This window comes from Hordeum vulgare, chromosome 1H (genome assembly GCF_904849725.1).
Source record: "Hordeum vulgare subsp. vulgare chromosome 1H, MorexV3_pseudomolecules_assembly, whole genome shotgun sequence".
In the NCBI taxonomy this organism is placed as follows: Eukaryota; Viridiplantae; Streptophyta; class Magnoliopsida; order Poales; family Poaceae; genus Hordeum; species Hordeum vulgare.
The window spans coordinates 470,853,895-470,925,983 of NC_058518.1; positions in this window are offsets into that span (position 1 = coordinate 470,853,895).

Below are 72,089 nucleotides of genomic sequence, written 5' to 3' on the forward strand. Positions count from 1 at the left end.
CTCTCCTCTTCTTTTTCATCCAACTCAGAAAAAATATAGTATTTTAATCCTTACAGCCTGCTGACTGTATCTTATTCTATTTGATCTGACCATGCACGTGAGCCGTGGCGTTTTTGCTGCTGTTTTTGTGTGAGCCAGGCGAGGCGAGCTCTCCGAGGCAGGCTGGGTTGCCCTCGCCAAAAACCAAAGCATTGACCCGTCTGTCCGCCTGTCAGACTGCAGATCACGGCAGGTAACGGCGTGCCGGCGATTCTTCCTGTTCCCTCCTCCTGGGGTAGGAGTAGAACCAAGTGTTCATCGCTCGACACGAACTATGGCCTCGGGGATCATGCACCACATGTTTTGGCTACAAAACACACGCAAGTCATGTCAACCTTTTCTCTCTGTAACTGCACATATCCACCCTACCCAAGGCCAAGGGAAACACCATCATCACTTATCGGCGTCTCTCCTCTCAGGCCGACGAGTAGAGTAGACGGTCTCAGGTCGACGAGTAGACGCATCTCAATTCAAAAAGGTTGTACGAAACGAAACCTATCCAGGGATGAGTAGTTGTTGTCCCGTTGGCGTCACGGGACAAGAGCCCAGGGCCGCCAAAATCTTGCGGTTCGATTCGAGGCTTGGCAAGGTCGCCGTCACCCCCCAACTATTAAAGAAACCGACCGGGAGAAGGACGGTGCAACCACCCGGGGAAAGCCACGGCAACCGGCGAGCCGTCGGCCGTGCCAGCAGACAGGCGGTGGCCTAATTAGCGAGGGAAGGTTACGACGTGATTTTCTCTAAGCTGAAAGTGGTGAGCGAGCGGGACGGGTTTAGACGCAAGCGTGCGACGCGGGGCCGGAGCGGGGGACAGGATTCGTGAGTTTGTCAAGAGAAAAAGAAGAAAATGTTGGGGGAAAAGCGAGGGCTGTTGGAGTTGGAGATGGTGACGTCTCTCTTGTATCGATCGGTCCAAGTGATGATCCTGCACGGATCTTTGTCCTTCTCGTTGGTGGTAGGAGTAGTTTGGTTCGGTTCTGGAGATCGCTTTGCATGCCTGCAGCTATACTGGGAGTAGATTATACTTTTATTTTTAATCAAATTTACGTCTACGTGTTGGACTGTGGGTTCATTCTATCTACGTCACCGTGGGCTGGGGTTTTGACGCTTGTGGGGGGGGGGGGGGGGGGGGCTTTTGTGGTGCGTGCGTAGTCACTGGTCAGGTCACAGGCAAGGCGTCCCAGTCGAACAGCGGCGGCATCCACCGGAGTTTGTTGCGACGAGCCTGGCGACTGGCTTTGGGCCAGCCGGCGGGGAGGACGTAGCAGCTGCGCGGACCGGGTCACGGGAGCGCCCGCGTGCGGCGTGCTCCGGGACGCGCACGCGCGAGCAGACCTCGCTCGTAACTTTGCAGCGAATGGAGGTTTAATTGGGCCAAGCAAAGTTGGATCAGTAATTCAGTGTGGCGGCATGTATAGATAGGGTCGGGGAGATGCACGTGCCACCGCGTTGGCCGCCGGGCGGGATTCCCATGCGGAAGGGAGCAGTAGCACGTTGCGCTCATATGAGGGTGGGGTGGACGTACGGGGACAATTGTTGTGTTTTGACCTATGGGGCAAAGAAAAATTCAGAATTGACCTTTTTAAAAAAAATCTCAATCTAACCTCTTTTTTTAAAGCCAACATCCCTGACATCTGGTTTGCATGCGAGACGCCAAGGTCTCTCATGTCTGGTACGGGGTGGCATGACCGGTTGACCCGCTAAGTTTCTGACGTGGCATGGTACCAGACACTGTCGTCTGGTCCAGGACCAAACCCCAAGGACCCCAGCGTCTGGTACCAAACGCCAAGGGCCCTGACGTCTGGATGATGTGGCACACATTATTAAAAAATGTGTGATCTGCTACCAAACAATAAGGTCCTTGGCGTCTGGTCCTGGACCCGACGCCAGAGTCCCTGGCGTTTGGTACCATGCCACATCAGAAACTCAACAGGTCAGCCGGTCATGTAGGCCCGTACCAGACGTCAGGGACCTTAGCGTCTCGCATGCAAACCAGACGCCAGGAATGTTGGCGTCAGAAAAAGAGGTAAGATCATGATTTTTTTTGAAAGCGAGGTCAAATCTGGATTTTCTTTGCCCATAGATCAAAACAGAAAAATATACCATGCACGACGCGGTTCGATCTCCAGTGGGATTCGCGGATGCCTCGAGAGAGTAGCTCCTGTTTTTCTTTGCATCGAGTAGCTCTTGACTTTTTTTTTGAATTATGAGCTTTATTTAAATGAACGCGTCTGAGTCAGCTAAAAGACTGCTGATCAGGAAGCTAGGAGTTTCCGTAAGCCAGCTTTCGGTAGCACTCACCGCGCAAGCACATCTTGCACATAGGTGGGCTGAACCATTAGCTGACCTACTTACATGTTAAATTACAAAAGAATGAAAACTAGCACAAAGCTCATCAATTTCTAAAAGAATTGGTGCCACAACTGAACGACTGTTGAGGCCAGTGTTTGAGAGGTTAACCACCTCCAGGTTGTCGGTTTCCAACACCACATGCAAGAACCCTCTGAGATTTGCAAAGATGACGTCGTCTCGAATTGCCAGGGCTTCTGCGATCATGGGTCAGTCACTTCAGGGTGCGGTTTGCACCAAGCACCTAGCAGGGTTGTGGATGACCGTGTGACACCACCAGTTCCACTTTTTCCTTCACCATAAGCGACCGCAACATCGGTATTAATCTCGATCTCGCCTGACTCTCGAGGCCGCCAACCATGCCCTGGAAGAACGGTCGCATGCTGCAAGGGGATATCAAGCAAGGCCAATGCCTCTCGAGTGAGCCTCACCGAGTTGGTCGGGTCCAACTTGTCTCCATCATGCGTCCACCGATTGCGGGAAGTCTAGACGGACCACATCAAAGTGATGATCGTTGATCGTTCTCTCGTGGCGAATCTTGGGTCACATAGAATATCAGAGGCCCAAGTTGATGGGTGAAGCTGCGGGAGTTTGATGTCCAAAAGCTGGCGTGCTTCCTCCCAAAAACCTTGAGCGTGTGAGCAGTGAATGAGGGCATGTTGTAAGTCTTCATCATGTGACTGGCAAAGCTTACACAAGCTTGCATCTCGAATATGCTGAAAATTGAGTGTGCATTTGTCCGATAGGATACCACGGAGGACCCTCCACCAGAACAATCACACTTTAGGTACCATCTTAAGAGACCACAACGCTTTCCACAACTGTTGTTTACTAACTGAAGATTCGATGCCCCGCCCTTCTTCTCGAGCTTGAAGCTCTTTTTGAATCACTAGAGCGCGGTACGCTGACTTAACAGTGTAGTTGCATGTCCTCCCATGTGCCCATGCCAATGTATCTTCGCCCCCACCGCGTCGTAGAGGAATATTAAGTATAGCCTCCGCATCCGATGCGATAAAATTCTGCCGAACTAAGTCATGTTTCCAGGACCACTTTTCAGAATCAATCGCTAACTAGTGAGATGGTGGGGACCATCGGTATTAGCAATGGAGGCCTCGCGTGTGTTGATGGTATCCACTTATCAGTCCATGCGTTGACAGTGGTGCCATCGCCAACGCGCATCACGATTCCCACGAGCAGGGCTTCCCGGTCTGCGATGATAGCCCGCCAAGTTGCTGACGCACACTTAGGTACAACAACTTGTAGGAAATCGGAATCTGGAAAATACCTGCCCTTCAGAACTCTCGCACAAAGTGAAGACGGGTTTGTCATGAAACACTATCCATGTTTGCCGAGAAGAGCAAGATTGAACATGTGAAGATCGCGGAAACCCATGCCACCTTGGCATTTAGGTTTAGCTATCTCTTTCCAAGAGATCCAGTGAAGCGATCTCTTGTCAATAGAGCTACTCCACCAATATCTTGCCATGCTAGACGTCAATTTAGCTCCTCACCCGCCGCCGCTAAATTGACTCCTGGCCGGTTAGGTGTACGTGTACTATCCCGCAAAAAAGGTGTACATGTATTATCTACGTCTGCGTTTATCTACGTATGAATTTATCAGTCATCTTTGTATTTTGTGTCAAATTTTATTAATATACTCCATGTGTCCCAAAGTAAGTGTCTAAACTTTATACTAGCTCTAGTATAAAGTTGCACTAAGCGCGAGACAGTTATTTTGGGACGAAGGAAGTATTTGATTAATCAAATATAGTTGTATGTCACAAAATTTATAAGGTTGAATTCATGTTCGAAAGATGTTTCTAATGATACTATGATTTGTGGTATGCAACTTATTGTTTGCTAGCTTCGATGTCGGCTTAGTGGACGGCAGAGATGGAGAGCTCTACGACTACTTCTCCCCTCGTGCTACGATCACTTCGTCCACACTGTCTACCTTCCCCGCTATGGATGAGGTCTCTATCATGACTTCGGTATTGGTGTAACAGGTCTGTTGGAAATATGACCTAGAGGAAATAATAAAATAGTTATTATTATATTCCTTGTTCATGATAAATTTCTATTGTTCATGCTCTAATTGTATTAACTGAAACCGTAATACATGTGTGAATACATAGACCACAACATGTCCCTAGTGAGCCTTTAGTTGACTAACTCGTTGATCAATAGATGGTCATGGTTTCCTGACCATGGACATTGGATGTCGTTGATAACGGGATCACATCATTAGGAGAATCATGTGATGGACAAGACCCAATCCTAAGCATAGCACAAGATCGTATAGTTCGTCAGCTAGAACTTTTCTAATGTCAAGTATCTTTTCCTTAGACCATGAGATTGTGCAACTCCCGGATACTGTAGGAATGCTTTGAGTGTATCAAACGTCACAACGTGACTAGTGATTATAAAGGTGCACTACAGGTATCTCCGAAAGTGTCTGTTGGGTTGGTACAAATCAAGACTGGGATTTGTCACTCTGTGTGAGGGAGAGGTATCTCTGGGTCCACTCGGTAATACATCATCATAATGAGCTCAATGTAACTAAGGAGATAGCCACGGGATCATGTGTTACGGAATGAGTAAAGAGACTTGCCGGTAACAATATTGAGCAAGGTATAGGGATACCGACGATCGAATCTCGCGCAAGTATCATACCGGTAGACAAAGGGAATTGTATATGGGGTTGAGTGAATCCTTGACATCGTGGTTCATCCGATGAGATCATCGTGGAACATGTGGGAGCCAACATGGGTATCTAGATCCCGCTATTGTTTATTGGCCGGAGAGGTGTCTCGGTCATGTCTGCATGGTTCCCGAACCAGTAGGGTCTACACACTTAAGGTTCAGTGACGCTAGAGTTGTAATGGGAATTGTGTATGTGGTTACCGAAGGTTGTTCGGAGTCCCGGATGAGATCCCGGACGTCACGAGGAGTTCCAGAATAGTCCGGAGGTGAAGATTTAGATATGGGAAGTCCAGTTTCGGTCACCGAAAAGGTTTCGGGATTTATCGGTATTGTACCGGGACCACCGAAAGGGTACCGGGAGGTCCACCGGGAGGGTCCACCTATCCCGGAGGGCCACATGGGCCAAACGTGGGAGGGAACCAGCCCCTGGTGGGCCGGTGCGAGCCACCTAGTGGGGCCCAAGGCGCCTAGGGAAAAACCCTAGGGCATGGGGCTGCCTCCCTCCGACTTGGGAGGCAAGACACCCTAGGGCCGCCGCCGCCCCCTCCTCCTAGGGCTGCCGCCGCCCCTCCTAGGGTTTCCTAAGGTGGCCGGCCCCTCTCCCCCCTCCTATAAATAGTGGGGGTTTGGAAGGGTTGCACACACCCCTGAACCTCTCCCCTTGGCGCGACCAAGTTGCATGTCGATGAGTATGACAACCGACAGGAGCCATAGGAGTTGTCTTAATTTATTGTATGACCTGCGTGTCAATCAAAACACCATGTGATTACTTTACTTTATTGCTAACTGTTAGCCATAGTAGTAGAAGTAATATTTGGCGAGACGACTTCATGAAGACACAGTGATGGAGATCTTGGTGTCATGCCGGTGACAATGGTGATCATGTCGCGCCCCGAAGATGGAGATCAAAGGCGCAAGATGATATTGGCCATATCATGTCACTATATGATTTGCATGTGATGTTTATCATGTTTCTACATCTTATTTTCTTAGCACGACAGTAGTAAATAAGATGATCCCTCACTAAAATTTCAAGAAATGTGTTCCCCCTAAGTGTGCACCGTTGCGAAGGATCGTTGTTTCGAAGCACCACGTGATGATCGGGTGTGATAGATTCTAACGTTCGCATACAACGGGTGTAAGCCAGATTTACACACGCAAAACACTTATGTTGACTTGACAAGCCTAGCATGTACAGACATGGCCTCAGAACATGAGAGACCGAAAGGTCGAACATGAGTCGTATTGTGGATACGATCAACATGGAGATGTTCACCATTGATGACTAGTCCGTATCACGTGATGATTCGATACGGCCTAGTCGATATGGATCATGTATCACTTAGATGACTAGATGTATGTCTATCTGAGTGGGAGTTCATTAAATAATTTGATTATATGAACTTAGTCTAAAATTGTCTTTACAATCTATATTGTAGATCCAATGGCCCACACAAATGTCCCACTGAACTTCAATGCGTTCCTAGAGAAAACCAAGCCGAAAGACGATGGAAGCAACTATACGGACCGGGTCCGTAACTTGAGGCTCATCCTCATAGCTTCCAAGAAAATATATGTCCTTGATGCACCGCTAGGTGACGCGCCCGTTTTCCCAGCGGCTCAAGACGTTATGAACGCATGACAGTCGCGTAGTGATGATTACTCCCTGGTTCAGTGTGGCATGCTTTACAGTTTAGAACCGGGGCTCCAAAAGCGTTTTGAGCAACATGGAGCATATGAGATGTTCCAAGAGCCGAAACTGGTTTTCCAAGATCATGCCCGGGTCGAGAGATATGAAGTCTCCGACAAGTTCTTCAGTTGTAAGATGGAGGAAAATGGGCCTGTAAGCGAGCACATACTCAGAATGTTTGGGTTGCATAACCGCTTGTCTCAGCTGGGAGTAAACCTTCCGGATGACTCGGTTATTGACAAAATCCTCCAGTCGCTTTCACCTATCTATAAGAGCTTTGTGATGAACTACAACATGCAAGGGATGGAGAAGACCATTCCTGAGTTGTATTCAATGCTAAAATGAGCGGAGGTGGAAATCAAAAAGGAACATCAAGTGTTGATGGTGAATAAGACCACTAGTTTCAAGAAAGGCAAGGGTAAGAAGAACTTCAAGAAGGACGACAAAGCAATTGCCGTGCCCGGTAAACCAGTTATCAGGAAGAATTCCAAGAATGGACCCAAGCTTGAGACTCAGTGCTATTATTGCAAGGGAAACGGTCAGTGGAAGCGGAACTGCCCCAAGTACTTAGCGGATAAGAAGGCCGGCAACGTCAAAGGTATATGTGATATACATGTTATTGATGTGTACCTTAACAACGCTCGTAGTAGCTCCTCGGTATTTGATAACGGTGCAGTTGCTCACATTTGTAACTCAAAACAGGAGCTGAGAAATAAGCGGAGATTGGCGAAGGATGAGGTGACGATGCGCGTCGGGAATGGTTCCAAAGTTGATGTGATCGCCGTCCGCACGCTACCTCTACGTCTACCTATGGGATTAGTTTTAAACCTTAATAATTGTTATTTAGTACCAGCTTTGAATATGAACGTTGTATTGGGATCTCGCTTGATGCGAGATGGCTACTCATTTAAATATGAGAATAATGGTTGTTCTATTTATATGAGAGATATGTTTTTATGGCCATGCCCCGCTGGTCAATGGTTTATTCTTAATGAATCTCGAACGTGACGTTACACATATTCGTAGTGTGAGTACCAAAAGATGTAAGGTTGATAATGATAGTCCCACATTCTTGTGTCACTGCCGCCTTGGTCATATCGGTATCAAACGCATGAAGCAACTCCAAACAGATGGACTTTTCGAGTCTCTTGATTTTGAATCATTTGACAGTGCGAACCGTGCCTCATGGGAAATATGACTAAGAATCCATCCTCCGGAACAATGGAGCGAGTAACCAACTTGTTGGAAATAATACATTCCGATGTATGCTGTCCAATGAGCGTTGAGGCTCGCGGTGGCTATCGTTATGTTCTCACCCTCACTGATGACTTAAGCAAATATGGGTATGTCTACATAATGAAACACAATTCTAAAACCTTTGAAAGATTCAAGGAATTTTAGAGTGAGGTAGAGAATCAACGTGACAAGAAAATAAAGTTCTTACAATCTGATCGTGGAGGAGAATATTTGAGTCACGAGTTTGGCACGCACTTAAGGAAATGTGGAATTATTTCACAACCCACTCGGCCTGGCACACCTCAGCGTAACGGTGTGTGTGAACGTCGTAATCGCACTCTATTGGATATGGTGCAATCTATGATGTCTCTTAGTGATCTACCGCTATCATTTTTGGGGATATGCATTGGAGACTGCCGCATTCACTTTAAATAGGGCACCGTAAAAATCCGTTGAGACGACACTGTATGAATTATGGTTTGGGAAGACACCTTAGCTGTCGTTTCTGAAAGTTTGGGGATGCGATGCTTATGTCAAGAAACTTCAACCTGAAAAGCTCGAACCCAAATCGGAAAAGTGCATCTTCACAGGATACCCTAAGGAAACTATTGGGTATACCTTCTATCTCATATCCGAAGGCAAGATCTTTGTTGCCAAGAATGGATCCTTTCTAGAGAAAGAGTTTCTCTCGAAAGAAGTGAGTGGGAGGAAAGTAGAACTTGATGAGGTAATTGCACCCCTCTCGAATCGGAGAGTGGCGCAGCATAAGAAAATGTTTCTGGAGTGCCTGCACTGCCTAGAGAGGAAGTTAATGATGATGATCATGAAACTTGGGATCAAGTTGGTACTGAACTTGGTAGGTCCACAAGGACACGTTCCGAACCAGAGTGGTACGACAACCCTGTCATGGAAATCATGTTGTTTGACAAAAGTGAACCTTCAAACTATGAAGAAGAGATGGCGGGCCCGGATTCCAACAAATGGCATGAAGCCATGAAATCCGAGATAGGTTCCATGTATGAGAACAAAGTGTGGACTTTGGTGGACTTGCCCGATGATCGGCGAGCCATAGAAAATAAATGGATCTTTAAGAAGAAAACTAACGCGGATGGTAATGTGACCATCTGTAAGGCTCGACTTGTCGCTAAGGGTTATCGACAAGTTCAAGGAATTGACTACGATGAGACTTTCTCACCTGAAGCGATGCCGAAGTCCGTCCGAATCATGTTAGCAGTTGCCGCATTTTATGATTATGAGATATGGCAAATGGACGTCAAAACGACATTCCTTAACGACTTTCTTAAGGATGAATTGTATATGATACAGCCGGAAGGTTTTGTCGATCCTAAATTTTTTGACAAGGTATGCAAGCTCCAGCGCTCCATCTATGGGCTGGTGCAAGCATCTCGGAGTTGGAACATTCGCTTTGATGAGGTGATCAAAGCGTTTGGGTTTGTACAGACTTATGGAGAAGCCTGTATTTACAAGAAAGTGAGTGGGAGCTCTCTAGCATTTCTCATATTATATGTGGATGACATATTGTTTATGGGAAATGATATAGAACTTTTGGAAATCATAAAGGCCTATTTGAATAAGTGTTTTTCAATGAAGGACCTTGGAGAAGCTCCTTACATATTAGGCATCAAGATCTATAGAGATAGATCGAGACGCCTCATTGGTCTTTCACAAAGAACATACCTTGACAAGATATTGAAGAAGTTCAATATGGATAAGTCCAAGAAGGGGTTCTTGCCTATATTGCAAGATTTGAGATTGAGCACAACTCAATGCCCGACCATGGGAGAAGATAGAGAAAAGATGAGTACCGTCCCCTATGCTTCAGCCATAGGCTCTATTATGTATGCCATGCTGTGTACCAGATCTGATGTGAACCTTGTCATAAGTTTGGTAGGGAGGTACCAAAGTGATCCAGGAGTGGATCAGTGGAAAATGGTCAAGAATATCCTTAAGTACCTGAAAAGGACTAAAGATATGTTTCTCGTTTATAAGGTGCCGAAGAGCTTGTCGTAAAGGGTTACGTTGATGCTAGCTTCGACTCAGATCTAGATGACTCCAAGTCACAAACCGGATAAGTGTATATTTTGAATGGTGGCACAGTCAGCTGGTGCAGCTGCAAGCAAAGAGTCGGGGCGACATCTACATGTGAAGCGGAGTACATAGCTTCTTTGGAAGCAGCACAGGAAGGAGTCTGGATGAAGGAGTTCATCACCGACCTAGGAGTGATTCCTAATGTGTCAGGCCCGATGACACTCTTGTGTGACAACACTAGAGCTATTGCCTTTGCCAAGTGATGACCCACAAGTATAGGGGATGTACCGTAGTCCTTTCGATAAGTAAGAGTGTCGAACCCAACGAGGAGCAGAATGATCTGACAAGTGGTTTTCAGCAAGGTAATATCTGCAAACACTGAAATTATCGGTAACAAGTAGTTGTGTGGTGAGATGATTCATAGCAAGCAACAAGTAGCAAAAGTAACAACGGTGCAACAAAGTGGCCCAATCCCTTTTGTAGCAAGGGACAAGCCTGGACAAAGTCTTATAGGAGGTAAAACGCTCCCGAGGACACATGGGAATTTCTGTCAAGCTAGTTTTCATCATGTTCATATGATTCGCGTTCGTTACTTTGATAGTTTGATATGTGGGTGGACCGGCGCTTGGGTACTGCCCTTACTTGGATAAGCATCCCACTTATGATTAACCCCTCTCGCAAGCATCCGCAACTAGGAAAGAAGAATTAAGACAAAGTCTAACCATAACATTAAACTAGTGGATCCAAATCAGCCCCTTACGAAGCAACACATAAACTAGGGTTTAAGCTTCTATCACTCTACCAACCCATCATCTACTTACTACTTCCCAATGCCTTCCTCTATGCCCAAATAAGGGTGAAGTGTTATGTAGTCGACGTTCACATAACACCACTAGAGGAAAAACAACATACAACACATCAAAATATCGAACGAATACCAAATTCACATGACTACTTATAGCAAGACTTATCCCATGTCCTCAGGAACAAAAGTAACTACTCACAAAGCATAATCATATTCATGACCAGAGAGGTAATGAGTAGCATCAAAGATCTGAACATAAACTATTCCACCAAGTAATCCAACTAGCATCAACTACAAAGAGTTATCAACACTACTAGCAACCTTACAAGTACCAATCGGAGTCGCGAGACGGAGATTGGTTACAAGAGATGAACTAGGGTTTGGAGATGAGATGGTGCTGATGAAGATGTTGATGGTGATGAGTCCCTTCCGATGAGATGAGTGTTGGTGATGACGATGGCGACGATTTCCCCCTCCCGGAGGGAAGTTTCTCCGGTAGGATCGTCCTGCCGGAGCTCTAGATTGGTTGTGCTCAAGTTCCGCCTCGTGGCGGCAGTGAATCCTCCGAAAAGCCTCCTCTTGATTTTTTCCAGACCGAAACCCTTCTTGTAGCAAAAGAGGGGGCCACTGGGCCACCAGGGAGCTCACAAGCCCCCTAGGTGCGACGAGGGGGGAGGCCGCACCAAGCAGGCTTGTGGCCTCCTGCTGGCGCCCCTCTTGCACTTCTTCGGCCCAGTATTTTTTATAATCCCAAAAAAATCCACGTTGATTTTCACGGCTTTTGGAGTTGCGCAGAATAGGCATCTCAAACTTGCTCCTTTTTCAGGCCAGAATTCCAGCTGTCGGCATTCTCCCTCTTCATGTAAACCTTGCAAAATAAGAGAGAAAAGGCATAAGTATTGTACCGCGAAGTGTAATAACAGCCCAAAAAGTGGTAAATATCAACATGAAAGCATGATGCAAAATGGACGTATCAACTCCCCCAAGCTTAGACCTCGCTTGTCCTCAAGCGAAAGCCGAGATCAATAAATATGCCCACATGTTTAGGGAGAGAGGTGTCGACAAAACAAGATACGAAGATGCAAGCATCATGATCATGATCAGAACAACAATACCATCATATCAACTCTTATGCTAAAGTGACAATTCCTTCACAAAGTAAAGCATGGATCAAGAACCTTACTGACAATTAACAACCGATAGCCTTTAGTCATTGAAGCAATTGCAATTTATCACAACATCAGAAAGAGTCAAATAAGAGCTTGTAAAGCAAATCCACATACTCAATCATCCTTTCGTTCTCTACAATTGCTACAACTCACGTGGTACTCATGAGATCAAAGTTTCAGCTGGACACAGAGAAAGATAGGGCTTATAGTTTCGCCTCCCAACCATTTACCTAAAGGGTAATGTCAACAATAATAATTCATGAATACTTACTTCCAAGTTGACATATGAATATAGATCTTTCCCAAGCATACGACGTTAGCCAAGATAAAGGCGAAATAAGGAATTGGTGAATATCACCATGACTCTTTCAAGGGCAAAAAGTAAAGGTACAAGATAGGCCCTTCGCAGAGGGAAGCAGAGGTTGGCATGCGCTTTTGAGGTTTGGATGTGTGTCCTCTTAGTATGGAGGAACGTCACTTTATATTGCCTCCTGTGATAAAGAACTTTATTATGCAGTCTGTCGCTTTTATGTCTTCCTCATCACAGGTTCGTACAAAGCTTATTTTCCACACACTAATAGATCATACATATTAAGGAGCAATTTTTATTGCTTGCACCGATGACAACTTACTTGAGGGATCTTATTCAATCCATAGGTAGGTATGGTGGACTCTCATGGCAAAACTGGGTTGAAGGTTTATGGATGCACACGTAGTATCTCTACTTGGTGCGGGAGGTTTGGCTAATATGAGGTGGAAGCGATCGTCACATGCTAAGGGATCTCTAGTCATATAACATTGTTCGGAACCAAGCAAACACAATTCGTCTTCCTTGTCCAACATCTACTTCTAAGCATGTAATAGTTTAGTGAGTGTTCACAATCATAGATGGTGTCAAAGATGATATATTTATATGTGAACCTCTCCTTCTTTATCACTTCCTATTAATTGCATCAATGACCAAGGTCTACGTTTGTCTACCCTAAACAAGTTTCAATCATCATCCTTTTTATATGTGAAGCCATCACTTTCCATAAGATCATTACATGATCTTTCATGCTTTTGTTCTTTTCTCACTCTTTTGATCATGGCAAGGGGCAAAGCCCTCAACTAAGACACTCTTTATTATATGGCTCACGAGCTCGAATACATCAGGGGTGACAGAAAGCAAAACTCAAGACTAAAACACTAAGACTTTTATTCTACTAGAGAAAGAGAAAACTGAAAAGGAACAAACTAAAACAAAGGTAAAGGCAAAAGATGTGATGGTGATACAATACCGGGGCAACTCCCCCAAGCTTGGCACAAGCCAAGGGGATTGCCCATACCCGTGCTCAGTTGTCTTCCTTTGGCGGTGATGGTGGTGGAGTTGTTTTTTCCATTGATTCCAAGAGGGCCATCAATCTTTGATTCATACCTTGGAGATCTGTGATATGTTTCTCCAGCAAAACAACTTCACGAGTGAGATAAGTATTTGGGGCACGAGTTGTTTCACAAAACCTCAAGAGTTCAATCAAGGATGGAGACAGTAGGTGGAGGTAGGGTTGGAGGAGATCCACTTCTTCAACTTCTTCCTTGTTGAACATAGATTGTGCTTCGTCCCACGCGTGATTCTTCTCCTTCGTTTTGCCCTTGGTTTCTTTAGGTATCCTTTTCTTGGCCTCCATGACCTCCATTCTTTTTAGATCAGCATTTACTTCTCCATAGACTTGAGGGAGATTGTTCTCCCCCACAGATTCCTGAGACGACATCTTGCTCTAAATCTGCTGCAGAAAACAGGCTCGAAACGAAAACAGAGGAAATTTGCGTGATACAAGTGTCAGACCTTTTGGGAGAATATATAATGATTTTTTTCCGACCAGAAGGAGTAATCCACAAGAAAACGAAGTCCGGGAGGCACACGAGGTGGCCACAAGCCCCCAGGCACGGCTAGGGGGTGGCCCGCGCCTGGCAGGCTTGTCGCCTCCTCGTGCGCTTTCCGGACTACTTCCAATTTTTCTATTTTCTAAATATTCCAAAACGGAGAAAAATTCCTACTCGAAAAGTTTTGGAGCCTGTTTACTTACCGAAACACATACATCTTCATTTTTGGAGTCTGAAATAGGCTGATAAATATCCCTTAGGTATTCCTCCGGAGTTATGGTATTGATAATATTGCTTTCAACATTTATGGGAGTACCTGAGATATGATGCTTGATTCTCTGCCCATTTACCACTCTCGGACAATTACCTTCCGTGTTGTTGATCTTGATAGCACTGGAACAATATACTTCCTCAACAATGTAAGGTCCTTCCCATTTAGAGAGAAGCTTGCCTGCAAAAAATGTTAAACGAGAATTATATAGCAAGACATAATCACCTACATTGAACTCACGCTTTTGTATCCTTTTATCATGCCACCTCTTAACCTTTTCTTTGAACAACTTGGCATTCTCATATGCCTGAGTTCTCCACTCATCAAGCGAGCTAATATGAAATGACCTCTTCTCACCAACAAGTTTGAAATCAAAGTTGAGCTCTTTGATTGCCCAATAAGCTTTATGCTCTAGCTCAAGAGGTAAATGACATGCTTTACCGTACACCATTTTGTATGGAGACATGCCCATGGGATTCTTATAGGCAGTTCTATAAGCCCACAGTGCATCATCGAGCTTCTTAGACCAATTCTTTCTAGACATGTTGACAGTCTTTTGCAGAATTAGTTTAATCTCTCTATTGCTTAGCTCTACTTGACCACTGGATTGAGGGTGATAGGGAGACACAATTATATGGTTGACATCATACTTAGCAAGCGTTTCGCGGAAAGCATCGTGAATGAAGTGTGAACAACCGTCGGTCATTAGATATCTAGGGACTCCAAATCTAGGGAAAATAACTGCTTTAAGCATCCTGATAGAGGTGTTGTGATCAACACTACTAGTGGGGATAGCTTCTACCGACTTAGTGACGTAATCAACAGCAACTAGGATATGAGTATACCCGTTGGATTTTGGAAAAGGTCCCATATAATCAAAGCCCCATACATCAAATGGTTCAATGACTAGTGAATAGTTCATAGGCATTTCCTAACGTTTACCAATATTACCTATTCTTTGACATTCGTCACAAGACAAGACAAACTTACGGGCATCCTTGAAGAGAGTGGGCCAATAGAAACCTGATTGCAATACCTTGTGTGCAGTTCTATCTCCCGCATGGTGTCCTCCGTAGGCCTCGGAGTGACACTTCTGTAGGATCTGTCCATGTTCATGTTCAGGTACACAATGTCTAATAACACCATCTACTCCTTCCTTATACAGGCGAGGATCATCCCAAAAGTAATGTCTCAAATCAAAGAAGAATTTCTTCTTTTGCTTGGTATGTGAAACTAGGTGGTATATATTTGGCAACAATATAGTTTGCATAATCAGCATACCACGGTGCACTACGTGAAGTATTGATGACATTCAATTGCTCATCGGGAAAGCTATCATCAATAGGTTGTGGGTTATCAAGAACATTCTCCAACCTAGACAAGTTATCTGCTACGGGGTTATCAGCACCCTTCCTGTCGACAACGTGCAAATCAAATTCTTGTAGCAAGAGAACCCACGTGATAAGTCTAGGTTTAGCGTCTTTCTTCTCCATGAGGTACTTAATGGCAGCGTGATCAGTGTGAATAGTGAATTTGGAATCAACTATGTAAGACCTGAACTTTTCACATGCAAACACGACTGCTAAAAATACCTTTTCCGTAGTAGCATAGTTTCTTTGGGCACTGTCTAGAGTTTTACTAGCATAATGAATAACATTCAACTTATTATCAACTCTTTGCCCTAGGACAACACCAATAGCATAATCACTAGCATCACACATGATTTCAAAAGGTAAGTTCCAATCAGGTGGTTGAACAATAGGTGCAGTTATCAAAGCCTTCTTAAGTATTTCGAAGGCTTCCGCACAATCATCCTCAAAAACAAAAGGAATATCCTTTTGCGAGAGATTGGTAAGAGGCCTAGAAATCTTAGAGAAGTCTTTAGTGAACCTCCTATAGAAACCAGCATGACCAAGGAAACTTCTTATACCTTTGATATCTGTGGGGTATGGCATTTTCTCGATTGCATCAACCTTAGCCTTATCGACTTCAATACCTCTTTCAGAAATTTTATGTCCTAAGACGATGCCTTCATTAACCATAAAGTGGCACTTCTCCCAATTCAAGACAAGATTGGTGTCTTTACATCTCTGCAAGACTTGATCAAGGTTGCTGAGGCAATCTGATGGGGTTATAGTCCCAGGGTAGGGTCATAGGCCTACCCTATAGGTCCTACCCAAGGACTACCCTTCACAGAGGGCAAGGCCCTTAGACAATTCCGACTGAACTAAGGACCCCCCATCATCCAGTCGGTGACGAGCATTCGGAGCGTATTTATCGTACCGACTGACTTCCACTCTGTACATCGTAACCTCCCGGGAGGGCAACGGTCGTACGTTTTCATACACCATTATTAGCATTTAAGCCATACGTTACCTGTAACGTAGGCATTTATTCGCCACTACTCCACCCCTGTCCACCGGACCGTTGTGAAGGGCAGCACACTCTATATAAGCCGCCCTTCCCCACTAGTGCAGGGGTTGGCATTTACTGTAATCCTATATTCCACTCGACACTAAGCTCCTAAGAGCACTGAGACGTAGGGATTTTACCTCCACCGCAGAGGGGCCTGAACTCGTACAACCTCGCCATAGCTAAGGCTCTATCCATCCTTTCATACCCTATACATCTACTGTCAGACTTATACCCACGACAGTTGGCACCCACCGTGGGGCAGGCGTCTAAGAGACTTCCGGCGAGTTTGTAGCTTCATATTTTCATCATGTCGTCCATCGGAGATTTATGCATGGGTCGAGAGATCCTCTTCGGCGCACTCTCCTTCATTATCGACGATTCGGCATGGCTTCGGGATGCGTCTCTCGACGTCAAGGCGCTCCCCAGTCGCGGGGCTACGCACTTCCGTGCCGGTGCCCGCGGCGTCCTTCTTCTCCAGCAGTCGGCCCCGGTGTCGACCTTCGCCCCCGTCACGCGTCGCAACAAGCGGTCCCGCCGTCCGCGGCTCCAGCGTTGGGTGCGACACGCACAGGCGCGCCAGAACGCATCCTCTCAAGTGGCGGTCCTCGAGTTGGTTGTGGTCGCGCCGCCGCCCTAGTGCTTGGACTCAGTTTCGAATGAGTTACCTTCCGAGTACTTGGGTCGCGGGCTTGCAGCCGAAGTTCTCATGGCAAATTCCCATGAAAGTCCCCACCGGACTGGCCGGAACGAGCACGAGGTCGGCGAATCGTCCGACGCTCGCCGTCAACACCACCGTTCTGCCAGTCGACGCACTCGTCAGAGCAACGTCGAGGTGTTCCATACACCCGTCCTCAACCTGGCTGCCGCTGCCAAGATAGCCGATTCCCTCCAACCGACTGATTCAGAGGCTGGTAGAGGAATCGAGCAGATCCATGCCCTGTTGCACATGGCGCAGCAGCAGAATTCGACGGTCTCCCAGTCGCACAACAGGATCCACAACAGTTCTGTTCATGCGAACACGCATCGGTCGGTTTACAGCCCCCATTCTCATCAGCGACGCGGAGGGGGCAGCCATTCCACGAATCCCGAAGATCGTCGCCGTTCACGCACCCCTCCACGGGGTGGGCCTTACGGGCCCCGACATCATGATGATCGGCGTTCAGTCGGTGACACGTATGATCCAAGGCCCGACGCAAGAGGGCACATCGCCCAAAGGAAGGTCGACAGGAGTCGAGCTCACCGTGATGGTCATGATAGAGACCGTCCTAGTGGAAGCAGGACCATCGTCTCTGGCCCCGAGTGCTTCAGTCGGGCCACCCGTTCAGCTGACATCCCTCCCAACTTCCGATTGGCGACGGGGATCAGCAAGTTCACAGGAGAATCCAAGCCAGAAACGTGGCTGGACGACTAACGAGTGGCGGTCCAGATCGGTGGCGGAGATGACCAGGTCGCCATGAAACATCTCCCCCTGATGCTCGATGGCTCGGCACGAGCATGGCTGAATCAGTTGGCTCCATCAAGCATCTACAGCTGGGCAGATCTGTCCCGAGTGTTCATCAGGACCTTCGAGGGCACGTGCAAACGCCCTGCTGGTCTCGTGGAGCTCCAGCACTGTGTCCAGAAGCAGAATGAGCCCCTGCGCGATTTCATCCAGCGCTGGACGACCCTCTACCACACGGTGGAGAATGTCACTGAGCATCAAGCAGTCTGCGCATTCAAGGCAGGCGTGCGATACAGAGATCTGTACCTGAAGTTTGGTCGGACAGGCGACATCTCCATGAGCAAGATGATGGAGATAGCCACACGCTATGCAAATGGCGAAGAAGAGGACCACATACGTAGCGGCAAGCACAAAGCAGTCGCCGACGGAGATGGGAACAGCAATCGGAAGCAAAAGCAGAAAGCTCCGTCCACTCCACAGGCAGAGGCAGCTGCCGTTACAAATGCCAAGTTCAAGGGCAAGGGGAAAGCTCAGTATACCCCCAAGAAGAAGCAGTTCGGGAACTCCATCCTGGATCAGCCATGTCCGATCCACACGAAGATGGATGAAGAAGGCAGCGCCATATTCCCGAAGCACACCACTCGGCAATGTCGCCTCCTGATCCAAGGGTTCGGCTAAGGGCAGCCGAGTGAAATGGACAAAGAGCAGGATGATGAGGACAAGGAGGATCCGTTGCCCCAAGTCCATGCAACATTAATGATTTTTGCTGACGTGGAAAGCAAGAGTCGACTGAAGCTGGTGAACAGGGAGGTGAACATGGCCACCCCGACCAACCCCACGTTCCTCAAATGGTCTCAGACTGCGATCACCTTTGATCAGTCGGATCATCCAGCACACGTACCCACCCCGGGGAGGCAGGCTCTGGTAGTCGACCCGGTGGTGGAAGGAGTCCGACTGCGCAAAGTCCTCATGGATGGCGGCAACGGCTTGAACATCATGTACGCTGACACTCTCAAGGGGATGGGCATTCCGATGTCCAAACTTAGCGAGAGCAGCATGCAGTTCCACGGAGTCGTCCCAGGACGAAAGGCCAAGTCACTCGGTCAGATCGCATTGGACGTCGTTTTCGGCTCCGACAAGAAGTTCCGCAAGGAAAAGCTGACATTCGAGGTGGTGGACTTCCAGAGTGCATACCATGCAATTCTGGGCCGTCCGACGTATGCATGTTTCATGGCCCATCCATGTTACGTGTATTTGAAGCTGAAGATGCCGGGTCCCAAAGGTGTGATCACCATCACAGTCAATCGGCAGCGGGCCGAAGAGTGTCTGCAGCTGGGGTCGCGGATTGCCGATCAGCAGATGGCTATCCTCGAGTTGGATGAGTACAAGAAGACGACCAACCCCGCTGACTTGATGCGTTCGAAGAAGCCAGCTTCGGAGTCCGCATTCCAGTCGGCGGGCGACATGAAGGAAGTCAGCATCCACCCAACGGACGACACCGCCGCCCCGACGAACATCTCCACCACCCTTGATCCAAAATAGGAAGCCGAGCTCATCCAATTCCTCCGTGAGAACTGGGACATTTTCGCATGGAAGCCCGCTGACATGCCGGGTGTACCCAGGGAGTTGGCTGAGCACCGACTACATGTGGATCCTACCGCTCGGCCCGTCCGAGAACGCTTGCGTCGGTCCGCCGCGCACAAAAGGAAGGCAAACGGAGAGGAGGTGGCTAAACTTTTGGCAGCCAACTTCATTCGCGAGGTGCACCACTCCGAGTGGCTCGCCAATGTTGTCATGGTGCCCAAGAAGGACAAGTCCCTCCGTATGTGCATCGACTTCAAGCATCTCAATAAGGTCTGCCCGAAAGATCATTTCCCGCTCCCCCGCATTGATCAAATTGCCGATTCGACTGTGGGTTGCGAGCGTTTATCATTCCTTGATGCCTATTCGGGCTATCATCAGATCCGTCTGTATGGTCCGGATGAATTAAAAACAACCTTTATCACCCCATTCGGGTGTTTCTGGTACATCACTATGCCATTCGGTTTGAAGAATGCAGGAGCAACTTTTATGCGCATGATCCAGAAATGCCTCCTTGACCAGATCGGTCGAAACGTGGAGGCATATATGGACGATATCGTAGTCAAGTCACGCAAAGGTTCCGACCTGCTGACTGACTTGGCAGAAACATTCACCAACCTTCGTAGGTACGATATCAAGCTCAACCCTGCCAAGTGTTCATTCGGTGTTCCCAGCGGAAAGTTACTCGGTTTCTTTGTTTCCGAACGAGGAATCGATGTCAACCCCGAAAAGATCGGGACCATCGTCCGAATGGAGCGGCCGGTCAGAATACATGATGTTCAAAGGCTCACAGGTTGCCTAGCGGTTTTGAGCAGGTTTATCGCTCGACTTGGCGAGAAGGCGTTACCTCTGTACCGACTCATGAAGAAATCAGATACTTTCGAGTGGACAAACGAAGCCCAGATTGCATTTGACGACCTCAAAGCCCTAATTTCCACCCAGCCGGTTCTTACTGCCCCGCTAAGTAAAGAACCCCTTCTTCTGTACATCGCGGCTACAAATCAAGTCGTCAACACTGTTCTCACAGTCGAACGTGAAGAAGAAGGCAAAGCATACAAGGTTCAGCGGCCAGTATATTATGTCTCCGAAGTCCCGACTCCTTCCAAGCAGAGGTATCCCCATTATAAAAAGCTTATTTATGGGATCTACATGACTGCAAGGAAGGTGGCTCACTATTTCCAAGACCACTCAGTGTTTGTCCTTTCTGATGCTCCGTTGTCGGAAATCCTCTACAATCGAGACGCATCAGGCCGAGTGGCGAAGTGGGCTATGGAGATGTTATACTGCGACATCAAGTTTGAAGCCAAGAAGGCTATAAAGTCTCAAGCTCTGGCTGACTTCATAGCAGAATGGGTAGAACAACAGCAACCGACTCACATCTACTCGGCTCATTGGACTATGTTCTTCGATGGGTCCAAGATGCTGAATGGCTCCGGCGCTGGCGTAGTGATCATATCGCCGAAAGGTGATAAGCTTTAGTATGTGTTGCAGATACATTTCGATTCTTCCAACAATGAGGCAGAGTATGAAGCTCTCCTTTACGGATTGCGCATGGCCATCACACTCGGCGTCCGTCGCCTGATGGTCTATGGCGATTCAGATTTGGTGGTTAATCAAGTGATGAAGGAGTGGGATGTCAGGAACCCCACCATAACTGCATACTGCAACGCAGTAAGGAAGCTCGAGAAGAAGTTTGAAGGTCTGGAACTTTACCATGTTCCGCGACTCAAGAACCAAGTAGCTGATGAGTTGGCAAAACTTGGATCCACTCGGAGACCAGTCCCGAGTGATGTCTGCCTCGAGCACCTACATCTCCCTTCGGTGAAAGAAGGCCCCTTTATATAGGAACCGGTACAACCGAAGAGCTCAACAGATCCGACTGAAGTCGAGGTCCCCGCTGTGGTTGATTTGATCATGGAGATTCTTGCTATCATCCCCGATTGGACTGTGCCGTTCATTGCATACATCCTGAGGCAAGAATTACCGGAGGACGAAGTCCAAGCGAGGCAGATCGTCCGCAGGTCGAAGTCCTTCATCGTCATTGATGGCCAGTTGTAGAAGGAAAGTGTTTCAGGAGTCCTTCAGCGATGCATCTCCCGTGAGGAGGGACAGTTAATCCTGGAAGAAATTCACTCGGGAACTTGCGGCCATCATGCCTCCTCAAGAGCAATCGTCGCCAAAGCATTCAGAGCTGGCTTCTTCTGGTTGCAGGCGAATGAAATGGCAAAGGATATGGTCGACCGATGCGAAGGCTGTCAGTTCTATTCGAACAAGTCCGACAAGCCAACATCTGCGCTGAAGACAATCCCTCTTGTTTGGCCGTTCGCAGTGTGGGGATTAGATACAGTCGGTCCATTCAGAATAGGCCAAGGGGGATTCACTCACCTGTTGGTGGCAGTCGATAAGTTCACCAAGTGGATTGAAGCCAAGCCCATCAAGAAGCTCGACGCCCTTACGGCCATCAAATTTGTGAGAGACATCATCTCCAGATTCGGAGTCCCGCACAGCATAATCACTGATAATGGCACAAACTTTGACTCAGACAGATTCAAGGGTTTTTGCATAGGCCAAGGTATCCGAGTGGATTTTGAATCTGTGGCGCACCCTCAAACCAACAGGCAAGCAAAGCGGGCGAACGGACTTATTCTTCAAGGGTTGAAGCCTCGACTCGTGCGAGAAGTTGGACATGCCGCCGGCGCATGGGTCACCGAGCTGCCTTTGGTGTTGTGGGGCCTCCGCACAACTCCGAATAGATCTACAGGGCAATCCCCGTTCTTCCTCGTTTATGGAGCAGAGGCAGTCCTTCCGAGTGACTTTCTTCACAACTCTCCACGAGTCGAACTCTTCTCCGAAGCCGAAGCGGAGCAGGCCAGGCAAGACGGAGTGGATCTACTAGAAGAAGAGCGCGAGATGGCACTGACTCGCTCAACAATTTATCAACAAGATCTACGGCGTTTTCATGCGCGGCACGTCAGGAGTCGCACATTCCAAGCAGGTGACCTGGTGCTCCGACTGGACCAGCAGAGGCCTCACAAGTTGGCTCCCGCCTGGGAAGGACCCTTCATCATCTCTAAGGTGCTGAACAACGGAGCATATCGACTCTACAACCTCGACAGGGAAACGGACAAGCCGCGAGCATGGAACGAAGATCTCCTGAAGCGCTTCTACACGTGACCGCCGACGGAGGCAATGTAAATAACAAGTATCATTGAAGTAATAAGCAGACTGATTTTTTGTAGGTCCAGAGTTCTTCCGCGTTTGCAAACTCCGGTCTAAAAAAAATAAAAAAAATCTCTCTGAGTGTGCACTAACAGCCGTACTCGGGGACTTAGCTGCGATCCAGAATCGCCTAAGTCAAAAATTCTCTCTGAGTGTGCGCTAACAGCCGCACTCGGGGACTTAGCTGCGATCCAGAATCGCCTAATTAAAAAATTCTCTCTGAGTGTGCGCTAACAGCCGCACTCGGGGACTTAGCTGCGATCCAGAATCTCCTAAGTCAAAAATTCTCTCTGAGTGTGCGCTAACAGCCGCACTCGGGGACTTAGCTGCGATCCAGAATCGCCTAAGTCAAAAATTCGCTCTGAGTGTGTGCTAACAGCCGCACTCGGGGACTTAGCTGCGATCCATAATCGCCTAAGTAAAAAGTTCTCTGTGAGTGCGCGCTAACAGCCGCACTCGGGGACTTAGCTGCGATCCAGAATCACCTAAGTCAAAAATTCTCTCGGAGTGTGCGCTAACATCCGCACTCAGGGACTTAGCTGCGATCCAGAATCGCCTAAGTAAAAAATTCTCCATGAGTGTGTGCTAACAACCGCACTCGGGGACTTAGCTGCGATCCAGAATCGCCTAAGTCAAAAATTCTCTCTGAGTGTGCGCTAACAGCCGCACTCGGGGACTTAGCTGCGACCCAGAGTCGCCTAAGTAAAAAACTCTCTCCGAGTGCGCCCTAAAAGCCGCACTCGGGGACTTAGCTGCGATCCAGAATCGCCTAAGTAAAAAGCTTCCTTCGAGTGTATCCTTGAGATCCACTCGGAGGCTTAGCAGACCCTCATTGAGGCCCATGTGGATGTGAAGACAACTGACCACTACATGAGTATCAACTCGCTCCGAGTGCGCACGAGATGCCGCACTCGGGGACTTAGCTGCGATCCAGAATCGCCTAAGTGAGAAGCTTCCTTCGAGTGTATCATCTAAATCCACTCGGAGGCTTAGCAGACCCTCATTGAAGCTCATGTGGATGTGAAGACAACTGACAACTACATGAGTATCAACTCGCTCCGAGTGCGCACGAGATGCGCACTCAGGGACTTAGCTGTGATCCAGAATCGCCTAAGTGAAAAGCTTCCTTCGAGTGTATCCTCGAAATCCACTCGGAGGCTTAGCAGACCCTCATTGAAGCTCATGTGGATGTGAAGATGACTGACAACTACATGAGTATGAACTCGCTCCGAGTGCGCACGAGATGCCGCACTCGGGGACTTAGCTGTGATCTAGAATCACCTAAGTGAAAATCTCCCTTCGAGTGTATCCTTCAGATCCACTCGGAGGCTTAGCAGACCCTCATCGAGGCTCATGTGGATGTGAAGACAACTGACAATTACATGCTCTGCATGTTTGCCATTGGCTTCACCAAGAAACACCAAAAAAAACCACGAGCCAAAATCGTGTCAGAAAATATACTTGGCGAAAGAAAAGCAAAATATTCGATTCGAATTCAAAGTTGCATCTACGATAGTCGGCTCGGTGTGGATCAAGCTTATCCACACCGAACCACGAATGTGACGGCCAAGAGCAGTGGCCCAAGTTTGATACAGATACCACTCGGCATACCGAGGTAAAGTTTTTGAAGCGTCATCAGGACTGGCACCGGGACTGGCAGGCTCCACAAAGGTCTCAAGGTCGATCCCTTTCGCGACACGAGTGGCTGTCTCGAGGAAGGTTTCCATGAAATCTTCGAATCGAAGCTTCTTGGTGTTGGCGACCTGCAACGCCTTCAACTTTTCTTCACGAGCTTCCTTGCAGTGCACTCGGACCAACGATAGTGCCACGTCTGCACCACAACGAGCGGCAGACTTCTTCCATGCCTGAACTCTGTTCGAGACGTCCTCCAGTCGAGTCATCAACCCTTCTATTTCCTGTCGGGAATCGTCTTCGGGCCACAGCTCCTTGTCGATCCGGCGATGACTTCTCTCAGACGGCCGATGAAAGGTCCCACTCTGCCAAGGCGAATATGTGCCCGGAGCATGTCCCGATTGGCCTCGTCGCCGAGTGGAACGTTCGGAACAACCGACCGTTCAATGTCGGCCTCTTCAGCCTCAACGTCTAGACAGAAATCTGCAAAGAAAAGAAGAGTAGAATGTAAGCGCAGAATGAATTACAAATTCAAGAAGCACTCGGCACAAAGCTTACCACCGAGCAGTGCAATCATCTTCCTTGCCCAGTCGTTGACATACTTCTCCTGCGAAATGCATCGACAGTTCATCACCTTCATCTAACCCATCAGTTCACTTCTTTGCTTGCCCATTTTCTCAATTTCGGCCACCAATGCCTTGTTGGTCTCCCGAGACTCCTCCAATGACTTCTCTCAGTCAGCAAGAGCCCCCTTCACACCAGCCAAGTCATTTACAGCCGCCTCCAATTCCGCAGCAAGCTGAACCTTTTCAGCCTTCAGAGTATTGTACGCGGATCCCATTTAGCAAGTCTTCTGCCAATTCAGCGCAAAGGGAAGCTCAGACACATTCAACAAGGAAAACAAACAAAGCTCAAAGTTCTTTAGACCCTTGCCGATGCAAGCACTCGACAGCGGTCTCGGGGACTACACCCAGTGGGTTCACTAAGAGTGACCCCACTGGCATGAAGCTCGAACAGGCCGACCCTATTGAGCTACATGACAAACAGACAAATCTACGAGAATGCTATAACCCGACCTGAGTAACACTACTCTCGGGGACTACATCCAGTGGATGCACTCCGAGTGCCCCCACTGGTAATATTCGAGCAGACCAACTCAGATCTGCTCAGATAACGGGAAATACATATAAAGACAACTGCCGGTGCAAGCACTCGACAGCAGTCTCGGGGACTACACCCACTGGGTTCACTCTGAGTGAACCCACTGCAAAATAATCCTACTGTATCCGAGTATATCACTTGGTCACCTAGTGGGTTACAAGAGGGAAGTAAAAACTTACTAGCGCACTTACTTGGATATCGTCTCGGAGCTCCAAGCTTCTCTTGTACAAAGACGCGATGGAGTCGTACGCTCCCTTGGCATCACCCACCATCAACTCCACGTGTACCATGGCCTCCTTGGCGGCTCCCACTTGGTCTTCTGGGAGGTGTCGAGCGTCGTACTGGACTATCGACGGGCCTGGCACGATAGAAGACTCCTTGGGCATCCCAAGTCCCGCTCCAGTCGGTTTCGCCACGAGGGACACCGCCTCAGTCGACGGCATCGGCTCGGTCGGCGGCGCGTCCATGGTGGGAGCAGCAGCAGATGGAACAACCTCAAGGACATGCACCAAAGTTGGCCCTGGTCCCCTTTGGTCGTCCTCCTCCAGATGAATCACCTCCGAAGGAAGCTCGACTGAACAACATGAGGTTGCAGAAAAAGGGCAAGATTAAAGACAGCACTCACGAAACAATAATACAAACTCTCGGAGTCGTCACAACGTACCTTGCTGAGATGTGGCAGTGTTATCCGTATCCATGGGATCATCGTCCTGGCGCGGCAGAGAGGTGGCGGAGGTGGCAGCTCTGTCGAGTAAAATCCACTCGTCCGATAACATGAGTTCAGTCAAATATTGAAAGAAGATGTGAGAACAAGACACTTACGTTGAGGCAACTAGAACAACGATCCTCATCCGAGGCAAAGCTTTCCGAGGTTTGGGCCCACTCGGTTTGGCCACCTTGGACGGTTGGTCCGTAGGCTCGGCAGCAGCGTCCCTAGTCCTCTTCACGCTTCGAGCACTCGGAGCCACGGGAGGAGCTGGCGGAGCACTCGGAGCCACGGGAGAAGCAGGCGGAGCACTCGGAGCTGCTGGAGGAGCCGGCGGAGCCGCGGGTTCGTGACGGCGCTTAGTTTGAGGCTCTGATGGTGGAGGTGGCGAGCTCTGCTCCCCAACCTCCCCCTCCTACTCTTCAGATTCCTCCTCCGTCTCCCCACTGTCGGAGACGTACTCGGCGCTATCCACGCTGCCCTCCTGGCTGCCCTCCTCTTCCTCAGCGGGATTCCCGTTCGAGACGGGAGAATACCAGTTGGTGCACTCCTGCACAAAATACAGTCGACAACGTCAGACACCAAGCGGCGACACAAGAAAAGCGATAAATCTAAGAATATTGAAAGCACTCGACAAGATGCGCTCACCTCATTCGGAGGAGGGTTGTCGGCGTGGGAGGGCCTCACTCGCCGGGCTCCTTGGGGGTTGTCGCATGCACCTGTGATGCCGCAGACCCACGCTGTCACCGTCTCCCTGGTCATGCACTCTGGGTGAGTCCGAGTGGAATCCTCAGGCCCCACATAGTGCCACATGGCGTGGTGTCGGGCTTGCAGCGGCTGGATGCGCTGACCCAGAAAGGTCTCCAACAAGTCCGTGCCGGTGACTCCCTTGCAGACGACGGCTATCAGCGCGTCTACCAGAGGCTGGATCTGGATCTTTTCCAACTTGGAGAGCGCAAGTTGCCTGGGAGGAGCCGGGCGGTCTAGGCTAAAGGGCGGCAACCCAGTCGTAGCATTCGGACAAGCTATGTCCTGGCAGTAGAACCAGGTCGACTGCCAGTTCCTAACTGACTCGGACAACTGGAGAGGGGGGTAGCTACTCTTCGTTTTCTTTTGGAATCCTAAGCCCCCGCAGAGCTGGAGGAGATGGGTTTTTTTCGTCTGACTGGCTGAGTTTTTTGACAGTCTGAGACCTAGCGGAGAATATGTACTTAAAGAGCCCCCAATGGGGGGGGGGACATCCAATAAAGCACTCGCACAGAGTGACGAATGCGGCGAGATGGGCTATCGCGTTGGGAGGAAAATGATGGAGCTGCGCCCCAAAGTGATTCATAATACCTCTAAAGAAGGGGTGGGGAGGCAAGGAGAAGCCCGTGTACACGTGGCTGAGCAGCAAGACACGCTCTCCCTCCTGCGGCGCCGACTCCGTCTCAACCTCTGCCGACAGCCTCCACGACTTGTTGGCAATCATGCCTTGCTCCACCAGCTCCAGCAGGTCGTTCGCCGTCACCGTGGAGGGGAGGAAATCCCCCTGGATCCAACCCGCCGGTAGTGCTCGCTGTCGCCGCTGAGCAGGAGCCGCCTTCTTCTTCTTCTTCTTCTGCGACTCGAGCTTGCTCGTCTGCCCCTTCGTCATGGGGAAGGTAGTAGATCCGCAGAGGAGGAGAGGAAGGAGGAGGCTTGGAACGCGCAGTGAGCTACGGGAGAAGCGGGGCGAGTGCGAGTAACAAGGGCAGCGCAACAAGAAACCGCCGCCGGAGAGGCTTAAATAAGGTTCCGACTGGGTCGCTAACAGGTGGCCCCGAAATCTTATCCCCCGACCGGCTACTACGATATTAGTGGAGAAGATAAAGGCGCGGTAATCGAGGCGGCAGAAACTACTCGATGACGATGTCGACATCCCCGTTGAGCGCACGACAACCGAAATTTGAAGATCCCAGAAAATCCGCCGCTGTCAGTTTGACCAGTCACATCGAAGGATACCGCGGAAGCACTCGGTCCCTGACGGTTCGATTCATTGGTATATTCACTCGGATCTCTGGTCGAAAGGATAAAATGGATCGAGTCTAACAACGCCAAAGTCACATCCATACCAGTCGGATCCGTACTCCAGGTACCACTTCGTGTTCCAACCCGGATCCATTCGGGGACTAATGATGGGGTTATAGTCCCAGGGTAGGGTCATAGGCCTGCCCTATAGGTCCTACCCAAGGACTACCCTTCACACAGGGCAAGGCCCTTAGACAGTTCCGACTGAACTAAGGACCCCCCATCATCCAGTCGGTAATGAGCATTTGGAGCGTATTTATCGTACCGACTGAATTCCACTCTGTACATCGTAACCTCCCGGGAGGGCAACGGTCGTACGTTTTCATACACCATTATTAGCATTTAAGACATACGTTACCTGTAACGCATGCATTTATTCGCCACTACTCCACCCCTGTCCACCGGACCGTTGTGAAGGGCAGCGCACTCTATATAAGCTGCCCTTCCCCACTTGTGCAGGGGTTGGCATTTACTGTAATCCTATATTCCAATCGACACTAAGCTCCTAAGAGCACTGAGACGTAGGGCTTTTACCTCCACCGCAGAGGGGCCTGAACTCATACAACCTCACCATAGCTAAGGCTCTGCCCATCCTTTCGTACCCTATACATCTACTGTCAGACTTATACCCACGACACAATCATCAAAGGAAGACCCGTAAACGGAGAAGTCATCCATGAAAACCTGAACAATCTTTTCACAAAAGTCAAAGAATATAGCCATCATACATCTTTGAAAGGTGGTAGGTGCATTACATAAGCCAAAAGGCATACGTCTGTAAGCAAAGGTACCGAAAGGGCAGGTGAAAGTGGTTTTCTCCTGATCAGATTGTGCAACTGGTATTTGGGAGAAACCAGAATAACCGTCTAGAAAGCAGAAGTGTGTGTGTTTAGACAGTCTTTCTAGCATTTGTTTGATAAAAGGCAAAGGGTAATGATCTTTCCTAGTGGCTTTATTCAATTTCCTAAAATCGATCACCATCCTATAGCTAGTAATAATCCTCTGTTGGATCAGTTCATCCTTATCATTAGGGACAACGGTAATACCTCCCTTCTTAGGGACGCAATGCACCGGATTCACCCAATCACTATGAGTAAGATGATAGATAATACCCGCTTTCAGGAGCTTTAGTATTTCTTTTCTTACTACCTCTTTCATCTTAGGATTTAATCTCCTTTGATGATCAGTAACTGGTTTGGAATCAGGACTAATGCCCTTGGGATCATCAAGAGTATATCCAATAGCAGCACGGTGCTTCCTTAGAGTTTTTAGTAACTTCTTTTCTTCATGCTCTGAGAGGCTAGCACTAATAATAACATGATATATCTCTTTTCCATCAAGATAAGCATACTTAAGAGTATCTGGCAACTGTTTAAGCTCGAACACAGGATCACCTTTTGGTGGGGGTGGATCCCCAAGCAGTTCAATAGGCAAGTTATTCTTAAGGATAGGATATTGTTCTAAGACAACTCTATCTATCTCATCCCTTTTTCCATATGCATATCATTTTCATGCTCAAGAAAGTATTGCTCTAAGGGATCAGTAGGAGGCACGACAATAGAGGCTAAGGCAATAGTTTCATCCTTACTAGGCAACTCTTTTTCATGAGGTTGTCTACCAAACTTGGAGAAATTGAACTCGTGCGACACACCTTCAAAGCCAACAGTGTCAGTTTGCTTCTCACAACCAATATGAGCATTGACAGTATTGAGAAAAGGTCTGCCAAATATGATGGGACAAAAGCTATCTTGTGCGGTAGCAAGAACGAGGAAATCAGCAGGATACTTCGTTTTACCACACAAGACTTCAACATCCCTAACAAATCCCACAGGGCAGATAGTGTCTCTATTGGCAAGCTGAATAGTGACATCAATAGGCTCTATCTCAACAGGTGCAATCTCGTCTTTGATTTCATCATATAAGGATTGAGGTATTGCACTAACACTAGCACCGACGGCATATAAACCATGATAACAATGATCTCCTATCTTAACAGAAACAACAGGCGTGCCAACAACAGGCCTATGTTTGTCTCTAGCGAGTGGTTTAACAATTCTAGCAGCATCTTCAGAGAAGTGAATGTTATGGCCATCAACATTGTTGGACAGGATATCTTTGATAATAGCAATGCTAGGTTCAACTCTAATTTGCTCAGGGGGTGTAGGTGTTCTAATGTAGCCTCTATGTATCACGGTTGAAGCTTTAGAATGATCCTTTATCCTAACATGGAAAGGTGGTTTCTCAATGTAAGTACTGGGAACAAGAGGATCATTATAGGCAATGACTCTCTCTTCAACTGGATTGGGTTTAACGACATTGACTTCTAAGGGAGGATTATATTTAAACTACTTCTCTTTGGGGAGATCAATATGAGCAGCAAATGATTCACACAATGAAGCTACTATCTGAGAGTCAAGTCCGTACTTAGCGCTAAAATCACAAAAAGTATTTGTTTCAACAAAGGATTTAACGCAATCAAACTTGAAATTCATACCTAACTCCTTACCTTCATCAAGCTCCCAATATTCGGAGTTGCGTTTAATTCTCTCCAATAAATTCCATTTGAAGTCAATATCTATCTTCATAAAAGAACCGGTACAATAAGTGTCAAGCATGGTGCGATCATCATGAGAAAGCCGAGCATAGAAGTTCTGAATGATAATTTCTCTCGAGAGCTCATGGTTGGCACATGAATATAACATTGATTTAAGCCTCCCCCAAGCTTGAGCGATGCTTTTTCTGTCACGAGGCCAAAAATTATAAATATAATTCCGATCACGATGTACTAAATGCATAGGATAAAACTTTTGATGAAATTCCAATTTCAACCGATTGTAATTCCATGATCCAGTATCATCGCATAGCCTATACCATGTCAACGCCTTATCCCTCAAAGATAAGGGAAAGACCTTCTTGTTGACCTCATCCTCGGGCAAACCTGCAAGCTTAAATAAACCACAAACGTCATCTACATAGATTAGATGCAAGTCTGGATGTGATGTTCCATCTCCTGTAAAAGGATTAGCCAGCAGTTTCTCAAGCATACTCGAAGGAAATTCAAAGCAAATATTTTCAGTAGGTGCAGAACGTTGAGGAGAAACTCTTTGTGTTTCCGTTCGAGATGAATATACCCTGAACAAGCTCCTCAAAGGATTAGTTTCCATAGTGACAAGTGACAATAAATTTCAGCACACTATATGAATGTTTCCTTACCAAATTCCACTTACCAAAGGCGCTTCACTCCCCGGCAACGGCGCCAGAAAAGAGTCTTGATGACCCACAAGTATAGGGATCTATCATAGTCCTTTCGATAAGTAAGAGTGTCGAACCCAACGAGGAGCAGAAGGATCTGACAAGTGGTTTTCAGCAAGGTAATATCTGCAAGCATTGAAATTATCGGTAACAAGTAGTTGTGTGGTGAGATGATTCGTAGTAAGCAACAAGTAGCAAAAGTAAAAATGGTGCAGCAAAGTGGCCCAATCCATTTTGTAGCAAGGGACAAGCCTTGACAAAGTCTTAGAGGAGGTAAAACGCTCCCGAGGACACATGGGAATCTTTGTCATGCTAGTTTTCATCATGTTCATGTGATTCATGTTCGTTACTTTGATAGTTTGATATGTGGGTGGACCAGCGCTTGGGTACTGCCCTTACTTGGACAAGCATCCCACTTATGATTAACCCTCTCGCAAGCATCCGCAACTAGGAAAGAAGAATTAAGGCGAAGTCTAACCATAACATTAAACTAGTGGATCCAAATCAGCCCCTTACGAAGCAACGCATAAACTAGGTTTTAAGCTTCTGTCACTCTAGCAACCCATCATCTACTTACTACTTCCCAATGCCATCCTCTAGGCCCAAATAATGGTGAAGTGTTATGTAGTCGACGTTCACATAACACAACTAGAGGAAAAACAATATACAACACATCAAAATATCGAACGAATACCAAATTCACATGACTACTTATAGCAAGACTTATCCCATGTCCTCAGGAACAAAAGTAACTACTCACAAAGCATAATCATATTCATGACCAGAGAGGTAATGAGTAGCATCAAAGATCTGAACATAAAATCTTCCACCAAGTAATCCAACTAGCATCAACTACAAAGAGTAATCAACACTACTAGCAACCTTACAAGTACCAATCGGAGTCGCGAGACGGAGATTGATTACAAGAGATGAACTAGGGTTTGGAGATGAGATGGTGCTGATGAAGATGTTGATGGTGACGAGTCTAGGTCACGTAATCTCTAGTACCAGAAGTGACCTATCTAGGTCACGTAATCTCTGGTAAGGGTATTGCTGTCAATCCCGAGAGAGTTCAAGTTGTCCTTGATTGGACTCAACCTGAATCGGTTAAGCAAGTTAGGAGTTTTCTTGGTTTAGCGAGCTATTGTTGCCGCTTTGTCGAGAATTTCTCCAAGGTTGCAAAGCCTCTAACTGAACTCCTCAAGAAAGATAAAAAGTTCGAGTGGACACCACAGTGTGAGCATAGTTTTCAGGAATTGAAAAGACGCCTCACATCCGCGAGTGTGTTGTTACCACCAAATTTCTCTAAGGACTTTGTTATCTACTGCGACGCCTCGCGACAAGGATTAGGTTGCATTCTCATGCAGGATCGTCATGTGATTGCATACGCATCTCGATAGTTGCGCCACATGAGGATAATTATCCCACACATGATCTTGAGCTTGCAGCAGTAGTCCATGCACTTAAAACCTGGCGACATTACCTTCTTGGTAATCGTTGCGAAATATTCACTGATCACCAAAGTCTGAAATATATCTTCACCCATCCGGATTTGAATCTCAGGCAAAGACGGTGTGTTGAGTTGATCACGGATTACGACTTAGGGATAACTTACACCCGGGGGAAGGCCAATGTTATGGCTGATGCACTAAGTCGTAAGTCTTATTGTAACAATCTGATGCTATAACGAGGTCAACCACATCTCTATGAGGAATTTCGGAAGTTAAATCTTCACATTGTTCCTCAAGGATTCCTATCTAACCTAGTGGCGAAGCCTACTCTTAAGGATCAAATCATAGCTGGCCAGAAGCGTGATAAGGGTATATCACGGATCAAGGAGAATATTAAGCGGAAACGCTAAGGAATTCTCCATGAATCATCAAGATGTTGTGTTCTTCCAGAATCTTCTAGTGGTTCCTAAGAAGCCACATCTAAGGCAGTTAATCCTTAAGGAGGCTCATGATTCTCCTCTCACCATTCATCCTGGTAGTACTAAGATGTATCAGGACCTACGCCAGAGGTTTTGGTGGACTAGGATGAAGAGAGAAATTGCTGAGTTCGTTGCTAACTGCGATGTTTGTCGTCGAGTTAAGGCAGAACATCAAAGGCCTGCTGGCACCCTTCAACCTTTAGCTATTCCTGAATGGAAATGGGATAAAGTCAGTATGGATTTCATCACCGGATTTCCCAAGACCAAGAAAGGAAATAACGCTATCTTTGTGGTCATCGACCGTATTTCCAAAGTAGCTCATTTTCTTCCACTTCGTGAGAGTATAACAGCTAGCCAGCTAGCAGAGTTATATATCTCTCGAATAGTGTCTCTTCATGGTGTTCCTGTGGAGATTAACTCAGACCGTGGAAGTATCTTTACTTCTCGCTTCTAGGAGAGTTTTCAGAATGCGATGGGGACTCACTTATCTTTTAGCACTGCTTTCCATCCTCAATCAAGTGGTCAAGTAGAAAGAGTGAATCAAGTCCTAGAATATATGCTCCGAGCTTGTGTTATATCGTTCGGTATGAATTGGGAGAAGTGCCTTCCATTCGCCGAATTTGCCTATAACAATAGTTATCAATCAAGCTTGGGCAAAGCTCCTTTTGAAGTTCTCTATGGACGAAGATGTCGAACACCTCTTAATTGGTCAGAAACTGGAGAGAGGCAATTCTTTGGTCCGGATATGATCCAGGATGCAGAAGAGCAAGTTCGCATTATTCGTGAAAAGTTGAAAACAGCCCAGTCTCGTCAAAAGAGCCAATATGATCGTCATCATAAGGCTGTGACCTTTGAAGTTGACGAGAAGGCTTACCTTCGGGTTACACCTTTGAAGGGAACCCATCGTTACAGTATCAAGGGCAAGTTGGCTCCTCGTTATATCGGTCCTTTTCGCATTCTTGCCAAACGAGGAGAAGTTGCCTACCAATTAGAACTTCCTTCGCATCTTTCCAAGGTTCATGATGTATTCCACGTCTCGCAACTAAGGCGTTGCTTTTCGGATCCTATCCGCGAAGTGGACCACGAAATGCTTGATCTCCAAGATAACCTTTCATACCGAGAATACCCTGTGCGTATTCTTGATCAAGCTGAGTGTACAACTCGACGTCGAAACCTCAAGTTTCTTAAAGTTCAATGGTCAAATCATTCTGAAAAAGAGGCAACATGGGAAAGAGAGGATCGTCTCCGACTTGAGTTTCCCGCGCTATTCCCGACGACTTCCAAATCTCGGGATGAGATTCTTTTGAGTGGGGGTGAGTTGTCACATCCCTGGAATTCCCTACTTAGGGTTTAGCAACTTGTGCACATGTCTTCTTTCAGTGCATTCAAGAAATGGAAATAAACTCAAAATAAGTGGTGAAATCCAAAGCAAAACCCTAGCCACTTCTTATCCAAAGAAATCCAACTATTGCCAAAATCAATGAACCCAAAATGGCCATTATAAAAGTTCACCTTTTGTGATAAATGTAGAAAACAAGATATCAGGGGTGAAACTTATTTTCAAATTACTTTTGGCATTTTATTTCAATTTTGAAAGTCACTGAAATCAAATATATATTTGGTTTCAAATATTTTAAAGTTTCCAAAAATGTTGAAAACTTTATGAGTGGTTGGAAATATTCCAACTAACACTTTGGTATTTTTCAAACTCTTTTTAGGAATAGTTTGGAGCCAAAAATAAATGAAACAAATATCAGAAAGAATAAACACAAACAGATAAGAAGAAAAATGGGAAAACTCTTACCTGTCCCTCACCTGAGGCCCAGCCCACCTTTCCCTGTCGTCTACCTCGTGCTAGTCGGAACAGGAGGTGGCCGCTGCTCCTCCCGGCGCGCCCACGCAGCTGCATGCCAGCCTGGCCACCGCATCGCGCTGGCGCGAAGGGGATAAGCTCCCTGAAGACCTCCCCGAGCTCTTCCCCTCTCCATTTGCCCCCTGCTCTCTCCCCCTCTCGGCCGCCATGATCGCGAGCTCGAGCTCGAGCTAGCAGTCGCTCCAGCCTCTCTTCCTCTCTCCTGATCCACGCAACAGCTCCGCCGAAGCTCCCTGAAGCTCCTAAGCCAGTAGCTCGACGCCGAGAAGCTCTAAAGCGTCGTGACACCGTCATCTTCCTCCTCGGGTCAGCGGAGCTCGTCGCCGTCGTTCACCCTCCTCAGGCCATCCCCGAGCCTGCTCTCGTCGCCTTTGCACTCCTCGTGAGCTCAGGATTCTTTCCCCCAAGTTTCCCCCCTCGATTCCTTCCTATAGGCCCAGATTCCACCGGAGCCCGACGAGATCCGCCGCGGGAGCTCGTCGCCGTAGCTCTCCGGTGAACAGCTAGTCGTTCTGAGGCCACCAAAAGCTTCAGCACGTTGCGTAGGTGCTCTAGGAGCTAAGCCCCGCTCGATTTGCCTTTGGTTTCATCGATCCCGACATAGCCCGAGCTCCGGCAGCCGTCGAGCTCGTCGCCGACGTCATCTCCGGCCATATTAGCCTCAGATCTTTGCAGGAATGGAACTGCGGCTGAGTGCTGGTTCGTTTGGTGCTCTCTACTGTGCAAATGGTCGCCAGAATGGAAATCCCGAGCCCCTCCGCCGTCTGTGTGGTCGCTGGAGGCTCACCGCCGGCGAGATCAACCTCGCCGCCGGTGGATCTGACTCCCCTGAGTCACTGGCAGGTGGGACCATCCCCTAGGCTAATTAGGATTAGTCTAATAAAAATAAAGATTATTTTAAAACTTAACCAGACAGTGACATGTGGGTCCAACCCTATTAATTATCTAATTAACTTTAAATTTAACTAAAACCTAGCCAGAGTCACTGACGAGTGGGTCCCACTGGTCAGGTTTGACTTTCAACGGCCTGATTGACCTGCTGATGCAATAAAGCCTTTTTTGTTTAAAAATAATTCCAGAATAAGTTTAAAACTTTGGAAATTCATAGAAAATTGAATATAACTCCAAATTTGACAAATAATACATGTAAAAGGATCAGAGAAATTCAAGGAATCCAATGGTGCTATTTTCATGCATGAAAAACAAAGTTATGAAACAGCATCAGGTCAAATCAACTAAAAGAATTTGCCAAATTATAATTCAAATGATATTTGAATTATGATTTCAAATCAAGATCACCCAAAAGGTTCTGTTAGTCATCTCAAACCCTGCTACATTGCATTTCATGCATCATTTTGTTGCATATGCTTGATATTGATTGATTGTTGTTATTCCGGTAGGCTCCGCCCCTCTGGATACATCTGATTATCCGACTGACGGATATCACCCCTCTGCTGAGCAACAAGGCAAGCAACCTTTTGATCATCCCGATAAATCCCATGTTCTCTCTCCTGCTCTTATTTATTGCATTTGGTCAAAATGCTTTCAATGCTTTTACCACGTTAGTTGAACCCACTTCCTTAGCATGACATGTCCTTGTCACAGTAAATAGCTGAACCTTGCAACCTAGCATACCTGATAGATGCTTGAGCCATGATGTGCCTTATCCTGCTATGCATGCTATGCTTAGAGTTGTGTATGGTCTATCATCTGGGTGATGAACAGGATCGTGAGAATGTGTTCAGTTAGTAAAGGTTGTGTGTTGAACTTGATTTGGTAAAGGTACCGGTGAAAGGCTATGTAGGAGTACATGGCGGGTTATTTCTTTGGAACCGTCCTTAGGAACTAAGTTCCGTGTATGTCATCCAAGACAAGATACTACCACATCCTGGGCCCTGAAATATGACCCTGCTCGACTTATTAACCGTTTAGTACTCGGTCCAGGAGTTGCAAGTAGTTTCTGGTGTTTATAGTCATGCTGGAGGCCGTGCATGGTGCTGACCTTAGAGGTGGGCTATGATGCGGTAAGCAGTGGCACGGTGTACCAAGTGGCACCCGGATGGTGGGCTTGGGAACCCCGCGCACATCGTTTGGGGCCGTGGCGGAAACCTCGGCCGGACTTTCGAGCGGGTTACCCTCAGATAGGCGATAAACCTGGACTAAGTATTAGCGTGGTTAACGGTCGTGGCCGACTCCCTCGCTGGGCTTCCCCTTGAAGGTTGCCGAGGTGCATGATGTGCACATGGCGATAAGTGGCGAGAGCGTGTGTGAATAAGTACACCCCTGTAGGGTTATGATCTATTCGATTAGCCGCGTCTGCGGATATGGACTACTTGGAAACATATGTTGTTCATAGATAACTATAATGGCTACTGATACGTCCATTTTGCATCATGCTTTCATGTTGATATTTATTGCTTTTTGGGCTGTTATATTACTTGTGGTACCATATTTATGCCTTTTCTCTCTTATTTTGCAAGGTTTATTTGAAGAGGGAGAATTCACGCAGTTGGAATTCTGGACAGGAAGAGGAGCAAATCCTAGTCCACTATTCTCCACATCTCCAAATGCCCTGAAAATTTACGTGGATTTTTTCTGGAATATATTAAAAATACTTGGCGAAAGAACTACCGGAGGGGGGCCACCAGGGTCCCACAAGCCCCCACTCCGCCACCATCCCCCCTAGTGGCGGTGGGCAAGCTTGTGGGCTGCCTGAAGGCCCACTAGCCCCCCTCTTTTGCTATATGAAGCGCCCTAGTCTCGAAAAAATCAAGAGGGAGGTTTTTCGGGGTTTTGCCGCCGCCACGAGGCGGAACTTGAGCAGATCCAATCTAGAGCTCCAGCAGGACGATCCTGCCGGGGAAACTTCCCTCCCGGAGGGGGGAATCGTCGCCATCGTCATCACCAACACTCCTCTCGTCGGAGGGGAGGCATCTTCATCAACATGTTCATCAGCACCATCTCCTCTCCAATACCTAGTTCATCTCTTGTAACCAATCTTCGTCTCGCAACTCCGATTGGTACTTGTAAGGTTGCTAGTAGTGTTGATTACTCTTTGTAGTTGATGCTAGTTGGATTACTTGGTGGAAGAGTTTATGTTCATATCCTTGATGCTATTCATTAAACCTCTGGTCATGATTATGATGATGTCTTGTGAGTAGTTACTTTTGTTACTGAGGACATGGGATAAGTTATGCTGATAATAGTCATGTGAATTTGATATTCGTTCGGTATTTTGATATGATGTATGTTGTCTTTGCCTCTAGTGGTGTTATGTGAACGTCGACTACATAACACTTCACCATATTTGGGCCTAGAGCGAGGCATTGGGAAGCAGTAAGTAGATGATGGGTTGCTGGAGTGACAGAAGCTTAAACCCCAGTCTATGCGTTGCTTCGTGAGGGGCTGATTTGGATTCAATACTTTAATGCTATGGTTAGACTTTGTCTTAATTCTTCTTTTGTAGTTGCGGATGCTTGAGAGAGAGGTTAATCATAAGTGGGATGCTTGTCCAAGTAAGGGTAGTACCCAAGCGCCGGTCCACCCACATATCAAACTATCAAAGGAAAGAACGTGAATCATATGAACATGATGAAACTAGCATAACAGAAATTCCCGTGTGTCCTCGGGAGCGTTTTTCCTCCTATAAGACTTCGTTCAGGCTTGTCCCTTGCTACAAAAGGGATTGGGCCACTTGCTGCACCGTTGCTACTACTTGTTACTTGTTACTTTTTGCTCGCTGCCTTTCACCTCGCTACACAATCACTTGTTACCGCTACTTTCAGTGCTTGCAATCATTACCTTGCTGAAATCCGTTTATCAGAGCCTTCTGCTCCTCGTTGGGTTTGACACTCTTACTTATCGAAAGGACTACGATTGATCCCCTATACTTGTGGGTCATCAAGACTCTTTTCTGGCGCCGTTGCTGGGGAGTGAAGCGTCTTTGGTAAGTGCAAATTGGTAAGGAAACATTTTTATACTATGGTGAAATTTATTGTCACTTGTCACTATGGAAACTCTTCCTTTGAGGAGTTTGTTCGGGGTATCTTCACCACGAACGGAAGCACGAGGAGTTCCTCCTCAACCTGAGGTACCTACTGAAAATATCTTTTATGAAATTCCTTTGGGTATGCTTGAGAAAGTGCTGACTAATCCTTTTACAGGAGATGGATCTTCACATCCAGACTTTCATCTAATCTATGTAGATGAAGTTTGTGGTTTATTTAAGCTTGCAGTTTTGCCCGAGGATGAGGTAAAGAAGAAAGTATTTCCTTTATCTTTGAAGGATAAGGCGTTGTCATGGTATAGGCTATGTGATGATGCTGGATCATGGGGCTACAATCGGTTGAAATTGGAATTTCATCAAAAGTTCTATCCTATGCATTTAGTACATCGTGATCGGAACTTTATTTATAACTTTTGGCCTCGTGACAGGGAAAGCATAGCTCAAGCTTGGGGGAGGCTTAAATCAATGCTATATTCATGCCCCAATCATGAGCTCTCGAGAGAGATCATCACTCAAAACTTTTATGCTCGGCTTTCTCATGAAGATCGTACCATGCTTGACACTTCTTGTGCCGGTTCTTTTATGAAGAAGGATATTGATCACAATTGGAATTTATTGGAGAGAATCAAACGCAACTCTGAATATTGGGAGCTGGAGGAAGGTAAGGACTCAGGTATGAATTTCCAGTTTGATTGCGTTAAATCTTTTGTTGAGACAAACACTTCTAGAGATTTTAGCGCTAAGTATGGACTTGACTCTGAGATAGTAGCTTCTCTATGTGAATCTTTTGCTTCTCATGTTGATCTTCCCAAAGAGAATTGGTTTAAATATCATCCTCCTGTAGAAAGCAACATAGCCAAAACCAATCTAGTTGAGGAGAAAATCATAGCTTTTAGTGATCCTGTTGTTCCTTGTGCTTACACTGAGAAACCACCATACCTTGCTAGGATAAAGGATTATTCTAAAGCTCCTACTGTGATACGTAGGGGTTACATTAGACCACTTGCACCACCTGAGGAGATTAGAGTTGAACCTAGTGTTGCTATTCTCAAAGATCTCTTAGTCGAAGACATAGACGTGCATGTTATCAAATTCTGTGAGGACTCTGCTAGGATTGCTAAACCTCACGCGAAAGACAAACACGGACCTGTAGTTGGCCTGCCCGTTGTTTCTGTTAAGATAGGAGATCACTGTTACCATGGTTTATGTGATGTGGGAGCTAGTGTTAGTGCAATACCCCGTTCTCTCTGTGATGAAATCAAAGATGAGATTGCACCTGCTGAGTTAGAACCCATTGATGTCACTATTACGCTAGCTAATAGAGACACTATCTGCCCTCTGGGAATTATGAGAGACGTAGAAGTCTTGTATGGTAAGACGAAGTATCCTACTGATTTCCTCGTCCTTGGTACTGCACAAGATAGCTTTTGTCCCATCATATTTGGTAGACCCTTTCTCAACACCGTCAATGCTCATAGTGATTGCATTAAGCAGACTGTCACAGTAAGTTTCGAGGGTGTGTCTCATGAATTTAACTTCTCCAAGTTTGGAAGACAAACCCATGAAAGAGAGTCGTCTGGTAGAGATGAAATCATTGCTCTTGCCTCTATTGCCGTACCTCCTACGGATCCTTTAGAGCAATATCAGCTTGAGCATGAAAATGATATGCATATGGAGGAGAGAGATGAGATAGATAGAATTGTCTTAGAACAACATCCTATTCTCAAGAATAATCTGCCTGTTGAACTGCTTGGGGATCCTCCCCCACCAAAGGGTGATCCTGTGTTCGAGCTTAAACAGTTGCCTGATACTCTCAAGTATGCCTATCTTGATGAGAAGGAGATATATCCTGTCATTATTAGTGCTCTCCTCTCAGAGCGCGAAGTTAAGAAGTTACTAAAAACTCCGAGGAGGCACTGCGCTGCTATTGGATATACTCTTGATGATCTTAAGGGTATTAGTCCTACTCTATGTCAGCACAAGATTAAAACCGATCCTGACTTTAAACCAGTTGCTGATCATCAAAGGAGATTAAATCCTAAGATGAAAGAAGTCGTTAGAAAAGAAATATTAAAGCTGCTGGAAGCAGGAATCATTTAACATGTTGCTCATAGTGATTGGGTAAGTCCAGTACATTGCGTACCTAAGAAGGGAGGTATCACCGTCGTTCCTAATGATAAGGATGAAAAAATCCCACAAAGGATTATTGCCGGCTATAGAATGGTGATAGACTTCCGGAAACTGAACAAGGCAACTAGGAAAGATCATTATCCTTTGCTGTTCATCAACCAAATGCTAGAAAGGCTATCAAAACACTCACACTTCTGCTTTCTAGACGGTTATTCAGGTTTCTCGCAAATACCTATTGCACAATCTGATCCAGAGAAAACCACTTTCACCTGCCCTTTCGGTACCTTTGCATATAGACGTTTGCCTTTTGGCTTATGTAATGCACCTGCCACCTTCCAAACATGTATGATGGCTATATTCTCTGACTTCTGTGAAAAGATTGTCGAGGTTTTCATGGATGAGTTCTCCGTTTACGGGTCTCCCTTTGATGATTGGCTCAGCAACCTTGATCGAGTCTTACAGAGATGTGAAGAAACCAACCTCGTCTTGAATTGGGAGAAGTGCCACTTTATGGTTAATGAAGGTATCGTCTTAGGACACAAAATCTCTGAAAGAGGCATTGAAGTTGATAAGGCTAAGGTTGATGCAATTGAGAAAATGCCTTGCCCCACAGATATCAGAGGTATACGAAGTTTCCTAGGTCATGGTGGTTTCTATAGAAGGTTCATTAAAGACTTCTCTAAGATTTCTAGGCCTCTTACCAACCTCTTGCAGAAGGATGTTCCTTTTGTTTTTGATGAGGATTGTGAGGAAGCCTTTGAAATACTTAAGAAGGCTTTGATAACCGCACCTATTGTTCAACCACCTGACTGGAACTTGCCCTTTGGAATCATGTGTGACGCTAGTGATTATGCTGTTGGGGCTGTTCTAGGACAAAGAGTTGACAAGAAGTTGAATGTCATTCACTACGCTAGTATAACTCTAGACAGTGCCCAAAGAAACTATGCCACTACGGAAAAGGAATTTTTAGTAGTCGTGTTTGCATGTGAAAAGTTCAGATCTTACATAGTTGACTCCAAAGTCACTATTCACTCAGATCATGCTGCTATTAAGTACCTCATGCAGAAGAAGGACACTAAGCCTAGGCTGATCAGATGGGTTCTCCTGCTGCAGGAATTTGATTTGCACGTTGTTGACCAAAAGGGTGCTGATAACCCTGTAGCAGATAACTTGTCTAGGCTAGAGAATGTCCTTGATGACCCACTACCTATTGATGACAGCTTTCCTGATGAGCAATTAAACGTCATCCGCACTTCTCATAGTGCACCGTGGTATGCCGATTATGCAAACTATATCGTAGCCAAATACATACCACCCAGTTCACCTATCAACAAAAGAAGAAATTCTTCTTTGATTTGAGACACTACTTTTGGGATGATCCTCACCTTTATAAGGAAGGAGTAGATGGTCTTATTAGACATTGTGTGCCTGAACATGAACAGTGACAGATCCTGCAGAAGTGTCATTCCGAAGCCTACGGAGGACACCATGCTAGAGATAGAACTGGCCATAAGGTATTGCAATCAGGTTTCTATTGGCCCACTCTCTTCAAGGATGCCCGTAAGTTTGTCTTGTCTTGTGACGAATGCCAAAGGATAGGGAACATCAGTAAGCGTCAGGAAATTCCTATGAACTATTCACTTGTGATTGAACCATTTGATGTCTGGGGCTTTGATTATATGGGACCCTTCCCGAGTTCCAATGGGTACACTCACATCTTAGTTGTTGTGGATTACGTTACTAAGTGGGTAGAAGCTATCCCCACTAAAAATGCTGATAACCACACCTCTATTAAGATGCTCAAAGAAGTCATATTCCCAAGATTTGGAGTCCCTAGATACTTGATGAGTTATGGCGGTTCACACTTCATTCATGGTGTTTTCCGCAAGATGCTAGCTAAGTATGATGTCAACCATAGAGTTGCATCTCCTTATCATCCTCAGTCTAGTGGTCAAGTGGAGTTGAGTAATAGGGAGATCAAGTTGATCCTACAAAAGACCGTCAATAGATCTCGAAAGAACTGGTCAAGCAAACTTGACGATGCACTATGGGCTTATAGTACTGCTTATAAGAATCCCATGGGCATGTCACCGTATAAAATGGTTTACGGTAAGGCCTGTCATTTACCTCTTGAGCTGGAACACAAAGCTTATTGGGCAATCAAAGAGCTCAACTTTGATTTCAAACTGCCGGTGAGAAGAGGTTGTTTGATATCAGCTCGTTAGATGAATGGAGAGCCCAAGCATATGAGAATGCCTGGTTGTTCAAGGAAAAGGTTAAGACATGGCACGACAAACGAATACAGAAAAGAGAGTTCAATGTAGGTGATTATGTCTTGCTGTACAATTCTCGTTTGAGATTCTTTGCAGGCAATCTTCTCTCTAAATGGGAAGGTCCCTATGTTGTCGAGGAAGTATATCGTTCTAGTGCCATCAAAATCAATAACACGAAAGGAAATTTTCCTAGAGTGGTAAATGGGAAAAGAATCAAGCATTACATCTATGGTACTCCCATAAATGTTGAGACCAATATCATCAATGTCATAACTCCAGAGGAGTACATAAGGGATGTTTATCAGCCTGTTTCAGACCTTGAAAACGAAGATGTATCTGTTTCGGCAAGAAATTGGACTCCGATACTTCTCCAATAGGAAATTTCTTCCGTTTTGGAATTTTTGGAAAATTAGAAAAATAAAAAGCAGTCCGGAGAGCGAACGAGGCAGCCCCAAGGGCCCACTCCGCCAGCACCCCCCTCGTGGCGGTGGGCAAGCTTGTGGGCACCTCGTGTGCCTCCCGGACTCTGTTTTCTTGCGGAGGACTCCTTCTGGCCCAGAAAAAATCAATATATAGTCGCCCGAAGGTTTTGATCTCTGTATCGCGTAGTTTTCCTCTGTTTTCGTTTCGAGCCTGTTTCTGTGACAGATCTAGATCATCATGACTTCCCCAAACGCTCCTAAGGACAAGATCTTCGAGAAGGTCATCAATCCCTACCTCATGGAAGTGCTGAAACACCCTCAATCTATCAAGATGAGCGAGGGGATGTTGCACATCCGTGATGTTGAGGGGCCTAAGAAGACCGGAAGCGTGGAGACGAGGCTCGAAGCAATGGAGCTACAAGTCTTCAAGTGCCAAGGGATGGTGGAGCGTGGACTCAACGCCAACCACACGATGATCACGGAGTTCACTAGGAATCACAAGATGGATGTCATTGATATTGGGAAACACCTCTCCAGGCTTTACGATAGGGTTGACCAACTTCAGGGCGAGATCTATGACCTACAGAATCAAAATTGTGAGTATGAGTACAAATTTAAATCAATAAGGTTGGCTGCAGATTTGAGGATTCCGGCGACTCGTTCATCCTGCCATGATGGAGCACCTATGCCTTGGAAGATGGAGGATGAGACTACTCCAACAACACCACCATCACCACCAAAGGAAGACAACTAAGCATTGGTATGGGCAATCCCCTTGGCTTCTGCCAAGCTTGGGGGAGTTGCCTTGGTATCTATCACCTTTATATCTTTTGCTTTTACCTTTGTTTTAGTTCTTTCCTTTTCAGTTTTTATTTCTTTTTTTAGAGGAATAAGTCTTTAGTTTTTAGTTGGAGTCTTTTGCTTTTGTCTCTCCCCTGATGTATTCGAGCTTACGAGCTATATAATAAAGAGTTTCTTAGTCAAGGGCTTTGCTTTGTGCCATGATCAAAAGTATGAAAAGAACGATAGCATGAAAGATCATGAGACGATCTTATGGAAAGTGATAACTTCACTTATGACACGTATGATGATTGAAACTTGTTGAGAATAAATCAACATAGACATTAGTCATTGTTGCAATTAATAAGAAGTAATAAGGAAAGAGAGGTTCACATATAAATATATCATCTTAGACACTTTTTACAATTGTGAGCACTCACTAAACTATTACATGCCTAGGAGTAGATGTTGGACAAGGAAGACAACATAATGAATTGTGTTTGCTTGGTTCCAAACAATGTTATATGATTAGAGATCCCTTAGCATGTGACGATTGTTTCCACCTCATATTAGCCAAAACTCCCGCACCAAGTAGAGATACTACTTGTGCATCCATAAACCTCCAACCAGTTTTGCCTTGAGAGTCCACCATACCTACCTATGGATTGAATAAGATCCTTCAAGTAAGTTGTCATCGGTGCAAGCAATAAAAAATTGCTCTCTAATATGTATGATCTATTAGTGTGTGGAAAATAAGCTTTGTACGAACCTGTGATGAGGAAGACATAAAAGCGACAGACTGCATAATAAAGTTCTTTGTCACAGGAGGCAATATAAAGTGACGTTCCTCCGCACTAAGAGGACACACATTCAAACCTCAAAAGCGCATGACAACCTCTTCTTCCCTCTGCGAAGGGCCTATCTTGTACCTTTACTTTTTACCCTTGTAAGAGTCATGGTGATCATCACCAATTCCCTTTTTGCCTTTGTCTTGTCTACCGTCACATTCTTGGGAAAGATCTATATTCATATATCAACTTGGAGTTGAGTACTCATGCTTTATTGTTGTTGACTTTACCCTTGAGGTAAATGGTTGGGAGGCAAACTATAAGCCCCTATCTTCCTCTGTGTCCAGCTGAAACTTTGACACCATGAGTACCACGTGAGTTGTAACAATTGTGGAAAACAAAAGAGATGATTGAGTATGTGGGTTTGCCTTACAAGCTCTTATTTGACTCTTTCTGATATTGTGATAAATTGCAATTGCTTCAATGACTATGGACAATTGTTGGTTACTTCTCGGTAAGGTTTTTGCTTCATGCTTTGCTTTGTGAAGGAATTGTTACTTTCCGATAAGAATCTTTATGATATATTGCTGTCCTATGTGTGATCATGATGCCCTCATGTCCGTATTATGTTTTATCGACACCTTCGTCCCCAAACATGTGGACATGTTTATGGAACTTGGTTTTCGCTTGAGGACAAGCGAGGTCTAAGCTTGGGGGAGTTGATACGTCCATTTTGCATCATGCTTTCATGTTGATATTTATTGCTTTTTGGGCTGTTATATTACTTGTGGTACCATATTTATGCCTTTTCTCTCTTATTTTGCAAGGTTTATTTGAAGAGGGAGAATTCAGGCAGCTGGAATTCTGGACAGGAAGAGGAGCAAATCCTAGTCCACTATTCTCCACATCTCCAAATGCCTTGAAAATTTACGTGGATTTTTTCTGGAATATATTAAAAATACTTGGCGAAAGAACTACCGGAGGGGGGCCACCAGGGTCCCACAAGCCCCCACTCCGCCACCATCCCCCCTAGTGGCGGTGGGCAAGCTTGTGGGCTGCCTGAAGGCCCACTAGCCCCCCTCTTTTGCTATATGAAGCGCCCTAGTCTGGAAAAAAATCAAGAGGGAGGTTTTTCGGGGTTTTGCCGCCGCCACGAGGCGGAACTTGAGCAGATCCAATCTAGAGCTCCAGCAGGACGATCCTGCCGGGGAAACTTCCCTCCCGGAGGGGGGAATCGTCGCCATCGTCATCACCAACACTCCTCTCGTCGGATGGGAGGCATCTTCATCAACATGTTCATCAGCACCATCTCCTCTCCAATACCTAGTTCATCTCTTGTAACCAATCTTCGTCTCGCAACTCCGATTGGTACTTGTAAGGTTGCTAGTAGTGTTGATTACTCTTTGTAGTTGATGCTAGTTGGATTACTTGGTGGAAGAGTTTATGTTCAGATCCTTGATGCTATTCATTACACCTCTGGTCATGATTATGATGATGTCTTGTGAGTAGTTACTTTTGTTCCTGAGGACATGGGATAAGTTATGCTGATAATAGTCATGTGAATTTGATATTCGTTCGGTATTTTGATATGTTGTATGTTGTCTTTGCCTCTAGTGGTGTTATGTGAACGTCGACTACATAACACTTTACCATATTTGGGCCTAGAGGAAGGCATTGGGAAGTAGTAAGTAGATGATGGGTTGCTGGAGTGACAGAAGCTTAAACTCCCAGTCTATGCGTTGCTTTGTGAGGGGCTGATTTGGATCCAATAGTTTAATGCTATGGTTAGACTTTGTCTTAATTCTTCTTTGTAGTTGCGGATGCTTGCGAGAGAGGTTAATCATAAGTGGGATGCTTGTCCAAGTAAGGGCAGAAGTACCCAAGCGCCGGTCCACCCACATATCAAACTATCAAAGTAACGAACGTGAATCATATGAACATGATGAAACTAGCATGACAGAAATTCCCGTGTGTCCTCGGGAGCGTTTTTCCTCCTATAAGACTTTTGTTCAGGCTTGTCCCTTGCTACACAAGGGATTGGGCCACTTGCTGCATCGTTGCCTACTACTTGTTACTTGTTACTTTTTGCTCGCTACGTTTCACCTCGCTACACAATCACTTGTTACCGCTACTTTCAGTGCTTGCAGTTATTACCTTGCTGAAATCCGTTAATCAGAGCCTTCTGCTCCTCGTTGGGTTCAACACTCTTACTTATCGAAAGGACTACGATTGGTCCCCTATACTTGTGGGTCATTAGCTACTCATAAAATTGTCAAGATAAGTGTGAGTGTCGTGGACGACATTTCCTTAGGGAGACGGAATGATTCCACGATGGAGTATTGTTGTGGTGTTAGTGGACTTGTGTGCGACAAACATAGTTGTCAAAACTATTTAAAAATGTAAGTTGTCTAGCCAAGAGTCAAATGCTGCCTTTCCGCATGAAACCCCACAACTCCTTGTTGATACATTGTATGAGTAGATAGATTATCCTAAAGTCTTGTTGAGTACTTTTGTACTCACATTTTCTTAATAAATTGTTGCAGAGGTTGTTAATGACCCTAATGGAGGGTTCTACCTAGACGTTGACGACGACGAGTAGCTGGTGTCCCAGCTATGATCTGGCCCTAGGTTGGGTCTGTAGATAGTCATGCCATGAGCCTTTATCTTTCCATCTGTCTGTACTCACACAGTTTTTAATCTTCCGCTGGCTTGTAAGACTCATGTGTATGAATTGTGATGATGGGTCGTGAGACCACCTATCTGTGTAATATTATGTGTGAGGCTCTTCCGAGCCTACTAAATAAAGTTTGTATGTTTATGGTTATGTTGTGATGCCATCGATGTATCTATGCATATCGGTATGCGATGCATACGTGTGTTGTACTTGATATGTATGGGGTTCGAATACCTAGTCGTATGCCTTAGTAGCACTCCTTACTGGAAAATGCCCCTTTGTGATTCAATCGAGCCCTGGTACTTCGCTATTGCTCCGGACACACTAGTTGACCGGCATGTGTCCTTCTTAGCTGTTGTGTCTATCCCTTTGGGAAATGTCACGCGTTGTAATGGAGTCCTTGTAGCTTGCTACGACTCGTCTACATTCGCTGATGACTGACACCTGCTTTGCTGGGTCATGTATGCATGTCCCTGTACGGAACTACCGCTTTAGTTTATGACTAGACATGTCGATCCGGGTTCTTTGACATTGGATTGCTAGCGACACAATTGCATACGCGAGTCAAAAGGCGCAAACGGTCCCAGCTAAGGTAAGGCTGCAGTCGTGGGGATAACCGTGCGTGAGACCGCAAAGAGATGCAATGTGTTACAGGCTGGATTCCTATGGCTTAGGATCGGGGTCCCGACAGCGTTGGTATCAGAGCCTGACTGACTGTAGGATTACTAAGCCAAACTGGTCGAAGTTGAGTCTAGAATTGCTTTACTTATACATAAGGGAATTGTTTGTGGAAGGGAACGTAAGATTCTTGCTTCTCTTCTTAAATTATTCTATTCTGGTCATCCTCGTCTTTCCTGCGGGGATTAAGAATTAGGTTACTTATCTTTCTCTTAGGCTCGTGTTCTTCTGGTCGGTAGATTATATGACAATGAGTCGAGAGTTACTTTGAGTTTCTTTTATTCCAAGGAAAAGGAAGTAAGTTTTGATGACCATGGTATTGAACTTGATAGTTAAGTGGTTATGCTATCCTATCTTTGTGGGATGTCTCAAAATTGTTTTTGAGCATTTACAGCCGTTATGGTGCCCAAATTTTGTCTTTAGAGCTTTAATTCTTTTGCATTACTCTCTATTTTCAGATGCCTGGCCGTCCTTCTCGTCAGGTGGTCCGTCTGACTAGGTGCATTGATGTGCCAGGTCATACGGCCATGCTAGCCAGGATGATGTCAGTAGCCGGTTACCGCTGGTACCTAGAGTACACAGTGGAGGAGCAGTACCGGGATTTTAATCAGAGTCAGTATCTCTGCACTGTTAGGGTATTCCCAGATTACCCTCGAGCTGAGGAGCCAATCCATTGGTCTTATGGATTGGGGATTACTGTTGACATGGCAGTACAAGATGCTGCCTATTCAATGCTGACCATCATGAGGGCCAGACATGCACTGTTGCAGAATTCAGAGTTCTGCTATGTTCCTGCCTCTCAGCCAGGAGAAGAAGGATACCTCAGTGGGGTCTACTTTGATTCCTCTATGGAGGATTCGCTGCTGCAGTCCACTGCTGAGATGCTAGAGAATAGAGACAGGGATGCTCGTGCCCTTCGTATGGAGCTCTATGCTACACGTGCCCGTCTGTGGACGGCTTTGACACAGCTGGCACGTGTAGTTCAGACAGGGTATGGAGATATGGAGATGCTGAACCCTGTTAGGACCCATCTTCCGGCTCATGTTGACTGGCCTGCTATAGGAGGAGTCACCCCTCTTCGGGGACCTCTACTACCACCAGTCAGGGGACCAAGGCCACACCCGTGCCCTTACGGTTCCCAGGAGTCTGAGGCTCGAGTATTTCCTGATCCACAGGTTGAGCTCCCAGGCCATGGAGGCAACCTTTATGAGATGTTCTATGTGGATGCCTGAACCCGTGAGTGGAAGAGTAGTATGGTAGTAGTTGTACTTCCACAGACCTGTGTGTCCTGTGGAGTATGCTTATGTCGTGAGATGAATTCCGGAGGCATAGATAAATACGGTATAGGAAGCTTGGAAAGCCTCTGATGAGTTGTGTCATCTTTTTAGTAGTTTGCTCTTCGGTTAAGGTTGTACTGAACTATGTAATGGTGTGTATGACCATGGTGTATGTATAGCAGTTGCTTGTTACCATGTTGTTCGGATGTTCATTTCCGCATTAACATGTGTTCAGTGCATTCTTAATCCATAGTTAGTGTTGATGTTGATATTGGTCTAAGCTGTGAGTTTGTTTGTCAGGATGGTGTTCACCAGGTTGAACCGTGCCCCTGCTCATGAGCAGGGAGAGGGTAGTCAAGTATCGCACGAGGAACTGCCTCACCCGCCCTCTCTGGCGGAAGTTATGCTTGAGGCAGAAAGAAACAAAAGGGAGACCAACCGTCTGTTAGAGCGTATTGAGCAAAATACGGCTCGTCGGCCTAGGAATGATGCAGTGTCCCTCAATGACTTGGTGAAGCTGAATCCTCCGAAGTTCCATCACTCCTTCGACCCCCTCGACGCTGATGACTGGTTGTGCAGTATATCGCGCAAGATTCGCTTTGCAAATGTTTCTGAGGCCGACAAGGTGACCTTTGCGGTGTACTTTCTGGAAGGACCCACCAATCTGTGGTGGGAGAACTTTGAAGCTATGCGTCCTGCCGGACCAGCTGCCACATGGGCAGACTTTAGTGCAGCCTTCCGTCTGCACCATATTCTAGAGGGCCTGATGGATAGGAAGAGAGAGTAGTTTTGTGCATTCACCCAGGGGAAAATTGACCGTGGATGCCTATAGCCGCGAGTTCGGTAACCTCGCCCGCTATGCAACTGAAGAGGTGTCAACTGATGCCAAGAAGCAAGCAAGATTCCGTAAGGGTCTGAGCCCTGAACTTTGTCGTGATTTGCGCCTCCATGAATGTACAAGCTTCCAAGCTCTTGTCAACAAGGCGATCAGTGCCGAGACTGGTCATACCGACTATGAAGCCACAAAGAAGCACTCCCGTGACTCTGGCTCGTCATCTGGTTCCGCGTTTCCAAAATGCAGGATGTGGGTTCCAAATAGTTCTCTGCCACCAAGATATACCCCGAGGCCATCCTATGTGGCGCCTCAGGCGAATCAGACCAACCCTCCAGCAAAAACCTATGGTTGTCCAGCTAGCAATGCTGCACCACGTGCCAATCAGGTGATCTGTTACAAGTGTGGAGAACCAGCGCACTATTCCCGAGAGTGTCCTCAGAATATGGGTGCCAAGCAACCCGGAAAGTCCGTTGGGCAAGGCAAGTCGGGCAAAGCTTACTATGTGAAGCCAACTCCTGCACATGGCCGTGTGAACTACGTTTCAGCAGAAGAAGTTGCAGAGGATCCCGACGTCATTTTGGGTACGCTCCTTGTTAATCATCACCCAGCATCTGTTCTTTTTGACACTGGGTCATCTCATTCCTTCATTGCAGAAAGTTACGCACAGTTGCGTAACATGTCTTTCGGTGATATGCCAATCCCATTGGTTGTCCAAACCCCTGGTAGTAAGTGGCCAACCTCCAGGATAACCAATGACAATGAAATTCTAGTAGACAGGCTAGTTTTTCTAGCATCTTTGATAGCCCTGAAATCTTCGGATATCAATATCATCTTGGGTATGGACCGGATGTCACCTCATTATGCCAAGATTGATACTCATTCTAGAAATGTTCAGCTTACCCATCCCTCGGGTGAGATAGTCAATGTCTCTACTCGAGTTGCCAAATGCCAACTCTATTCCCTCAATGCCAATCCTCTTCCAGAACTTGAAGACATTCCGGTAGTCCGTGACTTTCCGGATGTTTTTCCAAAAGAACTGTCATGAATTCCACGTGACAGGGATGTAGAGTTTGTGATAGACCTTGTTCAAGGAACTGTCCCAATAGCCAGAAGACCTTATAAGATGGCACCCCTGGAGCTAGCCGAACTTAAGAAGCAATTAGATGAGGCCATGAATAAAGGTTTCATTCGTCCTAGCTCTTCTCCTTGGGCTTGTCTCGTTCTCTTCGTCAAGAAGAAAGACGGAACGGATCGGATGGTTGTAGATTATCGACCAGTTAATCTGGTCACCATAAAGAACAAGTATCCGCTCCCCAGCATCAATGACCTGTATGATCAGCTCGCTCGATCCTCAGTCTTCTCCAAAATGGATTTGAGGTTGGGTTACCATCAAATCAAGATCAAGAACGGGGACATTCCAAAAACGGCTTTTGTCACTCGTTATGGCCAATATGAGTACACCGTCATGTCCTTTGGTTTAACCAATGCCCCAGCCACCTTCTCTCGCTTGATGAATTCAATCTTCATGGAGTATTTGGATAAATTCATCGTAGTATACCTCGATGATATTCTCGTCTACTCGAAGAACGAACAAGAACATGCCAAGCATCTAAGGCTGGTATTGATGAAACTTTGAGAGCACCGCCTGTATGCCAAGTTTTCAAAATGTGGATTCTGGTTACCAGAAGTGACCTATCTAGGTCACGTAATCTCTGGTAAGGGTATTGTTGTCAATCCCGAGAGAGATCAAGCTGTCCTTGATTAGACTCAACCTGAATCGGTTAAGCAAGTTAGGAGTTTCCTTGGTTTAGCGAGCTATTGTTGCCACTTTGTCGAGAATTTCTCCAAGGTTGCAAAGCCTCCAACTGAACTCCTCAAGAAAGATAAAAAGTTCGAGTGGACACCACAGTATGAGCATAGTTTTCAGGAACTGAAAAGACGCTCACTTCCGCACCTGTGTTGTTACCACCAGATTTCTCTAAGGACTTTGTTATCTACTGCGACGCCTCACGACAAGGATTAGGTTGCATTCTCATGTAGGATCGTCATGTGATTGCATACGCATCTCGACAGTTGCGTCCACATGAGGATAATTATCCCACACATGATCTTGAGCTTGCAGCAATAGTCCATGCACTTAAAACCTGGCGACATTACCTTCTTGGTAATCGTTGCAAAATATTCACTGATCACCAAAGTCTGAAATATATCTTCACCCAGCCGGATTTGAATCTCAGGCAAAGACGGTGGGTTGAGTTGATCACGGATTACGACTTAGGGATAACTTACACCCCGGGGAAGGCCAATGTTATGGCTGATGCACTAAGTCGTAAGTCTTATTGTAACAATCTGATGCTACAACAAGGTCAACCACATCTCTATGAGGAATTTCGGAAGTTAAATCTTCACGTTGTTCCTCAAGGATTCCTTTCTAACCTGGTGGCGAAGCCTACTCTTAAGGATCAAATCATAGCTGGCCAGAAGTGTGATAAAGGTATATCACGGATCAAGGAGAATATTATTAGCGGAAACGCGAAGGAATTCTCCATGAATGATCAAGATGTTGTGTTCTTCCAGAATCGTCTAGTGGTTCCTAAGAATCCACATCTAAGGCAGTAAATCCTTAAGCAGGCTCATGATTCTCCTCTCACCATTCATCCTGGTAGTACTAAGATGTATCAGGACCTACGCCAGAGGTTTTGGTGGACTAGGATGAAGAGAGAAATTGCTGAGTTCATTGCTAACTGCGGCGTTTGTCATCGAGTTAAGGCAGAACATCAAAGGCATGCTGGCACCCTTCAACCTTTAGCTATTCCTGAATGGAAATGGGATAAAGTCAGTATGGATTTCATCACCGGATTTCCCAAGACCAAGAAAGGAAATAACGCTATCTTTGTGGTCATCGACCGTCTTTCCAAAGTAGCTTATTTTCTTCCAATTCGTGAGAGTATAACAGCTAGCGAGCTAGCAGAGTTATCTCTCTCTCGAATAGTGTCTCTTCATGGTGTTCCTGTGGAGATTAACTCAGACCGTGGAAGTATCTTTACTTTTCGCTTCTGGGAGAGTTTTCAGAATGCCATGGGGACTCACTTATCTTTTAGCACTGCTTTCCATCCTCAATCCAGTGGTCAAGTAGAAAGAGTGAATCAAGTCCTAGAAGATATGCTCCGAGCTTGTGTTATATCGTTCGGTATGAATTGGGAGAAGTGCCTTCCATTCGCCAAATTTGCCTATAATAATAGTTATCAATCAAGCTTGGGCAAAGCTCCTTTTGAAGTTATCTATGGACGAAGATGTCGAACACCTCTTAATTGGTCAGAAACTGGAGAGAGGCAACTCTTTGGTCCGCATATGATCCAGGATGCACAAGAGCAAGTTCGCATTATTCATGAAAAGTTGAAAACAGCCCAGTCTCGTCAAAAGAGCCAATATGATCGTCCTCATAAGGCTGTGACCTTTGAAGTTGACGAGAAGGCTTACCTTCAGGTTACACCTTTGAAGGGAACCCATTGTTTCGGTATCAAGGGCAAGTTGGCTCCTCGTTATATCGGTCATTTTCGCATTCTTGCCAAACGAGGAGAAGTTGCCTACCAATTGGAACTTCCTCCGCATCTTTCCAAGGTTCGTGATGTATTCCACGTCTCGCAACTCATGCGTTGCTTTTCGGATCCTATCCGTGAAGTGGACCATGAAACGCTTGATCTCCAAGATAACCTTTCATACCGAGAATACCCTGTGCATATTCTTGATCAAGCTGAGTGTACCACTCGATGTCGAAACCTCAAGTTTCTTAAAGTTTAGTGGTCAAATCATTCTGAAAAAGAGGCAACATGGGAAAGAGAGGATCGTCTCCGACTTGAGTATCTGATACGTCTCAAACGTATCTATAATTTTTAATGGTTTCACGTTGTTATCTTGTCATCTTTGGATGTTTTATGTACCTTTTATATCTTTTTTGGGACTAACTTATTAATTCAGTGCCAAGTGCGAGTTTCTATTTTTTCTGTGTTTTTGGCTCTTTTCAGATCTGATTTTGGAATGGAGTCCAAACGAAATAAAATCCCCGAAATGATTTTTTCCCGAATAGAAGAAGATTAGGGGGCGTGTGGGCCAAGCCAGGAGGGCTCCTGGGAGCCCACAAGTCCCCACTCCGCCACCAAGGGGGAGGCGGCGGTGGCAGGGCTTGTGGCCTCCCTGGCCGCCCCCTGACCTAGATCTCTGGCCTATATATTCCCAAAAATACAGCAAGAAATCAGGGGAGCCTCGAAAATACTTTTCCGCCGCCCGCAAGCTTCCGTTTCCGCAAGATCTCATCTGGAGACCCTTCCCGGCACCCTACCGGAGGGGACTTTGGAGTTGGAGGGCTTCTTCATCATCATCATCACCCCTCCAATGAGTCGTGAGTAGTTCACTTCAGACCTACGGGTCCGTAGTTAGTAGCTAGATGGCTTCTTCTCTCTCTTGGATCTTCAATACAAAGTTCTCCATGATCTTCATGGAGATCTATCCGATGTAATCTTCTTTGGCGGTGTGTTTGTCGAGATCCGATGAATAGTGGATTTGTCATCAGATTATCTATGATATATATTTGAGTCTTTGCTGATTTCTTATATGCATGATTTGATATCCTTTTAAGTCTCTCCAAGTATTGGGTTTTGTTTGGCCAACTAGATCTATGATTCTTGCAATGGGAGAAGTGCTTGGTTTTGGGTTCTACCATGTGGTGACCTTTCCCAGTGATAGTAGGGGCAGCAAGGCACACATCAAGTAGTTGCCATCAAGGGTAACAAGATGGGCTCTATCGTTGATATGAGATTGTCCATCTACATCATGTCATCTTGCTTAAGGCGTTACTCTGGTCTTTTGGACTTAATACACTAGATGCATGCTGGATAGCGGTCGACGTGTGGAGTAATAGTAGTAGATGCAGAAAGTATCGGTCTACTTGTTTTGGACGTGATGCCTATAGATATAATCATTTCCATAGATATCGTCACGACTTTGCGCGGTTCTATCAATTGCTCGACAGTAATTTGTTCACCCACCGTCTACTTGCTTTCATGAGAGAAGCCACTAGTAAACACTACGGCCCCCGGGTCTATTCACATCCATCGTTTACACCTCCGCTTTTACTTTTCTTTGTTACTTTGTTGCTTTCAGTTCTCACTTGGCAAACAATCTATAAGGTATTGACAACCCCTTCATAGCGTTGGGAGCAGGTTCTTTGTGTTTGTGCACGATCTTGTGATACTCGTCCACTGGATTGATACCTTGGTTCTCAAACTGAGGGAAATACTTACCACCGGTGTGCTACATCACCCTTTCCGCTTCGAGGGAACACCAATGCAAGGCTCCATAGCCGTAGCAGAAGGATTCATGGTGCCGTCGACACGACTATTCCTGTCGCCGTTGCCGGGGAAGAACAACTGACATCAGAAGTATTTCTCGCGCCGTTGCCGGGGAGGAGAGATCAAGATCTATCCAAGTAGGTCTCACAAACTCATCTCTTGCATTTTCGTTTGTTGCGAGTTGCCTCTCGTTTTCCTCTCCCCCACTTCACATTTGCCGCTTTCATTTGCCTTTCTCCTTTGCCTTTCTCTTTTGTCGTTTTCTTTTGCCCGTTTCACTCTCTCTTCCTGCTCGTTTGTGTGTGAGATAGTCCATCAATGGCTAGACCCACCACTCCAAACGAAACCCCTGAAAATGGAGTTCTCAATTTCAGGCAAAATGAGGAAGAAAATTTGAAGGACGCTTGGTACAGGATTTGCAATGCTCAAAGTAGATCTACTCGTAAGCAATCCACTACCGTCCTCCTTCGCTGTTTCTATGTTGGAATTTCTCCTTGGAATAGGTATATCCTTGATACCATTGTAGGCGGGAACTGTTTGGGGAGCCATACTGTTGACTCCTATAGAGCTATCATGAATTTGGTAGGCTCACCCCCGCTCATGGTTAATGGAACTATCTTGACCTTGGAACACGTGATGCAAAGGCTTGACGCTATTGAAAACAAAATTGCCACAGTTGAACTTATTGAGGGTTTGGATAGAAAGATCCACAATCAAATTACTCAGTACGAATCCAAAGTGGGAAACTTTTTGAAAAATTTAAGGGAGAAGGAACTTATAATTAATGATTCTTCTAGAATTGACAAATTATAAGATGTCATAACCAACTTGGGTTCCGCTTTTGCCGCTGTGCAAAATACTCCAAATCTCACTCTCAAAAAGACCGCCAAGCCTGTTTTTGTTCCTAAAGCTAGTGGTGAGTCATCCAATAAAGATGAAGATCTTAAGATGATAAATGATCACGCTACTTATGGTTTGAGCACCAAAGATGACTATACGTGATTCCATCACTTTTTGCCTAGCTAAGAGCGTTAAACAAAAGCGCTTGTTGGGAGGCAACCCAACGAATCTGTCCTTTTTCTTTTTGTTTTGTGTCTTCCACACTTTCATAATTCTGTTATGATTGTGTTTTTGTGTTTCTTTTTGCGTTTGTGCCAAGCAAAACCGTTATGATTAGTCTTGGGGATGATCATTTGGTCATGCTGGAAAAGATAGAAACTTTCTGCTCACGAAAAGAATTTTCATTTTTTTCTGTAAGAGCTTTTGAGTTGATTCTTTTTGCTGCTTATTTCTATGTAAATATTCAGACTGTCGTAATTTTTCAGAATTTTTAAAGTACCAGAGGTATACGAAATATACAGATTGCTACGGACTGGTCTGCTGTTAACAGATTCTGTTTTTGTTGTGTTGGTTGCTTATTTTGATGAAACTATGGATAGTATCGGGGGGTATTAGCCATGGAAGATTGAAACTACAGTAACCCAACATCAGTGCAAGTAGAATTTATGTTTGCTACAGTACATAAGGAAGTGGTGGTTTGCTTTCTCATACTAATGTTATCACGAATTTCTGTTTAAGTTTCGTGTTGTGAAGTTTTCAAGTTTTGGGTGAAGTTATTATGGACAAAAATATAAAGAGTGGCAAGAGCTCAAGCTTGGGGATGCCCAAGGCACCCCAAGAGATTCAAGGATGTCGTAAAAGCCTAAGCTTGGGGATGCCCCGGGAAGGCATCCCCTCTTTCGTCTTCAATCCATCGGTAACGTTACTTGGGGCTATGTTTTTATTCACCACATGTTATGTGTTTTGCTTGGAGCGTCTTGTATCGTAGGAGTCTTTTATTTTTTTTGTGTCGCAATCATCCTTGCTGCACACCTAGAGAGAGAGACATGCACTCACCGTGATTTTGTCGAGCTTCATTTATATCCTTTGGTAGACAATTCAACTCACATGTGCTTCACTTATATCTTTTGAGCTAGTTGCTTTTGCTCTATGTGCTTCACTTATATCTTTTAGAGCACAGGGGTGCGTGGCTTGGTAGTTGATCTATGCTTTGAAAGTAGTCTCAGAAGGGTTAGTTATCCAAAGGGATACAAAAACTTCCACCTTCATGTGCATTGAATAGTTAGAGAAGTTTGATTCATCTCAATTAGTTTTGAGTTGTGGTTATGGTAATATTGAAGTCATGCTAGTAAGGTGTTGTGGATCTAGAAATACTTGTGTTGAAGTTAGTGATTCCCGTAGCATGCACGTATGGTGAACCGCTATGTGATGAAGTCTGAGCATGATTAGTCTATTGATTGTCATCCTTTGTGTGACGGTCCGGATCACGCGATGGTTTATACCTACCAACCCTTCCCCTAGGAGTATGCGTTGAATGCTTTGTTTCGATTACTAATAAAACTTTTGCAACAAGTATATGCGTTCTTCATGACTAATGTTGAGTCCATGGTTTAGATGCACTTTCACCTTCCACCATCACTATCTTTTTTAGTGTCGTGCAACTTTCGCGGGTGCACAAAACCCACCGTTAGCCTCCCTCAAAACAGCCACCATACCTACCTACTATGGCCTTTTCAAAGTAATTCCGAGATATATTGCCATGCAACTACCACCATTACATGTGCCACCACGTCTACATTGCCATTGCATGATCGTAAGATAGCTAGCATGATGTTTCCATTGATGTCTATGCCATGTTAGATCATTGTCACGGTACACTACCGAAGGCATTCCATATAGAGTCATAGTTGCTCTAAGTTTTGAGTTGAAAGTGTGATCATCATCTTTAATGGAGCATTGTCCCATGTGAGGAAATAAAAGAGGCCAAAGAAGCCCACGAAAATAAAAATAAATAAAAAAAAGAGGCCAAAGAGCCCACAAAAAAATGAGAGAAAAAGAGAGAAGGGACAATGCTACCACTTTTTCCACACTTGTGCATATTAAGCACCATGATCTTCATGATTGAGAGTCTCTCGTTTTGTCACCACCATATAGCTAGTGGGAAATTTTCATTATGTAACTTGGCTTGTATATTCCAATGATAGGCTTCCTAAAAATTGCCTTAGGTGTTCGTGAGCAAGCAAGTTGGATGCACACCCACTAGTTTTCTTTAAGAGCTTTCACATACTCTTAGCTCTAGTGCATCATTTGTATGGCAATCCCTACTCATTCACATTGATATCTATTGATGAGCATCTCCACAGCTCATTGATATGCCTAGTTAATGTGACTATCTTCTCCTTTTTTGTCTTGCAACCTCCACCACACTCCACACCATCTATAGTGCTATAACCATGGCTCACGCTCATGTATTGCGTGAGAGTTGAAAATGTTTGAGAAAGTAAAGGTGTGAAACAATTACTTGGCAAATACCGGGGTTGTGCATGATTTAAATTCGTTGTGCAATGATGATAGAGCATAGCCAGACTATATGCTTTTGTAGGGATAACTTTCTTTTGGCCTTGTTATTTTGAAAGTTCATGATTACCTTGCTAGTTTGCTTGAATTATTATTGTTTCCACGTCAATAGAAACTATTGTTTTGAATCTAATGGATCTGAACATTCACGTCACATAACAGGAGTTACAAAGGACATCTATGCAAGGTAGCATGAAAGCATCAAAAATTCATTCTTTATCACTTCCCTAATCGAGGATGAGCAGGAGTTAAGCTTGGGGATGCTTGATACGTCTCAAACGTATCTATAATTTTTGGATGGTTTCACGCTGTTATCTTGTCATCTTTGGATGTTTTATGTACCTTTTATATCTTTTTTGGGACTAACTTAATAATTCAGTGCCAAGTGCCACTTCTTGTTTTTTCTGTGTTTTTGGATCTTTTCAGATCAGATTTTGGAACGGAGTCCAAACGGAATAAAATCCCCGAAATGATTTTTTTCCCGAACGGAAGAAGATCACGGGGGCTCTGGGCCAAGCCAGGAGGGCTCCTGGGAGCCCACAAGCGCCCACTCCGCCACCAGGGGGAGGCGGCGGTGGCAGGGCTTGTGGCCTCCCTGGCCGCCCCCTGACCTAGATCTTTGGCCTATATATTCCCAAAAATACAGCAAAAAATCAGGGGAGCCTCGAAAATACTTTTCCGCCGCCGCAATCTTCCATTTCCGCGAGACCTCATCTGGAGACCCTTCCCGGTACCCTGCCGGAGGGGCTTTGGAGTTGGAGGGCTTCTTCATCATCATCATCACCCCTCCAATGACTCGTGAGTAGTTCACTTCAGACCTACGGGTTCGTAGTTAGTAGCTAGATGGCTTCTTCTCTCTCTTGGATCTTCAATAAAAAGTTCTCCATGATCTTCATGGAGATCTATCCGATGTAATCTTCTATGGCGGTGTGTTTGTCGAGATCCGATGAATTGTGGATTTGTGATCAGATTATCTATGATATATATATTTGAGTCTTTGCTGATTTCTTATATGCATGATTTGATATCCTTGTAAGTCTCTCCGAGTCTTGGGTTTTGTTTGGCCAACTAGATCTATGATTCTTGCAATGGGAGAAGTGCTTGGTTTTGGGTTCTACCATGTGGTGACCTTTCCGAGTGACAGTAGGGGCAGCAAGGCACACATCAAGTAGTTGCCATCAAGGGTAACAAGATGGGCTCTGTTGTTGATATGAGATTGTCCATCTACATAATGTCATCTTGCTTAAGGCGTTACTCTGTTCTTTTGGACTTAATACACTAGATGCATGATGGATAGCGGTGGACGTGTGGAGTAATAGTAGTAGATGCAGAAAGTATCGGTCTACTTGTTTTGGACGTGATGCCTATAGATATAATCATTGCCATAGATATCGTCACGACTTTGCACGGTTCTATAAAATGCTCGACAGTAATTTGTTCACCCACCGTCTACTTGCTTTCATGAGAGAAGCCACTAGTAAACACTACGGCCCTCGGGTCTATTCACATCCATCATTTACACCTCCGCTTTTACTTTGCTTTGTTACTTTGTTGCTTTCAGTTCTCACTTGACAAACAATCTATAAGGGATTGGCAACCCCTTCATAGCGTTGGGAGCAGGTTCTTTGTGTTTGTGCAGGATCTTGTGATACTCCTCCACTGGATTGATACCTTGGTTCTCAAACTGAGGGAAATACTTACCGCCGGTGTGCTACATCACCCTTTCCCCTTCGAGGGAACACCAACGCAAGGCCCCATAGCCATAGCAGAAGGATTCCTGGTGCCGTCAACATGACTATTCCTTTCATCGTTGCCGGGGAAGCACATCTGACAGCAGTATCCCGCGCTATTTCCGACGACTTCCAAATGTGGGACGAGATTATTTTGAGTGGGGGCGAGTTGTCACATCCCTGGAATTCCCTACTTAGGGTTTAGCAACTTGTGCACATGTCTTCTTTCATTGCATTTAAGAAATGGAAATAAACTCAAAAGAAGTGGTGAAATCCAAAGCAAAACCCTAGCCACTTCATATCCAAAGAAATCCAACTATTGCCAAAATCAATGAACCCAAAATGACCATTATAAAAGTTCACCTTTTCTGATAAATGTAGAAAACAAGATATGAGGGGTGAAACTTATTTTCAAACTACTTTTGGCTTTTTTTTTTAATTTTGAAAGTTACCGAAATCAAATATATATTTGGTTTCAATTATTTTAAAGTTTCCAAAAATGTGGAAAACTTTATGAGTGGTTGGAAATATTCCAACTAACACTTTGGTATTTTTCAAACTATTTTTAGGAATAGTTTGGAGCCAAAAATAAATGAAATAAATATCAGAAAGAATAAACAGAAACAGAAAATAAGAAAAATGGGAAAACTCTTACGTGTCGCTCACCTGAGGCCCAACCCACCTTTCCGTGTCGTCTACCTCCTGCCAGTCGGAGCAGGAGGTGGACGCCGCTCCTCCCGGCGCGCCCACGCAGTTGCGTGCGTGCCTGGCCATCGCATCGCGCTGGCGCGAAGGGGATAAGCTCCCCGAAGACCTTCCCGAGCTCTTCCTCTCTCCATTCGCCCCGTGCTCTCTCCCCCTCTCGGCCACCATGACCGCGAGCTCGAGCTAGCAATCGCTCCAGCCTCTCTTCCTCTCTCTTGATCCGTGCAACAGCTCCGCCGAAGCTCCATGGAGCTCCTAAGCCAGTCGCTCGACGCCGAGAAGCTCTAAAACACCGTGACGCCATCATCTTCCTCCTCGGGTCACCAGAGCTCGCCGTCGTCGTTCTCCCTCCTCAGGTCATCCCCGAGCCTGCTCTCAACGCCTCTGCACTCCTCATGAGCTCAGGGTTCTTTCCCCCAAGTTTTCCCCCTCGATTCCTTCCTCTAGGCTCCGATTCCACCGGAGCCCGACGAGATCCGCCGCGGGAGCTTGTCACCGGTTTCTCTCCGATGAATGGCTAGTCGTTCTGAGGCCACCAAAAGCTTCAACACATTGCGTAGGTGCTCTAGGAGCTAAGCCCCACTCGATTTGCCGTCGGTTTCATCGATCCCGACATAGCCCGAGCTCCGGCAGCCACCGAGCTCGTCCCCGGCGTCATCTTCGGCCATATTAGCCTCGATTCTTTGCAGGAATGGAACTACGGCTGAGTGTTGGTTCGTTTGGTGCTCTCTGCCGTGCAAATGGTCGCCGGAATGGAAATCCCGAGCCCTTCCACCGTCTCTGTGGTCGCCGGAGGCTCACCGCCGGCGAGATCGACCTCGCCGCCGGTGGATCTGACTCCCTTGAGTCACTGGCAGGTGGGACTAGTCCCCAGGCTAATTAGGATTAGTCTAATAAAAATAAAGATTGTTTTAAAACATAATCACACACTGACATGTGGGTCCAACCCTTTTAATTAGCTAATTAAGTTTAAATTTAACTAAAACCTGGACAGTCACTGACCAGTGGGTCCCACTGGTCAGGTTTGACTTTCAACGGCCAGATTGACCTGCTGATGTCATGCTGATGCAATAAATCCTTTTCTGTTTAAAAATAATTCCAGAATAAGTTCAAAACTTTGGAAATTCATAGAAAATTGAATATAACTCCAAATTTGACAAATAATATATGTAAAAGGATCAGAAAAATTCAAGGAGTCCAATGGTGCTATTTTCATGCATGAAAAACAAAGTTATGAAACAGCATCAGGTCAAATCAATTAAAAGAATTTGCTAAATTACAATTCAAATGATATTTGAATTATGATTTCAAATCAAGATCAGCCAAAAGGTTCTGTTAGTCATCTCAAACCATGCTACATTGCATTTCATGCATCATTTTGTTGCATATGCTTGATATTGATTGATTGTTGTTATTCCGGTAGTTTCCGCCCCTCCAGATACATCTGATTATCCGACTGACGGATATCACCCCTCTGCTGAGCAACAAGGCGAGCAACCTTTTGATCATCCCGATAAATCCCATGTTCTCGCTCCTGCTCTTATTTATTTCATTAGGTCAAAATGCTTTCAATGCTTTTACCACGTTAGTTGAACCCACTTCCTTTGCATGACCTGTCCTTGTCAAGTAAATAGCTGAACCTTGCAACCTAGCATACCTGATAGATGCTTGAGCCATGATGTGCCTTATCCTGCTATGCATGCTATTCTTAGAGTTGTGTATGGTCTGTCATCTGGGTGATGAACAGGATCGTGAGAGTGTGTTCAATTAGTAAAGGTTGTGTGTTGAACCTCATTTGGTAAAGGTACCGGTGAAAGGCTATGTAGGAGTACATGGCGGGTTGTTTCATTGGAACCGTCCTTAGGAACTGAGTTCCGTGTATGTAATCCAAGGCAAGATACTACCACATGCTGGGCCCTGAAATATGACCCCTCTCGACTTATTTACCGCTTAGTACTCGGTCCAGGAGTTGCAAGTAGTTTCTGGTGTTTATAGTCATGCTGGAGGTCGTGCATGGTGCTGACCTTAGAGGTGGGCTATGATGCGGTAGGCAGTGGCACGGTGTACCAAGTGGCACCCGGATGGTGGGCTTGGGAACCCGGCGCACATCATTTGGGGCCGTGGTGGAAACCTCGGCCGGACTTCCGTGCGGGTTACCCTCAGATAGGCGATAAACCTGGACTAAGTATTAGTGTGGTTAACGGTCGTGGCCGACTCCCTCGCTAGGCTTCCGCTTGAAGGTTGCCGAGGTGCATGATGTGCACATGGCGATAAGTGGTGAGAGCGTGTGTGAAGAAGTACACCCCTGCAGGGTTATGATCTATTCGAATAGCCGAGTCCGCGGATATGGACTAGTTGGAAACATATGTTGTTCATAGATAACTATAATGGTTACTCATAAAATTGTCAAGGTAAGTGTGAGTGTCGTGAACGTCATTTCTGTAGGGAGACGGAATGGTTCCACGATGGAGTATTGTTGTGGTGTTAGTGGACTCGTGTGCGAGAAACATAGTGGTCACAACTATTTAAAAATGTAAGTTGTCTAGCCAAGAGTCAAATGCTGGTTTTCCGCATGAAACCCCACAACTCCTTGTTGATACATTGCATGAGTAGATAGATTATCCTAAAGTCTTGCTAAGTACTTTTGTACTCATGTTTGCTTAATAAATTGTTGCGGAGGTTGTTAATGACCCTAATGGAGGGTTATACCTAGACGTTGACGACGACGAGTAGCTGGTGTCCCAGCTACGATCTGGCCCTAGGTTGGGTCTGTAGATAGTCAGGCCATGAGCCTTTATCTTTCCATCTGTCTGTACTCGTGTGTATGAATTGTGATCATGGGTTGTGAGACCCCTATCTGTGTAATATTATGTGTGAGGCTCTTCCGAGCCTACTAAATAAAGTTTGTATGTTTATGGTTATGTTGTGATGCCATCGAACTTCGCCCTCCTATTCAACGGGGCTATTAGAGAAGCAGCTTCGTTCCTTGACTTCTTTGCTTTTGATTTTGGAAGGGCTTCGTTTCTGATACTGGCTTTCTTAGTTACGAGCTCAGTTTCTTTTCGCAGGAGATTTCATGGTAGATTTTGGACACTAGAATTGGTTAATGAGATCAACTCAATCTATAATTCGAATGCGGTGTGGAGGGAGAGGGGAAACCCGCTTAGATAGGGCGATAGCCTGGTGTTTCTTGAATATCCTTTCCAGCCCAGAGGTCAGAGGAGAATCCGTTCACGGTCCGTAGGACCAACACCATTCGAAGGTTGATGGCCCGCCCTGCCTAGAATAGGAATCTTTGATTGGGCTTACACACATTCGCTCACTTACGCTGTCCCCCCTCAGCTCACCCTAGCCCCGGGTATGTCGCTATGCATATCGGTATGCCATGCGTACGTGTGTTGTACTTGATATGTATGGGGTTCGAATACCTAGTCGTATGCCTTAGTAGTACTCCTTACAGGGAAATGCCCCTTTGTGATTCCATCGAGCCATGGTAGTTCGCTACTGCTCCGGACACATTGGTTGACCGACATGTGTCGTTCTTAGCTGTTGTGTGTGTCCCTTTGGGAAATGTCACGCATTGTAATGGAGTCCTTGTAGCTTGCTACGACTCGTCTACATTCGCTGATGACCGACACCTGCTTTGCTGGGTCATGTATGCCTGTCCCTGTACGGAACTGCCGCTTTAGTTTATGACTAGACATGTCGATCCGGGTTATTTGACATTGAATTGCTAGTGACACAATTGCATACGCGAGTCAAAAGGCGCAAACGGTCCCGGCTAAGGTAAGGCTGCAGCCATGGGGATAACCGTGCGTGAGACCGCAAAGAGATGCGATGTGTTACACGCTGGATTCCTATGGCTTAGGATCGGGGTCCCGACAAAATCCCAAGCCTGTCTGAATGGCTATAAATAAAGAGCTTGTTGGGAGGCAACCCAATGAATAAAACTTATTTTCACTTTTTATTTCTATTCTTGAGTGTTTGCACAATTATGCTTCTGTTATAATTGTGTTTTTGTGTTTTATTTAGTGTTTAAACCAAGCAAAGCCTTTGGGATCATGTGGGGTATTAGTTGCTTTAATCCTGCTGTAAAGCAGAAACTTTATGTCCAGTAGAAAAATTCCTAAAAATCATAGAAACGTCAAAAGTGTATGAATGTTTTACACAAGATTAATATACAAATTCCTTACATTGTCCTAATTTTTCAGAATTGTTGGAGTTACACAAGTATAAGTAAATTTCAAATCTTTATAGACTGTTCTGTTTTTAATAGATTTTATTTTCTTTGTGTTATGTGCTTATTGTAATGATTTTATGGTTTATATCGGGGGGCATAAGCCATGGTAGAGTTAGAATACATTAGGTATAATGCAAAAAAAACTGGAATACGTTTTCACCAGTACCTATTGTAAAGTTTGGTTTTCTTATACTAACGGATCCCACGAAATTTTGTTGAGTTTTGTGTGATTGAAGTTCTCAAGTTTTGAGTGAGATCACGATGGATGATGGAACAAGTAGTGATAAAAACCTAAGCTTGGGGCTGCCCATGGCACCCCAAGGCAATATCTAAGGAGTACCAAGCAACTAAGCTTGGGGATGCCCCGGAAGGCATCCCCTCTTTCTTGTAAAAACCATCGGTAATTTTACTTGGAGCTATATTTTTATTCGTCACATATCATGAGTTTTGATTGGAGCGTCTTGTATCATATTTGTCTTTGATTTATTTGTTTTTTAGTTTGTCATAATAAACCTTGCTGGACACACACAATTGAGAGAGCTAAATTATGTTATGATTTGCTAGAATCGCTCTTTATGCTTCACTTAATTTTTTTGAACCATGGAATTACTGAGGTACTTCATTTATATCTTTTTGAGCATGGTGGTGTTGTTATTTTTAAGAAATTTACTATCATGCTTTACTTAGATTATTTTGAGAGTTGCTAAAATTTTGAATAAGTCCTCTCTTGCTTTAGTTATATAATTTTGAGAGTTGAAAATTTTAAAGAAACTTGTGCTCTCGTGCTTCACTTATACTTGTTTGAGAGCTTTTTATATGCATCGGCAATTTGCTTTAAATAAAAATTAGTTCCAAAGTGATGAATGTCCAGGAAACATATAATAAAGAGTTTCATGAAGATCATTGGATATTAAACTTGATTATTTGCAATAGTTTTGCGATATGAAGATAGTAATATGTGAGTATGCTGATGAGTAATTATGCTCTAGTAAGAATATTGGTGTTAAGGTCTGTGATTCCCTATGCATGCACATAAAGTCAATAATTATGCTATGAAATTAATCCTGCTTGTGCTGCATTATTAGGTGTTAGTTATGTTTAATGTTCAGCTATGATGATTTTTGTTCCTTGGTTAGACGCTTCTCAATCTATTTGCTAGCCTTCACTTATACGAAGCAGGAATACTACTTGTGCATCCAAATACTAAACCAAAAGTTGTGCCAAGTGAGTCCAGCATACCTACCTATATGCGGTATTTCAAAGCCATCCCTAGTAAATTTGCAAGTGCCAACTCTAAAATTTAAAATAAACTTTTATTTATGTGTCCGTACCGCTCATGAAACAGCGAGGGGTGGCGGCTATCTTCCATGTTAAATAGGTTATTCTCAAGATGAGTGTTTATTCATTGTCATTGCACGAGAGTATGGCGCTAATAGGGACGCTCAGTCCCAAAAAAAGTTCTGTTGTCAAATAATAAATTCCTTGGAAAGTGTTGGTATGGAAAAAACCCATGGATACGGCTAGCCGTGGAATGTGAAAGAATGGTGGAAAAGAAAAAAAAACTTTATTTTCTGTTTGGGAACTGCCTATCATTTGTATAGCATGAAGGATATTGAAAAATCTTCGTTGTTCTCGTTGACAGGAAAATCATGCCACCCTAAAAAACTGTATCTCTAAGTTTATCACTTTGAGCTATGGCATCTCTACAAATCCTTGCTTCCCTCTGTGAAGGGCCTATCTATTTGCCTTATGCAATTTTTATTTTTGAATTTGAGTCTGCATCTTCTCTTATAAAGCCCCAACAAAGAAACACCATTATCACACTTGAGAATTGGATGTAGTTAATATTTGAGTGTGTTGCATGAATGGATCAATGATAGAGCATGATGGGCTAGGGATAACGTTCTTTAGCATTGATATTTCGTAAGACTTGGTTGCTTGTTGATATGCTTGAGTATTGAAATCTGAATGTCAAATTATAGACTATTTCTTTGCATCATCTACAAGTCCATATGTCCATGTTGGAAGAAAAATAATACGATGAACGTGAGAGAGTGCATTCCACAATAAAAAATTCTGTTTTTATCATTTACCTACTCGAGGACGAGCAAGAATTAAGCTTGGGGATGCTGATACGTCTCCAACGTATTTATAATTTTTTATTGTTATATGCTGTTGTGTTATCATTCTTGGATGTTTTATAATCATTTTATAGCAATTTTATATCATTTTTTGGGACTAACGTATTGACATAGTGCCTAGTGTCAGTTGTTGTTTTTGCTGTTTTTCCTTCGCAGAAAATCCATATCAGATGAGGTCCAATTGCCACGAAACTTTATGTAGATTTTTTTGGACCTCAAGGAAACTTTAGGGGGGGGGCAAGATTGAGCAATATCCAAGGCCCAGGGGTGTTGGGTAATGTAGCATAAATTCAAAAAAATTCCTACGCATATTCAAATCTTCCTATGGAGAGACCAACAACAAGAGAGGGGTGAGTGCATCTTCATACCTTTGAAGATCGCTAAGCGGAAGTGTTACTAGAACGCGGTTCATGGAGTCCTACTCGCGGCGATTCAAATCGCGGTGTGATTCCGATCTAGTGCCGGACTACGACACCTCCGCGTTCCACACACGTGCAGCCCGGTGACGTCTCCTGCACCTTGATCCAGCAAGGAGGAGCGAGAGGTTGGGGAAGATCTCCAGCAGCATGACGGCGTGGTGTCGATGGAGAGACGAGGTCTCCCGGAAGGGCTTCGCCAAGCACCGAGAGAGAGGAGGAGAAAAAAGAGCAGGGCTGCGCCAAGGGAGAGGGAAACTGTGTCTCCAAAAGCCCAAAAGTGCCCACTATATATACGAGGAGGGGAGGGGGGTGCCACCCCTAGGGTTCCCACCCTAGGTGGTGCGGCAGCCTCCCAGATGGGAGGTGCGGCGGCCAAGGCAAAAGAGGGGAGGGGTGGCGCACCCCTAGGTGGGCCTTAGGCCCACCAGCGCCTAGGGTTCCCCCCCCTCTCCACCTCGTGCGCCTTGGGCTGAGTGTGGGGGGGGCACCAACCTACCTAGGGGCTGGTTCCCTCCCGCACTTGGCCCATCTAGCCTCTCGGGGTCGTTGCTCCCTTCCGGTGGACCCCCGGGGCCACCTCCGGTGGTCCCGGTGGTCCCGGTACGTTACCGGTGACGCCCGAAACACTTCCGGTGTCCGAAACCATCCGTCCTATATATCAATCTTTACCTCCGGACCATTCCGGAGCTCCTCATGACGTCCGGGATCTCATCCGGGACTCCGAACAAATTCGATAACCTCGTATAACAATTCCCTATAACCCTAGCGTCATCGAACCTTAAGTGTGTAGACCCTACGGGTTCGGGAGACAGGCAGACATGACTGAGACACCTCTCCGGCCAATAACCATCAGTGGGGTCTTGATACCCATGGTAGCTCCCACTTGCTCCACGATGATCTCATTGGATGAACCACGATGTCAAGGATTCAATTAATCCCGTATACAATTCCCTTTGTCTGTCGGTATAGAACTTGCCCGAGATTCGATCATCGGTATACCTATACCTTGTTCAATCTCGTTACCGGTAAGTCTCTTTACTTGTTCCGTAGCACATCATCGTGTGACTAACTCCTTTAGTCACATTGAGCTCATGATGATGTTCTACCGAGTGGGCCCAGAGATACCTCTCCTTCACACAGAGTGACAAATCCCGATCTCGATTTGTACCAACCCAACAGACACTTTCAGAGGTACCCGCAGTGCACCTTTATAGTCACCCAGTTACGTTGTGACGCTTGAAACACCCAAAGCACTCCTACGGTATCCGGGAGTTGCACAATCTCACGGTCAAAGGAAAAGACACTTGACATTAGAAAAGCTTTAGCATACGAACAATACGATCTAGTGCTACGCTTAGGATTGGGTCTTGTCCATCACATCATTCTCCCAATGATGTGATCCCGTTATCAATGACATCTAATGCCCATGACCAGGAAACCATGGTCATCTATTGACTAACGAGCTAGCCAACTAGAGGCTTGCTAGGGACACATTGTGATCTATTTATTCACACATGTATTATTGTTTCCTGTTAATACAATTATAGCATGAACAATAGACGATTATCATGAACAAGGACATATGATAATAACCATTTTATTATTGCCTCTAGGGCATATTTCCAACAAGGGGGGCACTAGACACCACGACGCACAAGAGGACCCTAGCGTGGCCCGGTGTCTAATGAGGCCATGTGGAAGCTTCTCCACTGCGTGTGAGCTGTATAAATACTCCAATATTCGAGAAACCCTACAGGAGTGAACAAAAAATTGTTTCACCCCCGCAAGTTCCTGATACGTCCATTTTGCATCATGCATTCATGTTGATATTTATCGCTTTATTGGCTGTTGTTACACTTCATGTACAATACGTATGCCTTTTCTCTCTTATTTTGCAAGGTTTACATGAAGAGGGAGAATGCCGGCACCTGGAGTTCTGGCCTAAAAAAGGAGCAAGTTTGAGATACCTATTCTACGCAACTCCAAAAGCAGTGAAAATCAACAAGGATTTATTTTGGAATTTATAAAAAATACTAGGCCGGAGAAGTACCAGAGGGGAGCCAGCAGGAGGCCACAAGCCTCCTAGGCGTGGCCTACCCCCTGGCCGCGCCTAGGGGGCTTGTGGGCTCCCTGTTGGCCCTCTCTCTTTTGCTATAAGGAGGGTTTCGTTCCGGAAATAATCAGGAGGAGGCTTTCGGGAGGAATCATCGCCGCCACGAGGCAGAACTTGAGCAGAACCAATCTAGAGCTCCGGCAGGGTCGTCCTGCCGGGGAAACTTCCCTCCTAGAGGGGGAAATCGTCGCCATCGTCATCACCAACACTCATCTCATCGGAGGGGACTCATCACCATCAACATCTTCATCAGCACCATCTCATCTCCAAACCCTAGTTCATCTCTTGTAACCAATCTCCGTCTCGCGATTCCGATTGGTACTTGTAAGGTTGCTAGTAGTATTAATTACTCTTTGTAGTTGATGCTAGTTGGATTACTTGGTGAAATATTATATGTTCATATCTTTGATTCTATTCAATAACTCTCTGGTCATGAATATTATTATGCTTTGTGAGTAGTTACTTTTGTTCCTGAGGACATGGGATAAGTCATGCTATAAGTAGTCATGTGAATTTGGTATTTGTTCGATATTTTGATGTGTTGTATGTTGTTTTTACTCTAGTGGTGTTATCTGAACGTCGACTACATAACATTTCACCATTATTTGGTCCTAGAGGAAGGCATTGGGAAGTAGTAAGTAGATGATGGGTTGCTAGAGTGACAGAACCTTAAACCCTAGT